At 32.6% G+C, this 72,089-nt stretch overlaps 5 protein-coding genes, 1 long non-coding RNA gene and 1 pseudogene across 7 annotated transcripts; 3 read left to right on the top strand and 4 right to left on the bottom strand.

Moving 5' to 3' along the window:
• Nucleotides 1-8,929: 8,929 nt before the first annotated feature.
• LOC146921469 (heat shock 22 kDa protein, mitochondrial-like) lies at nt 8,930-9,880 on the bottom strand. The gene is made up of 2 exons (XM_085710777.1): nt 9,594-9,880; nt 8,930-9,505 (listed from the first exon to the last, which is right to left on the bottom strand). The coding sequence occupies exons 1-2, from the start codon at nt 9,805-9,807 to the stop codon at nt 9,108-9,110; spliced, it is 612 nt and encodes a 203-aa protein (XP_085566903.1). The 5' UTR covers nt 9,808-9,880; the 3' UTR covers nt 8,930-9,107.
• A 4,166-nt stretch (nt 9,881-14,046) lies between these two features.
• LOC146921468 (uncharacterized) lies at nt 14,047-15,264 on the top strand. Its single transcript, XR_015010774.1, has 3 exons — nt 14,047-14,552; nt 14,585-14,790; nt 14,890-15,264. It is a non-coding gene; the product is annotated as an uncharacterized LOC146921468 (long non-coding RNA).
• A 15,187-nt stretch (nt 15,265-30,451) lies between these two features.
• On the bottom strand, nt 30,452-31,335 carry LOC146921467 (heat shock 22 kDa protein, mitochondrial-like). The gene is made up of 2 exons (XM_085714875.1): nt 31,072-31,335; nt 30,452-30,986 (listed from the first exon to the last, which is right to left on the bottom strand). The coding sequence occupies exons 1-2, from the start codon at nt 31,322-31,324 to the stop codon at nt 30,559-30,561; spliced, it is 681 nt and encodes a 226-aa protein (XP_085571001.1). The 5' UTR covers nt 31,325-31,335; the 3' UTR covers nt 30,452-30,558.
• Nucleotides 31,336-36,246: 4,911 nt separating this feature from the next.
• Nucleotides 36,247-41,243, top strand: LOC146921466 (Haloacid dehalogenase-like hydrolase (HAD) superfamily protein). Its single transcript, XM_085714873.1, has 8 exons — nt 36,247-36,534; nt 38,403-38,485; nt 39,316-39,399; nt 39,592-39,667; nt 39,774-39,846; nt 40,030-40,103; nt 40,634-40,727; nt 40,817-41,243. The coding sequence occupies exons 1-8, from the start codon at nt 36,261-36,263 to the stop codon at nt 40,881-40,883; spliced, it is 825 nt and encodes a 274-aa protein (XP_085570999.1). The 5' UTR covers nt 36,247-36,260; the 3' UTR covers nt 40,884-41,243.
• A 1,167-nt stretch (nt 41,244-42,410) lies between these two features.
• LOC146921465 (uncharacterized) lies at nt 42,411-46,207 on the bottom strand. Its single transcript, XM_085714872.1, has 5 exons — nt 45,968-46,207; nt 44,786-45,019; nt 44,614-44,693; nt 44,392-44,530; nt 42,411-43,463 (listed from the first exon to the last, which is right to left on the bottom strand). Exons 2-5 carry the CDS (start codon nt 44,852-44,854, stop codon nt 42,663-42,665), a joined length of 1,089 nt encoding a protein of 362 aa, XP_085570998.1. The 5' UTR covers nt 44,855-45,019; nt 45,968-46,207; the 3' UTR covers nt 42,411-42,662.
• A 4,205-nt stretch (nt 46,208-50,412) lies between these two features.
• On the top strand, nt 50,413-54,990 carry LOC146921464 (protein RNA-directed DNA methylation 3-like). Of its 2 annotated transcripts, XM_085714871.1 has the most exons (11): nt 50,698-50,826; nt 52,308-52,369; nt 52,463-52,535; nt 52,682-52,725; nt 52,837-52,991; nt 53,085-53,234; nt 53,399-53,495; nt 53,591-53,740; nt 53,838-53,973; nt 54,512-54,575; nt 54,712-54,990. In XM_085714871.1, the coding sequence occupies exons 3-9, from the start codon at nt 52,474-52,476 to the stop codon at nt 53,906-53,908; spliced, it is 729 nt and encodes a 242-aa protein (XP_085570997.1). In that variant the 5' UTR covers nt 50,698-50,826; nt 52,308-52,369; nt 52,463-52,473; the 3' UTR covers nt 53,909-53,973; nt 54,512-54,575; nt 54,712-54,990. The 2 variants fall into 2 exon arrangements, with proteins under 2 accessions (XP_085570996.1, XP_085570997.1); XM_085714870.1 differs by lacking the exons at nt 52,308-52,369; nt 52,463-52,535; nt 52,682-52,725 and having other exon boundaries at nt 50,413-50,826.
• A 3,921-nt stretch (nt 54,991-58,911) lies between these two features.
• Nucleotides 58,912-60,986, bottom strand: LOC146921463 (cullin-3A-like; annotated as a pseudogene).
• Between the last annotated feature and the right edge of the window lie 11,103 nt (nt 60,987-72,089).

Raw genomic sequence — 72,089 nt, 5'->3', positions numbered from 1 at the left:
ACCACATGAAAAGACTCAGAGACAATTTTCAAGGACTAAAATGAGTTTGAATGTAGGAAATGACTAAAATGCCCTTTTTCATGAATTTTTGCAAATAACATTGAAATAAAATGCAGAGAAAGATGCAATTGACTAGAGACAATTCCAAATGACTTGATATGTAAGAAAAACCTTTTGGATGACTCTAAATGCAAGAAATCATAGACAAATACACAGTTGAAAAAGATTTTTTAAAGCAAAATTGGAAGATACAGCAGGGTAAAACAATAGCAAGATGGCAACCTTTTAAGAGGTCAAAGACCATATCAGAGATGAAAAACATTTTGAGCAAGTATTTTTAGGTCCAAAATTAGGGTATAACAAAGGGGCATTCGAACCAAACACATCTGAAAAATATATTATAAGTTTAGACAAAACACATTGCATAAGAATCCAAAATCCTCTGTCAATCTCCACTATCACTGACAAGACCTGAAGAAATGCACACCGATTTCTCTTTACGATGTTTTATTATTGCTGTTAGGTTATATGCATTGTGGGTTCAACCTAATTCATGGTCTTATAAACCCTATTGCAAATACCAATGCCATTTTTTCATAACTATTAACAATAGTAAAGCAGTAAATTTTCAACCAAGAATAAGTGTGGATTCTATATCAAAAGAACTTTGTTATTCCCATTGCATATAATATTGGATGGTAGAATTGATTTATTGATAATACAAAACTAGCTCTAACTGAAAATTAAAATTACAATTAGAACATTCAAATTACACATTTAGAAATAACAACAGTAAGCAACCCTATAGTTGCGAAGCATCTCATATGTTCTTGCAGAAATTTCTTCCTCTTCTACTATCACATATGCTTTCTTCTCCAAGGCACCTGCGCTAAAACCTAAAGCCAGAGACACTACTTGCAGCATACAAGAGGACAACATCAAGATATGAATTCAAAATCAATTTGCTACATTTCATGACATCAGGAAGAGGACAAACATGAAGACACTACTTGCTACATTTCATGACATCAACCTAAATTTTTGCACATGTTTGGCAGCAGCAGGCTTAGCCATCTTCCCCTTTTTAGTTACCCGTTCAAAATCTAAATTCATAAGTAAATTCAATGAATTCAAAATTAGCTTGTTACATCGACTGCACATGTTTATTCGATTGTAAATATCTCAAATAATAAAATAGCAAATTCTACATGCACACAAGTATATGTATCAAATCTAAAATTTCAAAAGCTCTTTGTTTTACACTATAATTCTGAAGAACTAGATTGCTAGCATCCAATTCAAATGTATCAGGCATGATAAATGACATGCGCAATTTTTCCACAGGTGTGTTGTTCTTCGCTTTGATCACAAATTTGTTGATTCCGAGGAGCACCTTATTGCAACCATCGAGTAGATACTCAACCTTCTTTGAGTATATCTTAACAACACCAGAAAGGAGATATCCAAGCACTCTATAGGAAACAGCATCCATTTCATGATGCAAAATCTGGTCTGTAGAAGGTAAAATTTGCAAAAACATGTTAGCTAGATTCCACATGGAGGATTATTATCAGAACTTCTGAAATTAATAATCTGGTCCATCTCACTTATAATCCAAATAGATTAAACGAGAAAATAATATTTTTAATTTAATAATTATTCCTCGTGATCTAATAATTGCTCCTCAGATTGAAAAATGATTGCTACTTAATAAAATTTATCTCCACATTTTATATACCACTTACGAATTCAGTAAGGAAAAAAAGTGACACGACAATACTTATACATAATGTAGAAAATTACTCCTTATAAAATTCATTTTCTAAAATAATTACAAAAATAGATGAACATAAATTTAAAAAATATCAAATAGAATAAATATATAACATGTTAACGACCATTGATTAAATTATGCCATCAAGATTTATTAAATATTCCCTTGAAAAATTATGTATTCAATTTAATTAAAAAAAATACAAACTCCTTGAAACAAAATCAATCAATTCAAAACACACTATAATAGATCAAGAATATAATATCTAAAATTCATAATTATTATAATTTAAGACAAAATCATATTTTCATTCTTGCGTACCTTTATATTTAATCAAAGAAATCACACTCGTCAGAAATTAATTTTGGACATTGTACGACTGCACGTCAAAATCAATGATTTCCATTCGATTAATCCTGAAATGTTAGTCAATGAATTAGGTTTTGTTGCCTCGTTATAGATCTAGTAGAGAAAACAACTGAAGATAAAACCATAAAAAAGAAGCACACAACAAAAACATAGATATAATCAATGGTAAAAATAGATGAATGCCCTTAAATGGAACACATATATAGAATTGATTTGATTGAAATGAAATCATAATGAATGTATCTCACTTACATATCAAAATCAATTCCATGTTGCCAATAATGTGTGTGAGCATATATCTGAATGAGACAAAGAGATGGGTGCAAGCGCCGCTGATGGTTTTATGAAAGTAAACCTAACAACAAATTTATAAGGAGTTCATAGGAGCAGATATCTACATTAGGTTAAGTTTTTAAGTTATTAATTTTCAGGGCCGGCCCAATACAATTTGAGGCCCAAGGTAGATTAAAAAATGAAGCCTTTTTTTTAATTAATAGTTATAAAAAAAAGGGCAACCCGGTGCACCTTTCTAATTAATAGTTATATTTAAATAAAATTATCATATTTTTCTTAAATTATATTTTTTTAAGCTTTCTAAGATCCATAATCATTATGATAAAAAAAAAAGAAATTCCACAATCATTAATTAATTTATTGTAAATGACTATTCAGAATTAGCTTTAGTGTAATAGACTATACTCCCTCAATTAGAATTACCTTCAATATAGGGAAACTATGAGGAATAAAAAAAAATGATTGTACTAGTGTACAAGCAAATAATTTGAAAATTATTCTTCCATAATTTATCTTATACAATCACTCAACTTTTGTACCAGGGCAGTCGATTCTTGATAATGCCATGGTAGCAAGTTGTCCACCATATGAAAACTAAGACCCGTCGTCTTGAGGGGTGTGTGGCACTGAAGCTGGACATTTGTAAGGTATATGATTGTATAAATTGGGTTTTTGTGAAGCAGGAAATGATTAAAATGGGTTTTGATGACAAATGGATTCGTTGGATGAGCATGTGTGTGGGTTAACAATGAAGTCGTTGGGCTAGTTATCCGGGGGTGTGGCCTCCGTCAAGGGGACCCTTACATATGAATGAGACAAAGAGAGGATGGGTGCAAATAATGTGTGTGAGTATACACATGAATGAGAAAAAGAGAGGATGATGCAAACGCCGATGATCGTTCTATGAAAGTAAACCTAAAAACAAATTTATAAGGAGGTCATAGGGGTAGATTTTGGTATTAGTTTAAGTTTCTAAGTTATAAGGAGGTCATAGGGGCAGATTTTGGTATTACGTTAAGTTTCTAAGTTATAGATTCTTAGGTCTGACCCATTACATATTGAGGCCTAAGGTAAATTATAAAATGAGGCCTTTTGTAATTAACAATTATATTTAAGTAAAGTTGTCATATTTTTCTTAAATTGTATTTTTTAGGTTTTTTAAGACCCATAGTCATTTTGGTAAAAAAAAGAAGTCCATAGTCACTAATTAAATTATTGTAAATAACCATTGGCGGTTAGCTTTAGCGTAATAAGTTGTACTTACACAATGTTGCAAAGTAAGGTTTGAATTCCGGCTTAGAGATGAACTAATATTTAGTGTCTGACACATCTCAAATAAAATTATATTCACTGGAGGAGAACTAAGATGAACATAAAAAAATCATTGTAATGATTTCATTTAATATTTCATTTCAATCAACAATAAAGTTAATCCATTCATTTTTTTATTGAGACAATGTTCATCTTAATTAAAAATAAAAAAAATTTCTAGTTTTGTAGATATTATTAAGTTTAATTTTGAATACTAATAATGCGAGATTGTGACATTAAATGGTAAAATAAAAAACCATAATGATCGAAAGACAAATGTATATTTACGTTCCAAGGAAGGTTGCAACAGGTTAGACACCCGAAGATGATCAATGTGAAAATTTACAGAATTTGGCATTGTAATCACAATCCCATCACCGAGCAAATTCTCCTCCCAAACAGAAATATTTACTCTCGATCCCAAAATCAATGTACAACCTTCTTTTAACAAAATCTTCAACGTCCTATTATGGAATCAATCACATTGTGGAAAGTAAAGTATCTTGCTTTGAAAAATCGCAAGATTAAATGTGATTCCTTCATCCACCATGCATTTACAATTTGTCCCAAAATGTAGGAATAACTTTTCTTGGATTATAAAGATGGGAGTTTTATTTCTAGATGTTTTAAAAAAAACTGATTAATAATATTCCTCATTACCTTTATAGTGGTTAATAATATTACACATGAATTTATCCTCGTCTTCATAGAAACTTTATTCCCACCATTTTTTTTGAGAATTTTTTTTGTTCCTATAGAGACATTTTATCCATAGGAATAAAATTTATTATATTTGATACAAACATAAGAGTGTATGTATATTTCTATCATTTTACTCTCATGAATCTACAAATATTACTTGATACATAAACAACTTAGTTTTTTTTTATAACTAAAAGAACAAATTAATGTTTTTTTTTTCTCTAGAGGAAGTCAAAAGTCAATTCTTGAAGATGTCTAGATCTCCTGCGGTTTTAACCACATATCTGAAAGCAAAGTTTTCAAAGAAGGTACTAAAATTAGAAGGAAAAAAAAAAGACAGTAAACAAAAACAAATTAAGTAAATCAGGTCCAATGCAAACTTATGATCATAAACTTAAATAATACAACAACACATTAAGTAAACATTTTCAATGCAAACTTATGATTATAAACTTAAATAATATTAGATAATGATAGTCAAGCAATTCAAAACATGTTCAATCCTAAACTTTTAAAAAAATTATAGAGAAAAACACAGTCAATCCTAAGCTTTTCAAGTAACTATGAAAAGTTAAAGTCTTTATGCTAAGTTAGCCACTATCAAAACTGTAAGAAGTCATCCAAACCGAACCGCAAGTATTTAAATTTTTGGATCTGATGACTTAGGAAGCAAGTAGTATTATTATTTTTTAAACCAAAAAGGGAGCATTGCTACCCTGATTCATATAAAAGAAAAAGGTAAAATACACAAAAGAAGGGGGACATAGAGCCTAAACCCTTCAAAGCTGAAGAAAACCTGAAATTAGATAGACCTGACAAATTCCTAATATAGTCAAAGTTGATTTCATCAGGAACCTCGTTCCACCAAGTTAAAGAATGAACTATGTATCACAAGTTAGCCATCTTATTCGCATAATGGTTGTTTTCTCTAAGAGTGTGAGATGCAATAAAATTCATAGACTTTGTGAGTTGTATGCAATTTAGCCATCTGTTTCTTAACACACAAGAAATTGATGTAATGGAACTAAAAGCTTTGACTACCTGTTTTGAATTTGTCTCTAGCCAAAGACTATGCCAACCTTTATGAAAAGCTATCTCTATAGCCAACATAGCTCCAACTAATTCAGCTTTGAAAGCATTGGTTGTTCCTAGATTGTCTACAAAGCTTCTCAAGTGAATTGTCTGACTACTTCTGACTAGACCTCCACAAGCAGCTAAGCCATTGATACCTGTAGATGAACCATCTTAATTGCATTTAATCCAGTTTTGTATTGGAGGCTTCCAAATTACCTCTCTGATAGTAGGAGCCTTAGGAGGTTGAATTCTAACATTTAGAGCTTTTAGAGCAGTGAAATCAGAGATTGAATTTGTTTAACATTTTTTAGTATATTGTTCCCTGATATGTTAACATTTGAAATAATACAAGAGATATAGGATTTCCAGTGAATTTCTTTGTTGTTAAATCTGATTTGGTTCTTGGCGAACCATATAACATTCACTATGTTTATGATACCAGACATGATTGTGACTGTACATTGAGGGGACCACTACTTTGCCATCATTTTCTACATTTCAGCTTAAGAATTAATTGAAGAACAATTGACAATTTGAGAGAACCAGCTCCAAATGTTCCTTGCATACCAACAATCAAACATGATGTGATTGATTGTTTCTGTAGCCTCGAGGCACAAGCAACAGATTGATGTAATTGAACAACCTCTGAGCATTAAGTTATCATCCGTGGGAAGCTTGTTATGCATGACTCTCCACACATTAACATAAATTTTGAGGGAGGGATACTAATATTCCAAATTAATTTAACCTAAAACAAATTGTGTGAAGGAGGATTGAGATAAATATAAGCATATTCCTCTGCATCACATCACCACTCCAAATGAAGTTCATGATCCATCTTTCACTTTCTTTGATAAAAGCCACTGGCCAAAAGTATATGAGGATGGTATGGAGTAGCATGCTTTGGTTAACAGATTTGACCAGCTGAACTCTTCCAGATATGAACAATAAAGATGCCTTCAAAGCATAAAGTTTCAATCTAATTGTGTCTGTTATGGCTTGGAAATGAATAATTTTAGGTTTACCTTTGAAGATTGGTGCTCGCAAGTAAGAGATTGGAAGAGAGCCAACTGAGAACCCTAAAAGGTTAGCAATGAAGGCATGCCTTTGAGTTGACATAGACCCTGAGAAGAAAGTGGATTTTGTTGGATTGATAACTTGTCATGAACAGCTAGCATATCTGTTGAAAAGATTTATAACTGCATTGATAAAAGAAGTTTTTCCTTTACAGAACACCATGATGTCATCAACATAAAAAGTATGAGAGGGAACATTCATTTGTCTAATCCCTTTGATGAGCTCCAGATGTTTATCATTAACAAGCTTTGTTAAACCTTTACTCAAAACGTCTTCTGCCAAGCAAAATAACAAAGGGGACAAGGGATCTCGGATCTCCCTGTCTGACCCCTCTCCCAATATGTTTGATACAAGTGGGCGCCAAAACCAGTTGGACCTAGTGCACTATCACTGTTCAAAGAAAGCACTGCATTATAAATTCTTCATTTGAGGGTAAAATGGTCATCATAGCATTAGTTTGATCTTCTATCAAATTTGGAATCACTTCTTATGTAAGTCCATCATGCTGTAAAATTGAAGAGTTATTAAATAAATCAGCGTAATGGTGGATTATATGACTTGCTATTTCCTCCTGGTCTGAGATAACTTGATCTCCGTTTATTATGGTTGATATGAGTTTTGTTGCATTCTTGATCTTAGCCATTCTATGGAAGTATCTGGTCTTTCTGTCTCCTTCATCATGCCATTTGACTCTTGATTTCTCCTGCCAAAAAATTTCCTCGATCTTCAGAGCTGAATCTAGCATACTTTGAGCTTGCCTTTCTTGAATTGTTAACTCATCATTGTAACCTGAAATCTGAATCTGAAGCTGCACTTGCTCAACTTTCTCTTTAGCTTTTCAATGCTAAAGAATTATAGTGCATCCAAGGCTCAACAATCAAAACAAAACTAGGTTTATTTACAGTAATTAACCTTTTCAATGCTAAAGGGGAGCTAGCCAAACCTCTAACATTCCAGAAAAGACACTTCATGGTGGAACAATTTTACAGCCTACCATTGACATGGTACTATAGTTACTTTTCTGAGCTATCTTCTTTATATTTTGCCTTCTTTTCTGATCTGGACAAAACTTCTTGAAAGCTATTATTTGTTGAATCATCATTGCTAGTTATTTTGTCTTTGCAAGCTATCTCATCATCTTTTCGTTTCTTTTCTAACTCAGCCATCTTGGCCTAAGATTCATTCAAAAAGTCCATATCCCTTTGAACAACATCAGGAATGATCTCCTTGTTTAATTGATTAACTTCATTTATGTGGCATCCACAAATTCAGACTCATTTGTACCATCTGAGTGATTACCATTCTCTGAATGCATATATGGTCTATCATCATTCATATTATCATTTTCATTTTCTTCATTTTTCAAATGTGCATTGTTTTGTCTATCAATCTCCTCATCTACTTCTTCAAATTAGCATCAATTTCTATAGCTAGCACATATTGTATCAATTTACCATATTGTTCAACTCTTTTCCCATGCCTCCTGATGAAATCTAAGCATTTGTTTCCTTTTCAGGCAAGTTATCTAACTCTGCGTTATTTTTGTTTCATGTACCCTCCAACTCCACAATTTCTATAGCTTTGCCCTTTCCTTTTTTGTTATGAGTAACAATATTAATTACATAAGCTTGCTTTGGCTCCTGTCTTGATGTTCTTCTATTTCTTTGTTTTGGCTCTCTATCTTGAATTTCCTCTTCATTGAATTGTACTTTCTTACATATTTCCAAATAATGACCTACCATTTTGCAGTGAGTGCAAAAATCTGGAAGGTTATCATAGTCTAGCTCAACAAAAAATGTGAAACCTTTCCTTTCAACTAACACCTTATATCTAATAGGTTGTTTAAGTCCTTTATCCACTAGATCACTCTCACATATTGGCCAAAAGTTCTTTCAAAAATAGGTTTACTAGCGACATCATCAGTACATATAGGATTTCCTACGTTGCTCGCTATAGCAAATAGGATTTTTGGGCGCCAATATTCTTGTGATAAGCCATAAAGCTTTGACCCAAACTTGCGCTGATGTATACTTTTATTTTTAGTTTTAAGTTGGTCGTCTATGTTTAAAAAGATTCAAATTGGTCCCAAGATTAGATAAACTTCAAGGGGAATATATATTACTCGAAACCAAGCCAAATTCTCAAGGAAACCCACTTACAGAATTCATCACCTAACTTATAATACTAGTTTTATTTTTATTTTACTTTTGTTTGGCATAACCTGATATGATCATAATTGGAGTAGCATCATGTACATGTCACATCCATTACTAGATAGCTTCGCACATAATCACATGACATTATTCGAAGAAATCAAAACCAGACATATTTACAAATTAAAAAGCTCAATTCATTACTTTTCAAGTAAACATCATTACAATGAAAAGTTGAAGTCTCAATATGCTTAAAACCTAGATCGCAATTTGCACTAAAAAGAGGAAAATAAAGCACTATAAAAAGACTAAAAAGAGAAAAAACAAAATGACTCAAGACCATATTCTTCTTCCTATTCAATCTTGACAGTAATCCTTTCATGAGTTTCCACGTCGTCCATCTTCATCTTAGGCACAACAATCTTGAGCAAACCATCTTTTTTTATCTTAGCTTTAATCTCATCAATCCTGTAAGGTTTCCCAGTTAAATCATATGTCACATAGAATCCATGACCACATCCCTCATTTTGGTTCTTATTCTTACCTTTAAAGGTAAGAGTAAGAGTTTTGTGATCCACAGATATTTCCACATCTTCCTTCTCGAGTCCGTACATATAATGTGATAAACTTAGAGAATCATCCTTCTCTTTCACATAGAAGCCTTCTCCGATTAAGTTATCTATGAATTGATACGCCGTGTTAAGGAATTCGCCCAAGACTCTATGAAATTTAGAAAACTGATTGGGGAAATCTAAAAACAACAAAACAAAGAAAAAGAAACAGTTAAGTATCAATCAATCAATCAAATCAACATGACAGAAGAGTTGAACATATGGTACCAAAAGAGGGATGATCAGCGTCGTTGCGGTGTTGATTTTGCTGGGGTGTGTTGGTGTTGAAATAGCGGTAAGCAGCAACGGGGCGAAGAAGGGGGAGAGTGACGTTGGCGTTGAAAGAGCGGGAAGAAGAGGCGACCGGTCGAAAGAGAGACTTTGAGAGGAGACCACCGGAGGAGGAGAGGAAGCGTTTGACGGTAAGAGAGGAAACAGCCATTGAGAAGGAGAGATTAGGGTTCGCTTGCTTGCTTGCGGAAGAAGATTGCTTGTTTGTTTGTTTGGGGGTAGGGAATTTGGAGGCCGGAGATATATATATATATATATATATATATATATATATATATATATATATATATATATATTTGAGGGATTCCTTGCTTGATTAACAAGAAATTAAAGATAATGGTGAATTTCCAGCCATTATTTGACCCAGAAAAATATAATAAAAGATCTTATAAAAAAATAAAATAGTAAGAAATTATTATAAAAAGAGAAGTCAATGATAAGGGATTGCTTAAATTTATTTATATAAAAAATTATGGGTTAATATATGTTTATCCCATGTAATATTAGCAGTTTCTAGTTTACCCCTTGTAATATTTTTTGTTAAGATTCCAACACTGTAAGTTGAAGATTCTTTGGTTTTGGACTTTCATGATATCATATTTCAAAATTTAAGGTACTTTCGCCCTGTAATTTGAGAGAATATTAGTTTACCCCTCTGCCATATCATCTATTTTGTACAGTCAAAATCCACGAAGGTCCAAAACTAAAGAACTTCACATTATATTATAGGGTTGGAATCTAAACAAAATATTTTACAGGGGGGTTAACTAGAAACTGAAAATATTATAAACGGGTAAACATATATTAACTCAAAAATTATCATCACTAAGACCCCGTTTGGTTTGAGCTTCTTTTGACCTTATGGAAAATAACTTATGTAAATAAATAAGCTTTTATTTTAATTTATAAGCTTTCACTAATGAAAATTGTATCTTCATAAACAATTTTTTCATAAACTACCTTACAAACTTATAAATAATACATAAACACTTATTTATTTGCATAAGCTATTTTATATAAGCTCTAAAATAAGTTAATTCAAACGGGACCTAAATCTTTATTTGTGAGTTTGTAGGGAAAGGGAGGGGAGGAGTTTGAAAAAAAAGGAAAATGAGCAAGTGGAAGAAATATATGAGATTGAGTGGGGAAGACTTTGAGGGTTCATTTTTCTTTATAATACTAAATCCTCCTCATTTGCGGGAACTCAAAAATTGTACTAGAGGAGAGTTTTGGAGGATTTTGGAGGGTTTACATGAATTCTTCAAATCTAATCTATGTAGTTATAATATTCTTAAAATTAAAAATATAGTAACCATAAGCATTAATTTATCATTCTCTAAAAAATTACTCAAAAATGTGAAAGATTTTGATGTGAAAGTGACTCAAAATTGAAGAAATTGGAGTTCTGATGCTGTCAAAATCGGTGGCTGAATTGGATAGCTCGGTGGCCGAATTTGGCTGTGGTTTTTCAGCCTGTTGGTACGTGAAAATTTGGTGGCCGAATGGAGTAATTCGGTGGCCGAATTTGACAGACAGAAAATAAAACAGAATCATATTTTGGGCTCAGATTTATTCCAATTTTACAAGGGATACTTTTACTATAAATATAGACCTTGTATCAGATGAAAAACCTTGAGATAGAGGGGGCTGAAACAAGGGTTTAAAAGTCAACAAGAAAACTAGGGTTTGTATAGAGTTTGCTTTTGGCAACAAACACTAGGGTTGGGTTGATTCACCTTGGGAAACACTATTAAGATTGAGTCTCTTGGTCACGGGAAGAGATTGAGATTTTGGGTAGAATTAGGCGGGAGACTTATTCTTGTAACCCATTGATATCTCTCTTGTAAAGTTACTCATCATTATAGTGGAACAGAGGTTCCTCTTTCCCCCAGACTAAGTCAGTATTGGACCGAACTGAGTAAACAAATTTTGTGTGTTCTCTCTCTCTTTCTCCCACTGTTTTCAACTTTTGCTTGTGTTTATAACTGTCACCCACGTTGTTTTCGTTGCTTGATTACTTTGATCCACACATCAAATATTTTATTGATGTGATTTTAATGAATTCACAACAAGAACAATTACCAAAAATATTAATTGTTCTATAACCGTTCATTTGTCATATTGTGTGCTTCAAGAGAATCTTGTGAAGATGACGATTGGTGTTGGAAGGGGCAAGATGATTTCGACCAAAAATATATCAAGTTCTTCAACTAACACAAGATTTGGCATAGAGTTTGAGGATTATCTAATGGCATTGTCGATTGCGCCATCCGTCTTTTTCTTACTTAGAATATTTGTTCTTTTTTTTGTTTGAAAGAGTTTATGCTTCTAGGTTATCATGTGAACATTGCATTTATATATAAAAAAGGAAAATGTTAACCGGTGCCCCCGGGGCACTGGTTAAGGAAACAAATATGATAGTATTTGCATTGAAAGTTGCGTAGTCAATGCATTAAAAACTAAAAAAGTGACATTTTTAAGTTAAAATTTTCTCTTTTGGCTACCTTAACCAGTGCCCCGGGGGCACTGGTTAACAAGACCCATACAAAAAATATATTTGTTCTGTTTTTTGTTTGAAAGAGTTTATGCTACCAGTTTATGATTTGAACATTTTGCATTTATGCTAAAAATCACCATGTACCTTTCAAAATAAGTATTAATGAAGCCCATTCCCTTTTTCTCTGTTTCTTCATAGATGTGCGTGGTTCTTTTTCTCTACTTCTTCCACTACAGGTTATAGATACTTTTGAGTCTTTCATTGATGATTCTACTAGGGTGAAGTGTTACACAAAACATTGTAAAATATAACTTAGATACAAAACTAGCTCTAACTGAAAATTACAATTACAATTAGAACAGTCAAACTACACATTTAGAAATAACAACAGTAAGCAACCCCTACTATCACATGCTTTCTTCTCCAAGGCATTAAAGTGCCTGCTAAAACCTAAAGCATATGAAGATAGGCTAAGCGACTTATCCGACAGTGTTATCCTTCATATTTTGTCATTTTTAAACACCAAAGAAGTTGTTGGAACTTGCGTTTTGTCTACAAGATAGAAGATACACTGTTGATACTACATTTCGTGAGATCAAGAAGCAAATAAACATGAAGACACTACTTGCTATACTTCATGACATCAACCTAAAGATTTTTGCAGCAGGCTTAGCCATCTTCCCCTTTTTAGTACCTGTTCAAAATCTAAATTCATAAGTAAATTCAATGAATTCAAAATTAACTTGCTACGTTTACTGCACATCTTTATTAGATTGTAAATATTTCAAATTATAAAATAGCAAATTCAAAATTTCAAAAGATCTTTGTTTTACATCATACAGTTCTTCGGAACTTGAGAATGACATTGGTAGCAATAGTTTGCCCCGGTTTTATTTTCAAAGTTTTGAAATGTTAATTTTCGGCAACCTACAAATATCAATAATAATTTATCTCCATAGTTCTTCGGAAAAAAATAATATTTTTAATTTAATAATTGTTGCTCGAGATCTAATAATTGCTCCTCAGATTGAAAAATGATTACTACTTTTTAAAATTTATCTCCATGTTCTATATACCACTTACGAATTCAATAAAAAAAAAGACAAGACAATACTTATACATAATGTAGAAAATTACTCCTTATAAAATTCATTTTCTAGAATAATTAGAAAAATAGATGAAAATAATTTTTTAAAAATATCAAATAGAAAAAATATATAACATGTTATTGACCATTGATTAAATTATGCCATCAAGATTTATTAAATCATTCCTAAAAAAAGATGCATTCAATTTAATTCAAATAAAAATGACACTACACCTTGAAATAAAACCAATCAATTCAAAACAAACTATAATAGATGAAGAATATTACATCTTAAATTCATAATTATAATACTTTAAGACAAAATCATATTTTCATTCATGATGCGTACCTTCTTTCATATTTAATCAAAGAAATCACACTCGTCGGAAATTAGTTTTGGACATTGTACAAGTGCACGAAAAAATCAATGATTTCCATTCGATTATTCCTGAAATGTTAGTCAATGAATTAGATTTTGTTGCCTCGTTATAGATCTAGTAGAGAACAAAATCTCTATTATATATATTTGCGCTATTTTTTTTCAATAGTACACGTGTCATTCTCTCTATGCTAATTGTCATTAATTGTTATGATCTTGGCATATGTTATGGTAGTATCACTGCGTTATCATTGATTTTTTTTTTTTTTGGGGTACAAAAGAGGGCCAAAGGCCCAAAAGAAAGAAACATCATTGATTTTATTAATAAAGGGTTTTAATTAGTGAATTCTTAAAAAGGTACCAGATCATTGTTTTTATTAAGAAATGAATTTAATTTTTGAATTCTTAAAAATGTGTGTATGTAAGGGATACAAAAACGGTACAATAATGTTTGACTTATATATCATTAATTAAAAACCTTTTTTTTTTTTGGGTACAAATTAAAAATCCTTTTATTTTGTATCTCTTATTTATCTTCATCTTCATCTTCATAGTAAACATTTGCTACGGGTGGCATGTTTATTTGCTTATCAACATGGACCGCTTGGATTATAAAATAAAACCGTGTATTATTATCAAAGTTGATTTTACAGGTGTTTGGAGTGAAAGGAAAATTATTTCGTGTATTTATAGAGTAATCAATATGCAAATCACAAATACGATTCGAATTTGGAATGTCATTGAATAAAAAGATTACAGGTGTTTGAAAGGCATATTCATTCACTCATTTTTTTTCTTCATTTTTCATAATAAAAGAGGGGTGACGCCCAATTCTTTGGTGCACTAAACAAAAGAAATTAAGAGGGCTGAAATTGCAGATCACAGATTCCATGAATCACGCATGAATCATGTTCTTCATTTTTAGTGTTTAGGGTGCTATATATATTCTCTCAAAAAAAAAAAAGGTGCTATATATACATACCACTATTTACTCATCTTGCACAATAATTCATCATTCATCTCTCAGCATTAGCAGATGCACACACAACAGCAATTTTTTATTCATGAATGCATCTTTTTCTGTATTATTATCACCTTTGAAAGAAAAAAATTGTCGAGCATTTTGGTATCTCAACGGTGTATGTTAATGCTATTTTATTGGGAGTTTAAGGTTATATAATTGTTGTGCATTTCTATTTGGATCTAGATGTATGTTTCTCTTTAGCTATGTAGTGAGTTTGAAATGATCAATTTAATTTTTAATCTTCAGGTGTGGAAAAGAAGTTTAAAAAGCCGGAGAAGAGATACCCACTTCATTTTGTAAACCTGTTGATAATCGAGGAATAAAGACTGATGGACTTAAGGAGTTGTTCATGTCACGATAGCAACCACTCTAATTTTTTAGAGAGGCGGCCACAAAAGGAGCACAATACGTTGTGTGAAGACGATCATCAAAAGTTTTGCTAGGATTCACAATTTTACAAGTTTTTTTTTTTTACAAAGATGGTCATATGTTTTTACTCCTACATTTTGATCTATATATAGGTTAATTCTTAACGCTAAGTTACAAATTCTAATGATTTTTTCATGTGTGTTTTTGTATTCTGATATATGGAATGAAATCAAAATAACAATTCTATGTAATTTTCTATTTGAATGTTGATATTAAATAAGAGATTAAGAAAAGATTACGAGGTTGCTGAATTTGTTTTAATGGTTTTCATTGTAGCTCTTTGACAAGAAGTTCTATGAGTAGATAACCAGGAACATAGTTTAGCAAATATAGAGTCTGTATTTTTACATGTTCTTTAACTATATTGCTGCTTAGTCTGATTCGCTTTTTATGGAAAAACCTACACCATAAAATGAATCAGTAATATGTGAAAAATAAATTAAGCGATTATTGCTTCTTCTTTTCTCTTTTTTTTTTTTTTTGTAGAAGAGAGTAGTAAAACATTGATATGCACCTGTAAAAAATATAGAGGGCAAAATTATTTAGTGAACCACATTTTTAATCATTTTTTTTTCAGCCGCGCTATTTATCGTGACACCTTTTCTCGCGAATGCATCACAAATGCATTGTGAATATGTGGTCAAACTTTCAACGAGAAGAACGACCTTGCAAATTGTTTTAAATTTTTTTGACATTTTTCTTTTATTTTGATCAGAATGTGATTTTCCAAGCATCTCTCTTTATCCATCATCACCTCTTTAGACTGGTGTTGTGCCTTTTAGGTTTAATAGAACGTTTTCCATTTATTTTTACGTTAAGATTTCCACGCTTACCAAAAAAATTAGTGTAATATTTGTCGAAACTTATATATTAATTTGGCAATTATATTAGTTAAAACTTAATTTAAACTTATTGTACAATCTTGACTATGAAATCGCCATCATATTAATTTGGCAACATTATGAATTCATTGTACTATTTCTTTATTTTTATTGATTTCTTTAACTAACCGTGATCTTTTTTTTTCTGGGTACAAACTAACCGTGATCTTTATTTTGCTAATAATGGATACTCATTTTTTTATGGGTAGGGGTACTCATTTTTAAATTGAAAATATCAATTTATATTAATATATCAATTTTAATATCTATTTATACTACGATAAATATCTTCACCATTTTCATATCATGTTTTGTTAAAATGATATATTAATAATAATATTAATATAAATTAATATCAAAAATGTGATATTAAGATTGAAAATAGATTAAATAGATATTCAAATGGTAAGACACTTTGTGATGCATTCCCGAGAAAAGTTTCACGATAAATAGCGGTTGAAAGAAAAATGATTAAAAACGCGGTTCACTAAATAATTTTGTCATCTATATTTAAATATATATTAAAACATGTCCAAAAGATATTTAAGAAAATTGAAAATATCTTCACCATTTTAATATCTATTTATATTAATATATCAATTTTAAATGGGGTTTCCTTGCTAAAAATGTGATTTTGAATCTCCTTTACGATTGGATGTAATATGTTTATTGTCTTACAATAATCGGTTTAAAATTAGGGAAATTCTAACCGGTTTAAAATTTCTAAAGTACACATGACACCTCTTCTTTCTAATGAGCATTAAATACTACTCCATCTCATAAAAAGAGTTTTCACTTGTGATTCAAATAATCGGTTTAAAATTAGGGAAATTCTAACCGGTTTAAAATTTCTAAAGTACACATGACACCTCTTCTTTCTAATGAGCATTAAATACTACTCCATCTCATAAAAAGAGTTTTCACTTGTGAATCATTTGGCAAGGCAATGTATGTAGATTAATTCGTTACCTTTATTATGTCTTTTCATCATTGGTTTTTGCTTTGTTATTAAAATAATTTAGGGTTAAATATGTTTTTGGTCCCTATAAAATTGTAAACAATTTTAAGTTTAGTCTTTACCTAATTTTAATAGGTTTTTTAGTCCCTACAAAAAAATTACTTCTAATTTTAGTCATTGTTACAACAAAGTTTGTTTAATTATCCTTAAACTTTTAAATTCTTGAACGATTTGTTTGAGACAAGTTTAGAACACTATGAAAGATTCATTTACTAAAATTTAGAATTTTTTAACATGAAACGAATTAAATATGAATTTTTTTAAAACGGCAAAAGTTAAAGATAAAATTAACAAAATCTGGACTTAAAAATCAAATTTTGCAACAATTTTTTGCAAAGGAACTTTTACTAATTTTCTTAACACATCTGCAAAAAAATTGTTCAAAAACTCAAGAGTTTAACCATAAATTAATCAAATTTGAATTGAGGAGAGACTAATACTGAGTGCAGGAAAAAAAATTAGGGACTAAAATAACAATTAAAATTAAGTAAGGATTAAACTTAAAAGGTCCCAATTTTATAAGGACCAAAAACATATTTAACCCAATAATTTACTTCAATATTTTAATAATTATAGCTAGGAAAACAAATGGTTTCAAAATTTACATTAAGTTTTGGCTTATTGAAAACCATTATTCTTAAGAATTTGTGTACGGAGTTCGAATGAATTTATGACACATATGTTTCATTTAAATCCACTATTGTTTCCTTTTGGTGAAGATTGATATTACGTTGTTGAATTGTGTTACTAGCTTCGTTTACAAGAAGGATGAGATATATTTTTCACAACTTCAAGGATGCCATGTAACTCAAATTGAAGAGAAATATAAGATTTTATCAAATCTATGGTTTGAAGGAGAACAAAATATGCAAGAATTTGAAATGATAGAGATTGAATAAAAAACATAGCATCAAAGTGAATGACAGTCAAAAAATAAATTTTAGATTAAAAAATTAAACAAATGACATCCAAACACTAACAAAATAATCCATCATAATGTTGAGACTTCGGGAAGGAGTCTACATTGGGTTGGACCATTATATTAGGGTAAAAGTAATCACACAAGTGATATTGATACCATGTCTTCACTTAAAATGTCTAAGAAACATGTATTTTGTTAACTCAGCATAATACATCTATATTTTGACATTGTTAGATCTCATCAAAGACCAAAAATGAAGGAATTTGAAATAATGGAGGTGGGATAAAAAAATAGCATAAAAACGAATGACATAAAAAAATAAATTTTTTTTTTTGAAAAAGTTCATCATGGGGGGGGGGGGGGGGGGGGGGGGGGGGGGGGGGGGGGGGTTAAACTAGGTTGGATAATCGCATTATGCTAGGAGTAACAACAAAAGTGAAATTGACACCACATCTTCATCCAAATTGTTGACGCATTAGACATATGGGTCATTTAACTTATATGTTTGTCACCATCTACTCTTGCATCTAATGTGAAATTTTAACTCACATATGACTTATTGACATTTTTCGCTTACATGTGAGACTGTACATATGTAATCTGGTAACATAGTCAAATGAGATTAAGGAATGCATAACAGGGTAAAAAGATGGGTTGGTGATGAATTAATAGAGGGAGGTTTTTGTTCATTTCTTTCATGCGAAGAGAGAAAATAAATTAGAAAAAAAGACAAAAAAAGAATTTGAACATGAGAGAACTGATAAGGAAAAAAGGAGTGTTTGTGCTTTGTCTGTAAAAGTAAATAAAATAAACTGAATATATGGTAATTTACGGGATTGTCGAAGGAGTTAGAGATTTTTGAGTAAATATTTTACCAAAAAAATAAACTAAATATATAAAGCGCCACATTATTTAAAAAATTCTAATAACCATTTATTTTGTCAAATTAGCAAAACTCATATAGAGTTTTCCAGTGTAAAATCTCACCAAAGACCAAAAGTGAAAGAATTTTAAATGATAAAGGCTGAATAAAAGATTTAATATGAAAGTGAATGTTATCCAATAACCAAAATTTAAAATAAAAAAATTAAACAAATGACATTAAAAAACTAATAAAACAATTTACCATAATGTTGGGATAATGTTAGGACTTTTGGGTGAGCCTACACTGGGTTGAATCATCATATTAATTATTTTACCAAAAAATTAGACTCAATTAAAAAAAAAGTCACATCATTTTAAAAATTTCTAATAAGTATATATTTTTATCAACTCAGAATAATACATATGCATTCTTCTAGGGGATTCTACACTGAGTTTGATCAAACATTATATTAAGAGAAACCACACAAGTGAGATTGATATCATATCTTCGTCTAAAACCTTTAGGTATCAGGTATTTGAGTCATCACACTTATATGTTGTTCAAAGTCTACTCTTCCATTCAATATATATAGAACTTTTTAACCCACATTCGACAGATTAACATCTCTTAATCAAGTGCGTAACCATCCACATCCGTAATTACAAGACATATTTAAATCAGGTCAAATTAAGGCACGATTAAACAGTTTGGTTGGTGGTGGTTTCATGGAGTGAGTTTTAAGTTCTTTTCTTCCATAAGAAGAAAGAAATAAAATTAAAAGGAAAAAAAAATATGGAATTGAAAAAGGAATTTAAACATGAGAAGATAGGAGAAAGACAATAAATATTATGTGTTTTGTTTTCTTAAAAAAATAAAAATATTATGTGTTTTATTGTGGGTGTATAGGGAATAACGTGAGTTGTCGGTTATTTTATGGGTTTGTTGAAGGAGTTGGAGATTTTTCGGTATGGACAAAACTTAGGTACAATTCTTTAGGTGCTTTTTGTATGGTTCTTAACAACCATACAAAAAGCATCTAAGGAATTGTACCTAAGTTTTTTCCTTTTGGTAATTAGTTTACCAACAAATTAGATTAGTTAAATAATTTTAAATTGTCTAATAAGCATATATTTTTGTCTACTTAGCATAATGCATCAGTATTTTACCATTTTCATTTGCCAGCAAAGTCCAAAAGTGAATAAATTTGAAATAATAGACTTTGAATGAAAGATTTCATATGAAAGAGAATGACATCCAAAAATTAAAAAAAGAACGGTTCATAACAATGTTTTGACTTTCAAAGAATACTACATTGAGTTTGATTATCTCATTAGATAAAGAGATTCCACACGATTGAGTTTGACACCACACCTTAACCTAAATATTAACGAATTAGGTATATGACTCATACCACTCATATGTTTCTCAATATTTACTCTTGCATCCAATGTAGAACTTTAGTTGACACTTAAAACACTAACGTCTCTCACTCATGTTTGAGACTCTCTACATCTGTAACACCCAGAACCACACATGCTTCCTCCGTAAAATTGAATTAGGTTATTATACCATCATTGGACCTTATAGAGGGAGCCAACATTAGTGTGGATCAATCTATTGGACATAAAACAACTATATAAGAGGGAGCCAACATTAGTGTGGACCAATCTATTGGACATAAAACAACTATATAAATGAGAATAATACCACATCTTCATCCAATATTTTAATTACAAGGGAATTTTAGCCCGTGCTTGGCACGGGTATCCATACTAGTTGAAAATAAAACCATAAAAAAGAAGCGAACAACAAAAAAATAGATGAATGCCCTTACATATCAAAATCAAATCAATGTTGCAAATAATATGTGTGAGAATATTTACGAATGAGAGAAAGTGAATTAGATGGGTGCAAGCGCCGCTGATCGTTCTATGAAAGTAAACCTAACAACAAATTTATAAGGAGTTCATAGGAGCAAATTTTAGTATTAGGTTAAGTTTTTAAATTGTAGATTTTCAGGGTCGGCCCATTACAATTTGAGGCCCAAGGTAGATTATAAAATGAGGCCTTTTTTTAATTAATAATTATATTTAAATAAAATTATCATGTTTTTCTAAAATTATATTTTTTCAGCTTTATAAGATCCATAGTCATTTTGGTAAAAAAAAAAATTCTACAATCATTAATTCAATTAGGGTCATGTTAACTTGTGTCCTTAGGGCACATGTTAAGGAACCCAAAAGTAGAATTATTCTCTCAAATTTTGTGCATTCAATTTAATACAAACTTAAAAATTAACTTTAATGCGCACATTCCAATAAAAAGTTACTATATTTGATTTATTAACTTGTGCCTTAAGGGCACAAGTTAGCTTTTCCCATTCAATTATTATTATAATTGACCATGGGGGGTTAGCTTTAGCGTAATACACTATACTCCCTCAAATAGAATTATCTTCAATGGAGGGAAACTATGAGGAACAAAAAAAATCATTGTACTAGTGTGCTAGCAAATATGTTGAAAATTATTCTTCCGCAATGTATCTTAGACAATCACTCAAATTTTGTACCAGGACAGCCGATTGTTGATAATGCCTTGGTAGCAAGTCGTCCACCTTATGAAAACTAAACCCGTGGTCATGAGGGGTGTGTGGCACTGAAACTGGACATTAGTAAAACATATGATCGCATGAATTGGATTTTTTTGAAGCAGATAATGATTAAACTGGGCTTTGATAACAAATGGATTCATTGGATGAGCATGTGTGTGTGTGTGTGGAGTCTATAGACTATTATGTGTTGGCTAACAATGAAGTCATTGGGCCAGTTATCCCAGGGTGTGGCCTCTGTCAAGGGACTTACATATGAATGAGACAGAGAGGATGGGTGCAAAGAATGTGTGTGAGTATATATATGATTAAGATAAAGAGGGGATGGGTGCAAATAATGTGTGTGAGTATATATATGAATTAGACAAACAACACATTAACTTATGATTTTCAATGCAAACTTATGATTATAAACTTAAATAATAACACATTAACTTATGATTTTCAATGCAAACTTATGATTATAAACTTAAATAATATTGGATAATGATATTCAAGCAATTCACAACATGTTCAATCTTAAACTTTATAAAAAATTATAGAGAAAAACATAGTGAATCCTAAGCTTTTCAAGTAACTATTACAGTGAAAAGTTAAAGTCTCTATATTAAGTTAGTCACTATCAAAACCTTATTCTTCTTCTGTACAATCTTGAATCTTGACATTAATCTTCACATCATTGTTACTTTCCTGAATAAAGGAGAGGAGAGAGCTCTAGGGTTTGCGGCCATTATATTTGAAGGTCAACAATTGGGTGGGCGGTTTCGAAAAGTAAATTTTATTCATGGGTCCCTTAAAAAATAATTAAATAAATAAATAAATTTCTGGATATAAAATGTTTCTGGGAACAAAAAAATTTCTCAAAGAAAATGATTGGAATAATTTTACTATGAAGATGAAAATAAATTTATGTGTAATACTTGTTTTTATTTTTAAAAATAATGTGTAATACCTGTTAATTGAAAGGAATCTTGCATTGTTTTCCAAATTGACAACTATTACATTAGAGTATTTTTTGCTAGCCAAATTGAAATACAAATGGCTTCTTTATTTTTTTTAATGAGCAGAAATTTTAAATTTAGTTGTCTCAAACGAGTATACCATGTCTCAGATGATTCTTCTTAAGTGGTAGCAAGAGCTTCAATTTTCACTCCATTAGGAGCATAGAGGTTTCTTTGTTTATGTCCTTAGGCCAAGGTCCTTTGCTTCTGATCCTTAATAATAAAACCATTTGAATTAAATTAAAAAATGCAATCATTTTTTTTTTGAGTAAAAAATGGAATCATTATCATTAATAAGTTGACTTACCGATAACAAATTCTTTTTGAGCTTGGGTACTACTAAAATATTGTTTAGGTGAAGATTACCTTGTGTGGTTTGAAGAAAAGCTTTACCTTATGGGTAATGGGTAGAGCATGGCCATTACCAAAACCTAGTTTAAGATTTTGCAACTTATCTCATTGACTTATCATATGAGTGGTTGCTCGAGAGTCAACATAAAAATTTGGATCATTATCATCATTTAGATCGAGTGCTGGCAACGCTTCTTGAGTGTTTTCATATACATTAGAGTTGTATTCATATATGTAATAACATGTAACGTACTGGAAAGTGCAGTAAAATATTCTTTATAAAAGATGAGGAAAAGATCACTAATGGATCTGAGTACAAGGAAATAACAGAATGAAATTAGAAGGGTACAGAGAGGAGCATAGGAATGTCAGAGAGAGAGAATGATTGAAGATATCACTAATTACTTGCCTCCCACTCAGCTCACTTGTTTGTTATATAGCCTTCTAGCCTTGTGTTTGCAACACGCGTCCTACACCCTTTTCTTACTCCCTCCAAGTTAGTTGGGATCCTATTTGCTGAATCATCCTTTTTGCCCACTTTTCCCATTGTGCCCTTCATAACAATGCTTCCCCCTTTAAAATTAACCTTGTCCTCAAGGTTTAGCTCAGGGTAATTGATCTTCATTTCATTGTAATCTTCCCACTTTGTTTCAGCAGTCTCCCCATGTCCCCATTTAATCAACACCTGTGGAGTTGCTACATTGCCTTGCATGATCATTCTGCTATCAAGTATTTCAGTGGGTTGGAATGTGGGTCCAATATCTGATGTTGTGAGTGGTAATGAGAGATATGGTTCATCATTAGTGCCCTTAAATTCCTTGAGTTGAGCCACATGAAAAACTGGGTGTATTTTAGCTGATGGTGGTAACTCCAGCTTGTATGCCACTGTCCCTATCTTTGCAATGACTTCAAAGGGACCAAAGAATCTCATGGAAAGTTTCTGATTCTTTCTTAGAACTGCAGAATGCTGTCTGTAAGGTTGCAGCTTTACCAACACCTTATCTCCTACCTTAAATTCTATATCCTTCCTTTTCTTGTCAGCTTGTTGTTTCATTATCTGCTGTGCTTTCATCAAGTTCCTCTTAAGCTGATCCATAATCACATCTCTTTGCATCAATTGTTCCTTGACAGATGGCGGGTCAGATGTTGGAGCACAGTATCTGATCATGGTTGGGGCTTCTCTTCCATACACAGCTTTGAAGGGAGTCATGCCTGCACTGTTATGGAAAGTTGTGTTGTACCAGTACTCAGCCATAGGTATCATCTTGTACCAGCCCTTAGGATTCTGAAATGTAAAACACCTTAAATACATTTCCAAGCACTTGTTCAGTGCCTCAGATTGCCCATCAGATTGTGGGTGATAGGCAGTGCTCATAGCTAGAGATGTGCCTTGTAATTTAAACAAGTTCTGCCAGAATCCACTTGTAAATACCTTGTCCCTATCAGATACTATTGACTTGGGAATCCCATGTAATTTAGCTATATTGGTCATGAAGGCTTCAGCTACAGATTTACTAGTGTAATCAGATTTCAGAGGCACAAAATGACTGTACTTAGTTAATCTATCAATTACTACCATGATTACAGTAAACCCAAAAGATATTGGTAGGCCAGTTATAAAGTTCATAGCAATGTCTTCCCATACCTGATTTGGTATTGGAAGAGGCTGCAACAACCCAGCAGGAGATGTATTGATTGCCTTGGCCTGTTGACAGATGATACATTGTTGTACATACTCTTTAATGTCCTCTCTCATCTTCTTCCAATGAAATTGAGCCTGGATTCGAGCCACAGTCCTATTAATACCAGCATGTCCTCCAATGTGTGATGTGTGAAACTCTTTCAGGATTTTGTTGATCAAGTTACTATCATTGGGCACCACTAGCTTATCTTTCCATAGTAAAAGTCCATCTCTGACTGAATACTCTTGATAAGCCTCCTCCTGCTGTGAACAAGCCTTCATAATTTGTTGAGCATCAGCATCTCCTTCCAAGGCTTTTTGGAGTTCTTGTATGAAGTGATTATTGGGTTCAGACCAAGCCAACAGGAACATTCTAGATAAAGCATCAGCTGGAATGTTTTCTTTGCCTGGTTTGTATTCAATCTGAAAATCAAACCCAATAAACTTGTGTAACCATGCTTGTTGTTCTGGGGTTTGAAGTGACTGATCAAGCAAACTCTTCAAACTCTTCTGGTCAGTCTTGATTATGAATTTATGCCCCAACAAGTAGTGCCTAAACTTTGCCAACGCTTCAGTGATTGCAAGTAATTCTCTGATGTAGGATGATTGTTTTTGTCTTCTTGGTGACAACTTTTTTGAAAAATATGCAATTGGATGACCCTGCTGTCCCAACACTTCCCCCACACCTGTTCCAGATGCATCAGTTTCTAATGTGAAGGGCTTGGAAAAATCAGGTAAGCTTAACACTGGTGCAGATGTTATAGCTTGCTTCAGGTTCTGAAATGCATTTTCAGCTTCTATATTCCACACAAAAGCTTCTTTCTTTAGTAAATTTGTGAGTGGACCTGCTATCTGTGCATAAGACTTGATAAAACGCCTGTAGTATCCTGTTAATCCCAAAAATCCTCTTAACTGTTTCACATTAACAGGTATTGGCCATGCTAATACATCTTTAATTTTTCCAGCATGCATATACACCCCACTACCAGAGACTATATGCCCTAAGTAATCAACCTCCCTTTCACCAAAAGAACATTTGGATAATTTTGCAAATAACTGATGTTGTTCTAGCACTTGTAAGACCCACTCCAAGTGTTTCAAATGATCATGCCATGTAGGGCTATAGACAAGGATATCATCAAAAAAAACTAGTACAAACTTTCTCAATGCAGCTTTGAAAATGTTATTCATAAGGGACTGAAATGTAGCAGGTGCACTTGTAAGACCAAATGGCATGACTAACCACTCATAGTGACCATGATGAGTCAGGAAAGTTGTTTTGTAACGATCTTCTGGTTTGATTAGGATCTGATGATAACCTGAACGAAGATCCAGCTTTGAGAAATATTGTGCGCCATGTAGTTCATCCAGCAATTCGTCCACTGTTGGCATAGGGAAACTATCCTTAACTGTGACCTTGTTGAGGGCCCTGTAATCAGTACAGAAACGCCAGCTTCCATCTTTCTTTTTCACCAAGATGATTGGGGAGGAAAATGGACTGTTACTTGGAGTAATAATGCCCTGTTCCAGCATTTCATGAACCATTTTCTCAATTTGCTCCTTCTGACTATGAGGATACCGATATGGCTTCACTTTCACTGGTGTAGTGCCTTCTTGAAGGGGAATTTCATGGTCATGGCTTCTTGGTGGAGGAAGGCTGGAAGGAGTGTGGAACACCTTCCTGTAAGTGTGCAGTAAAATTGCCAATTCAGGATCCATATCTGATGGTAATTCAGACAAGACATCTAGAGAAGTTTCTGTTGTGACCCTTTGGACAGTGAAGCATTCAGCAATGGATTTTGTGTGGTGCATTCTTCTTAATTGGTGAAGTTGTGCTTGTTGTGGATCCGCCTGTTTTTCCCCTTGTAATGTAATGAGTTTACCATCTTGGTAAAATTTGAGGGATAGTGCTGCATAATCTGCAATGTGAGGCCCTAACGTTGCTAACCACGATGAGCCTAAAATCAAGTCTGCTCCGGCTACTGGTAGTAAATACGCCTGTACCACCAACTCATGACCTTGCACCTGTAGCTGTATCCTCTTAACTAGTCCTTCCACCACTAAACTCTGTCCGTTTCCCACAAGTACCTGATAACTAGGAGTAGGTTCGATTGGTACCTTCAAAAATTGTGCGATGCGAGGTTGTAAATAGGTATCAGAACTACCACCATCTACTAGAACTTGTACTTCAATATTACCAATGATTCCTGTGAATTTGATTATACCCCTTCCTGAGTTTCCTTTCATCGCATTCAGGGATAGAAGGTGCTGGTTGTTGTCTGGTGGTGGCTCTTGCTCCTCAATTTTCGGTGGATCTGGCTCTGGTGGTTCGTCTTCTTCTTCCGACAATTGTAACATCATCAGACGCCGATTCGGACAACGGTGCATATGTGAAAATTTCTCATCGCAGAAATAGCATAATCCCTTGTCTCGTCGGATTTGCATTTCCGCTGATGTGATGCTCTTGACAGCCATGGGTTTCTGATTCGGTGTTGGAAGGAGAGGTGGTAATTGGATTTTTGGTTGGTTTTGGGTCGGGTTTGGGTCGGATCTTTGTGTATTTGGGTAATTTTTGGATTGATATTGGTTTGGTGATGTTGGGCCTTTGAATGGACTCTGATAGGGTTTGGGCTTATTCTGGGCTGCATATTTCTCCTCGAACAGTTTTGCAAGAGCAAAAGCCTTGGGTAAATTTGCAGGTGCAAAAGCCAGTACATCTCTACGAATGTCGACCTGTAATCCACTGATGAAACAGTCCAAAAATGCTTCAGTACTAACACCGTAAACATGGTTTGCAAGCTTGTTAAACTCACAGTGGTAATCTCCCACCGTACCGATTTGGTTGAGCTTGAACAATGCTGCTCTGGGGCATTCATAGGCTGATGGACCAAAATCCATCTCCAACGCTCTCGTGAACTCATGCCATGAACGAAACGGTTGAGCACGTTGACACATCTGATACCATGGAATTACATCATGATCCAAGTGAACTGACGAAATCACGAGTCGATCTGCATCCGGTGTGTTGTGATATTCAAAGAATTGTTCCGCTTTGAAAATCCAGTCTATAACATTTTTCCCATCAAACCTTGGAAAATCAAGTTTCACTGCTCGTACCTGAAATGGTTGTTTGCTCGAGTTCGCCGAACCATGGGAAGACTCCGGTGATTGTTTATGTAGGAGTACGTCGAGAGCTTCATGGAGGAGGTTGAAACGCTCGGTGTTGGTGGATTCAGCTTGTCGAAATTGAACTTGCATCTCCGATTGAATCCTCTCAATTGCTGCTGCGTTTCTTTGAATGCCGTTTTGAAGCTCCTGGATCTGTGGTTCGTAGTCTGCCATGGATTCAATGAAAGCACCAATTTGTAACGTACTGGAAAGTGCAGTAAAATATTCTTTATAAAAGATGAGGAAAAGATCACTAATGGATCTGAGTACAAGGAAATAACAGAATGAAATTAGAAGGGTACAGAGAGGAGCAGAGGAATGTCAGAGAGAGAGAATGATTGAAGATATCACTAATTGCTTGCCTCCCACTCAGCTCACTTGTTTGTTATATAGCCTTCTAGCCTTGTGTTTGCAACACGCGTCCTACACCCTTTTCTTACTCCCTCCAAGTTAGTTGGGATCCTATTTGCTGAATCATCCTTTTTGCCCACTTTTCCCATTGTGCCCTTCATAACATAACACTTTGTGGCAATGTGATTTGTTTGGCCACATATTTGACATGCTTCCTTAGTTTGTTGTCTTGGTGGTCCTTTCCAGATGTTGGGATTTGGTGGAACTTTGGAGTTAAGGGCTTGATAGTTGTGGCTGCTGCGAGGTTGCTTGTGAAGATTGTGTGTGGCGTCCTCTATAATTACCTCTACCACGGCGCGTATTTCTTCCACTTCCTCAAAAGCTAAAAAAGGATCATTATGATCAATATATGGCTTTTCTTCCTCAAGATAAACCTCTTGGCTTTTCTTCCTCAAGATAAACCTCTTCAAAATTATGTAAAGACATAATAAATTGACTAAAAGAAGGATATTGCCAATAGCTGCAAGTTTGTCAGATATTTCCTTGAATTTTTGTATGCATTCATCCAAAGGACAAGGCTCCCCTTGATAAGCCGTATAAGTTGTTTTTCAATTGAGCCTCACTGTCTTCAGTGTTAGGCAACAGCTGGTCCATATTAAGTTAGTTGTAAGCCCTCCAAAGATCATGCTTAGAACTTCTTCATCACCCATTGCTCTTTAATTTGCTGCATTTCTTTTTCTGCAGAATCAGTGACTCATATGCTGGTTTTTCAAAACTTGTGATGTGATGTTCAAGGTTGAGGCTTCTAATGTGTGGTAGAATTTGAGATTTCCACAATAGAAAATATTTGGTGGATAATTTGATTGAAACTAAACGTCTACATTGGTGAAAAGATGTAATTGAGAGTTTGGATTCATCAACACTCATGGTTTTTGAATTCCCTTGCACTGACACCATAACGAAGTTTATAAATATTCCACTTTCCATTAGAACAAAAGCAGATCCCCAATTAGTACAAAGATAATTGAAACCGTGGATCAAAGATAATTGTGATGAGATCTAAGAGAAATTGAAACCGTAAGCATGAAAATGCGAAATAAAAGAAAATTTTGAGAAGCATTACTTTTTTGGTTCAGTGAGTGTGAAGTTCGATGAATCTGCAATTGTGATGCTCGATCGGTGAAGATGAAGGAAGGGTGAAGCTTGATGGGTGAAAATCTCAACGGTGGGATTCCAGGTTGAAGTGAGAATGTGCGACAGCGGAGGAGGAGGTGGTGAAGTGAGAATGGAATGTGTGACACGTGATGAATGAGATAAAATGAAATAGAATTAAAGCAAAAAAATAATTTACTGAAATTTAATTTTGACTATTGTTACTTGGCGTACTAGACCTAACATTTTTCTCAATTGTTACTATATCATTGTATCAGGTAACAATTTTTCACGTGTTACAATGTCATTGTTACTAAATGCCAATCTCGACAGTATATTATTTATTATTTTACCTATCTTGTCTTCTGAAACTCCTATTTTAGGTTTGGATTTTCACCATAAAGGTTTGGTTCTTCCCATTGCTCATTTTGTCTCATACCATCATATTTTAAAGACTCAGCCTTTCCTTTTTCCTTCAGTGATTATACATACCTATTCCTAGTCATTTTCAGGAAGCCCTTGATAGGAAGTCTACTTGGGAGATCGTCAAGCTTTCCTAAACACACAAAGACAGGTTAATGTATTTGGGTTTTCTTAGTAAAGTACAAGTCATATGGTACATTTGATAGGCACGAGGCTAAGTTGGTTGCTAAGGGCAGGGAATACTTCTAGACTTTTCGAGTTGACGACAAAAAGACATTTGATTTTGTGGCCAAAATAAGCACCGTTAGAGTCATGCTCTTTGTTGCACTTGATATAGAATGGCCATTGAGGCAACTTGATCTGAAGAATTCATTTCTAGGATTTACACCAAAATGATAGCAGAAACACTGCTGATTCTAGCAGTGGCAGCTACAATCTGCGTCCAAATGCCAACTACCGGTCACGCGAAGATGAATAATATTCATAATCTCATTTGTGAAAAGACGGTATGGACTAGAACCGAGTAAAGGCCATTTTTCTCCGCCTTGCACACCCTCTTGTCCTCTTTAACAAATTCAAAAAGAGGATTATAATAGATTATAGTAGCCTTAGGAAAATCAAAAAGAAACCGAACAAAGTTAAGGTTCCAAGGAAGGTTGCAACAGGTTAGACACCCGACGATGATCAATGTGAAAATTTACAGAATTTGACATTGTAATCATAATCCCATAACCAACGGAATATTTACTCCGGATCCAACCTACAACATTCTTTTACAAACTCAATTCTTGAAGATGTCTAGATCTCCAACGGTTTTAACCACATATCAACTAAGGTACAAAGATTATTTGCTAAACTGCCTGATAGGAATCTATATCGAAGCAAAGCTTTCAAAGATGCAACTAAAATTAGAAAAAAAAAGACAGTAAACAAAACAAATTAAATAAACAGGTTCAAGCAATTCAATACTTGTTCAATCCTAAACTTTGCAAAAATTGTAGAGAAAAACACAGTCAATCCTAAGCTTTTCAAGTAACTACGAAAAGTTAAAGTCTCAATGCTAAGTTAGTCACTATCAAAACATTCTTCTATACAATCTTGAATCTTGACATTAATCTTCACATCCTTTTTACTTTCCTGAATTTCATCTACCTCCTTCATTTTAGGTACGACAACCTTGAGCACACAGCCATTTTTTATCTTAGCCTTAATCTGATCAATCTTGTAAGGTTTTCCAGATAAATCATATGTGCTATTTAGAACTTGACGACAACCTTCCTCACTTTCTTTAACACCTTTAATGGTAAGAGTTTTGTGATCGACAGTAATCTTCACATCGTCCTTATCAAGTCCAAACATATACAAACGGATACGAAGAGAATCCTCAGTCTCTTTCATAGAAAAGCATTGTTCCTTTAGCTGATTGAACAATTGTCGCGCCATTTTATAGACTTGGCTCCAGATGCTAAATGGAGAACCCATATCGAAGGAATCTAGAAACAACATAACAAAGAAAAAGAGTTAAATATCAATCAAATAACATCACAGAAAAATTGAAGATACTGTAAGATACCGTACGGGAATAGCGAGGATGTTTGACGTGGTAATATAAATTTATAGCTTCGCCTTCGCGGAGTTCATCGTTTTGGGGAAAGTTGGTGTTGAAAAAGCGGTAAGCAGTGATGGGGCGAAAGAGAGGTGGAATAGTAATGGCGTTGGTGTTGAATGAGTGGGAAGAGGAAATGGCGGGGCGAAGGAGAGACTTTGAGAGGAGACAACCGGAGGAGGCGGAGGAGATGAAACGTTTGGCGATGAGAGAGGAAGCGGCCATTGAGAAGGAGATTAGGGTTTGCTTGCTTGCTTGCGGGAGAAGATGGATGGGCGGAGATATATATATTCGACGGATTCCTGACTTGGGTGCGTAAGAAGTTACAACTTGCTTGATGAACAAGAAATTAAAGATAATGGTGAATTTCATGACTTAAAAAAATGGTTTTTAACGTCACGCTTTAACTTTTATTTTTAAATAATATTTTTTTTAAAATTTTTTTAAATTGAATTATTTTATTTCACATAAATATCTTAACAAACTAGGTTTACTAGTTGTTTGATCTTATCCACTAATAGTATGATTTAAGAAATTTTTTGGTAGAATTAGTTAATGTCCCATTAAATTTAACAACCTCTTTCGGCTCTTTTGAGCTAACTTTTTCTTTCCAAAAATGCCCTCAATTTTGAATACAAATAACACATGTAACAAATAGATAAAAATAATATTAAATATTAAAAAATGTAACAAACACGATATGAATATATATATATATATATATATATATATATGTTTTTTTCCTTTATCATTTAAAAAGTGTAACAAATTAGATGAGTATATGTATACTTACTATCTCATTATCCCAATTATATCCTTAAACAATTTTTTTTCTATAATAAAGATCGTTGTTGGTTTCATTCAAAAAGTTAGATTCTTTTTTTTTGTTATATTGTTGGTGTCATTGAAATAAATAATCATGATTAGTTTGATTTTTTTTTTGAACAAGTATTAGTTTGGTTTATTATAACTTGAAAGCAACAAACATATACATTTTTAGTTTTAATCCAAATCAAAATTTCATACAAAAAACACGGTTAATAATTTTCAAACATCTTTTCGCTAGTTTAACATAATTTATCTATATCTATATCTATATTTATACTATATATAAAGAAAACAACCCCTTTTAGCACTTTTGGGCAATATTTTCCTTTTTAAAAATGCCCTCAATTTTCAATACAAACAACACATGTAACAAACACGATATCAATATATATATGTATGTATGTATGTATGTATGTATGTTTTTTTTCCTTTATCATTTAAAAAGTGTAACAAACTGGATGAGTATATTTATACTTACTTTTTTATTATCTCAATTATACTCTTAAACAAAAAAAAAATATACTCTTAAACAACTTTTTCTATGACAAATATTGTTGTTGGTGTCATAAAAATAAGAATTTATATTATATTTTTTTGTTATATTGTTGGAGTTATTGAAATAGATAATCATGTTTAATTTTGGTTTGTTATAACTAGAAAGCAACAAACATTTATATTTTTAATTTTAATCAAAATCAAAATTTCATAAGAAAAAACATAGTTCATAATTTTTAAATTTTAGCACAATAAAAAGAGCGGAAAGACGCCACGTGAGTGCCCGTCTTTTCGCTAGTTTCAATAAATTTAATAATCTTTTATTTATTTTCAAATTTTTATTTTAATATTTTTCAAATTTTTTTAATTTGATAAATTTATTTTTTTTTTGGATTGTTAAAAAAAAGTTTTTTTAATTCAATATTTTATTTTTTCAATTTTTCAAATCTGATATTTTTTATTTGAGGCGCGTTCAGACCGACATTCATTTTTTCATTGTGCTAAGCATATAAATTACGAACACAATTTTTTGTGAAATATTAATTAAAAGGTTAAATTACACTCTCCTACCCTCAAAGATGCTTGAATTACGCTCCCTTTCCCTCTTATTTTAAAATATACACTTTCCTCCATCGAAAAGTAAAATCTACACTCCCTTCTTCTATAAGATGCTTGAATTATAACTCTCTCCCTTAATAATTAAATATGTACTACACTTTAATCTATTTTAACATAAATAAATATTTTTATGATATATACTAATTTTGAACCACTATTTAAGAAAAATAAATTCATTTCTTTATAATTTAAATGTCAATGATAATTAAATTTAAATTTTTGTTATTAATTTTATAAGTTATAGTATAAAATTAACTTTTAAATAACCATACTTTATTGTCTTTAGTAATTTTTCACATATTTTAATTTTATCTTTGGTTGTTTCATATTTTATAATAGGGTTTAAAAATATATGTTAGTGAAATTGTGAATAAAAAATAGCGAAAAATATGTATTCAAATTTAGATTATAAATATTTCTCAAAATTTTTTTTTGATTATATTAAAATAGACCCGCAATACTATTTTTTTCGAAGTGTGTTATATTATTATTTTTTAGCTAGATTATTAGAAATAAAAAAATATATTGAGGGAGTAAAGTGTAGATTTTAACATAAGAGAGGAGACGAATGTAATTCAAGATTCTCTGACACTATGTTTGGTAGGGGTGAAATAGGGGAGAGAGAAGTTGAAGAGAGAGAGTTTGAAGAGAAATGTTGAATTTCTCTTGTTTGGATTGAATAGAAATAGGGGAGAGAGAGATATAAAGCGTGGGACCCACACACTTTATTCTTCTCCCCAAAGATGCGAAGAAAGAGCTAAGAAAGGCTGCACTTTTTCCTATTTCCACCTTTGCCCTTGATTATGTGCAACATTTTTTTATTTATTTTTTAAAGAATGTGAAACAATTGTTACCTAATTAGTACCATGCATCGACTTTCCAGTTCTAGTTTTTTTTTTTGTTGGCCAATGCTAAATTGTAGAAATATACTTGGTATTTTTTTTATTGATAACTATATTGCAGATATTTTATTTTAAAGAAGTATATTGTTGATGCTAAAAATACTAACCATGAACTAATTCAATTGAGTCGGTCCATCAGAAAAATTCAATTGAGTCATTAAATTGAATTATTAATCAATTAAATAGATAATAAATTAAATAAAACAAGTTTGTTAAAAATTTAATTAAATTATATTAAACCTTTCAATTTATTTATTAAACCATAAATTGTATGTTGGCTTTAACTCAAGGATATTTTTGTCTTTTTAAAACATAATAACATCTCTTTCTCTTCTATCTCTCTCTTCTTTCTCTTTTACCAAACAACACATCAAATCTTCTCTATTTCTCATCATTTTCTCTCTTCTCTTACTCTCTTTCACCTCTTTTTCTCTTCACAACTTCTTCTCCCAACCAAACATAATGTTAGGGAGAGGAATGAAATGTTTTCTAATATGTTTTGAATAAGAGGGGAGGGGAGTTTATATTTTAACATAAGAGTAGAGGGGACTGTAATTCAAGCATCTTTGAGGGGAGATGAGTGTAATTTACTCTAATTAAAAAATTTATGTATAGATGTTTGTGACTTTGAAATTGTAACAAACCATGTTTATCTTTTTCGATGACTTGTATCTGGTTAATTTATACAATGGCATTAAGATCAAATAGTGTGTGATAGTAAACCTAGTCAAATGTCTCACAACTAACATCCACAAATGTTTCTACCTGTGTCCCTTCCGTTACAGAGAAATTCTATGTCTAACAATTCCTACGTCAAAATATCATTTTCAGATTCCACATTAAGGCTATGTTTGGATTGATGGTGTATGATGGAATGGAAAGGAATGAAGTGGTAACTAATTGGATTCCATTGTTTGGATATCAAAAAGCTAATGGAATGGAATGGTACATAATGGAACTCATTCCATCCCATTCCATTCAATCCTTCAATTTTACATTCCTCCCAATTTGGGGTGTATGCAATGGAATAAAGCTTCTTAGTTTCAATATTACTATTTTGCCCCTATTTTATTTATCATTATTTTTTCCTATTTCCAAATACTTTCTTTTTCCAAGTCCTGTGTCTTTCTTCGTGTACCTATTTGTATGCTTGCTTTTCTTTTTCTTTGTAGTGGATATGTACATGCAGTGGATATGTTTAGTTTTCATTATATTCGTGTATTGATATGTACATGCAGTGGATATTTTTGCTTATTCTTGGTTTTGTATCCCCAGTGTGTCTGCATTACTTTTTTTGCTTTGTATACAGGAGCGTACAATTTCTATGAGATGTGCATGTCTCGCTTTGATGTTCTCATGTAGGTGAAGTGAGTGTGCAATTCCTATCAGCTCTTGTTTGGGATGATGATCTATGATCTTTTGTGCGGGTAGTTGAATTATCGAAGGAGATACAATTAGTAATGATATGTTTTACATCATAATAGTTTTTTAAATAAGGACAAAAATGGAATAAAAATTTATAATTTGTTCTATTCCGTCCATTTTCCAAACAATTGAATGGAAATATTATTCCGTTATATCATAAAATACCCAAATGATGGAATTGAATATTTATTCCATTACGCTCCATTCCATTCCGTTCTATTCTACTCCGCTCTGTCAATCCAAACAGAGCCTAAACAAAACACTAAGAACGGAAATAGAAACATCAATATATAAATAAAGATAATTTATATATAATCAACTAGATCAAATATATACATAAGATTCATAGCAACTACACCTAATTTAAATAAATAGATGACTAGTTTTTTGGATTACGTACGAAGTTTTCACAGCTTATAATTGACTAATATCTGTCGGAATCTGTGGGGCACACAAGGTAGATTTTTACCTCTCAACGAGATTTTTTTTCATACACATGAGTCATGAGTCGAACTTTTGAACAAATGGTTAAGAAGCTCAAATCCATTATCACTTGGACCAATCTATTATTTAAAAATGAGGTTAAAATATGTTCTTGGTTCATATAAATATATCAACTTTTTGTTTTAGTTCTTATAAAATTTTTGTTAGACTTTTAGTTAACCAAAAGTTTTTAATCATCACTTTCATTCTCTACTTCAACCCACATCTAACCTTCATATTTTTTTAATTGTATTTTCAAGAAATGGATATAATATTATGAAAATCTCGCAAAAATGTGTTAACACAAAGAATTTGTAAATTTATAGAGATAAAAAAAACATATTTGAACACGTGAAAATAAATTGTACTTAATATTGGGCTACATAGTACATAACGAACGAGAATGGCAAATGGGTACTTCTAATACAGTCATGATGAGATGCTCTCTCAACAACTCCTTCTTCAAAGCTCTGAAACCCAATTTCCGAAATTCAAATCTTGTTCCCAATTCATCACTTCCACTCTCTTCTTCAATACGGATCAACAAAGGAGCAAGGTGCTCTCATAGTCATAGCGGTGGGACTGGGAGGGTATATGACGCATTACTGTTGGATGCTGGAGGCACCCTGTTGCAATTGGCCAATCCTGTTGAGCATACTTATGCCACTATTGGATCCAAATACGGTTCGTTACTCTCGTCGCTCGATCCATTATAGCTTATGAAAACAGCTTATAGTTTATAATAAACGCATAAGCTACAAATTAAGTTGTTTATCCAAATAGGCATAGGTGATACCTGATAAACTAATAGAAAATCATTAGGAGATTGAATCTGAAGTATTTGATAGTTGATGAATGCACATATTGAATTGAACTAACTAGTAGATATAAGAGTGACTATCCAATATGGTTGTTCAAAATTTTTGCGTGGCCCAATTCAGTATCTGATGAAAAACAAATTCAAATTAGTCTCTAAACATTTTTATACTAGGGACAAATAAGTCCCTCTGATATAATGAGTTAGGGACTAATTCAGTAATTTTTCCTCGGTATGAAAATATCAGGGTCTAATTTGGGTTTGTTTTTTGTCAGTTGGACTGCTAGAAAATTGTGAAAGATCAAGGACCAGTTTGGATTGTCTTAGTTTTTAGCTTATGAAAAATAGTTTATGCAAATAAATAACCTTTTATGTTAATTCATAAGTTCTCACTAACGAAAATTGTATGTTCATAGGTTGTTTTTTTCATAAATTACATTGACAAGCTTATGAATAATACATAAAAGCTTATTTATTTGTATACGCTGTTTTTAATAAGCTAAAAAATAAGTCAATCCAAACGGGTCGCAAATTGTGTCTTCATTTTAAATATAAAAAGTAAAAAATGATATGCTATAGGTTATGTACACAATCTTTACTTCAAGTAGCATTTAGAACACATTTTAAACCAGTGAAAAGAATGCTATAAGCTCATGAGTGAAGCACCGAGAGGGGAACTGTGTGGCTGGGTGTGGCGTGGTGGAGATATCATCGCATCTATTTTTTGACTGTCATATACCTTCAATGATATGGTATGTAGTAGTGAAATGGCCGAGGGTTGTCTCTACATTGCACAGGGGCTGTTGGGAACATTTGGCTCAGTTTGATGGATTGCCTGCAGTTGAATGATTTGGAAAGAAAGGAATGAGTATGTTAAGAACAAAGAAATGAGTGTTGGAAAACTGGTTGAGGAGATTAAGTTGCTGTGATGGAAATGGCTCAAAAGTAAGGTTAAGGGATTCCTTTGGCCTATTAACCAATGGTGTCAAAATCTGCTAGATTGACTTGGTCTCATGTAAGGTTTTTCGCATAGGAAAGTGTTGCTATGATTTTATTTGCTTTCATTTGACAAGAGGTGTATGAATATATGGTGTGTCTTGCGAGATCTGATCTGCTGGTTTATGCATATATTTGATTGACCAAGTAATTTCTACTCGGATACTGGTTTTGAAAATTCCTGGTGCACTGTTATATCACATACAGGTGACATTTTGAGTGAATCAAGCACCTGGAGTTTGCGGGTGCATTTCTGATTTATAGTTGCTTGTGTGATGACTTGTGGTGCATTAATGTGGGCAATACATCATAGTTCATATGTGGCTGCTGGTGTGGTATTTTTTGTTGAATGAATCTTCTTTTGCCTTTGCAAAAAAATAACTTGGTGGTTTGACCTTGCCAAACAGGGCCTAATACGAGATAAGAATAGAGTGTTCTATTGAATGTTCTGTCGTTATCATCTCAATTCTGTTATCATTCAATATAAGATACGAGAGAAGTTATAGAAAATATATGCTTATCATTTGTATAGTTTGTTAGATAAAACCGGCTTGCAAGGTGAGAGACTCTCCTCGATTATAAACACATTTTCAATTCATATTACATCTAATGCGTGCCTCTTAACAAATATACTCATTAATAAGAGTTGTTATATCGCCACACCCCTTTATTGTCAGCATTTTCCTTCTATTATTATTCTTTTTGGATAAACGTATTCATTTGTTATGTCTGGTTTCAGGTTTGACTGTGAATCCAGCTGAGATAAAGCAGGGGTTTAAGAGAGCGTTTTCTGCTCAATGGTCTGAAAAACTACGGTATCAGGTATAAATACTCTACGATTGTTTCCTCATCACTTTTTGTCAGAGCTCATTGTATTGAGTTATTGCCCTGGACTTATAAATATGGTGTATAGAAAATGTTTTTAATGATTTCAACAGTTCCTATAAGCTTGCTGTTTTCTATAAGGGAAAATATGAGGAAAATTTTGGAAGTTTATGGTAAGTTGTAGCATGAGGAAGGTTACTGTTTTATTAAATGACAATATGATCAACTCCCAGTGTGTGAAGTAGGAGGAGTAGTAACCTTAACCTATACCATCCATGACAATTTAGAAGAAAGAGCATTAGGATAACAAAAATGGAATTGATATAGGGAAAGAAGAGAAATTCACACCACAAATCATGCTTGCCCTCTTCTTTTCACTCCTCTCTTCCTATATATACCCAATTCAAATCACTCCTCTGTGTTTCATCTCTGAATTGGGAGTTATTTATCCTTTGCCTCAAGCCTTTCCTAACTCCCAAGATTTCCGAAAATTTCTCAATTGAGTTTAGACTCCAATACTTATTTTCTTGGTTGTTGTTGCTTCATTTGTCTTTGGGCTTCTCCACTACAAAGGAATTTAACTATCATGATAGGCAAAGCGACAACTTGCTTAACTTCTGTGTCAACTTGCTCAATTAATTCCTGACCAAATTTGTGTTCTTAACATTTCAGTATATTGAAGTCACTGATTTTCCATGTTACATTAGATATTTTCTAACATGAAACCTAGTTACAGTTAATTTCTAACATGAAAACAGATATCTGTTTAATTGGTAAATGGCATTTGTTATGGCTATTACATGCACCCTTTGTTGTATTTACTACAGGGTGATGGGAGGCCATTTTGGAAATTTGTAGTTTCTGAAGCCACCGGTTGCGGAGACGAAGACTTTTTTGAGGAAGTTTATGAGGTAACCTTTCTAGTTCTGTTTTATTTGTCATTCGTTCATTTCCAATCTATGAAAATTCAATCAGCTGGAGCTAATTTATCTGTACAATGCTTTGATATTTGTGAAGTAAATTGCAATTTCTTTGTTTTTCATCAGCTTCTTTCCAACATAACTAAAAATTAAAATGACCTATTGGTTATGAAATTGTATCAGCACTATGCAAAAGGTGATGCATGGCATCTTCCCAACGGAGCTTTTGACACAATGACTCTTCTCAAGGATGCTGGAGGTCAAATAAATTAAATATTTCATTTTTCCTAAGCTATTTACCTTACATGTAAGTTTTGTACATTCTTTGAAGTTAGTCCTTGCTAACATGACAAACAGTGACACAGTTAAGATGGCTGTTGTGTCCAATTTCGACTCTCGCTTAAGGAAGCTATTGAAGGATCTTAACGTTTTACATCTGTGAGCATTAGCCATTCTTTCGATATGATAATACTAACTACATTTCATTATTGGGCATTATATTTGCATCATTGGTGAGGTGTTCATCTAATATTGTTTGTCTAACCGCTTACTTTGCAGAAAAGTCTGATGAATGTATCTTAACATGGTTTTTAATGTTTCATTTTTTGGTTTTCATATCAGATTTGATGCAGTCATTATATCATCAGAGGTTGGATATGAAAAACCAGACCCAAAAATATTTCAAGCTGCTCTAGGTATTTATTAGTTACTGTTGCGCTAACTTCATTTGTCAAAAAATATGTTAATTGTATATGCTTTGTTTCTTCCTCAGGAACGGAGTGTTGAACCAAAACAAATGTTTCACATATTACCTCCTTTCTTGGCATTCCTTTTTTTTTCTTCTTTAAATCATCACAGCTTGCCTTTCTTCCTGGCATTCCTTAGCATATATAAAAGAACATTACAAACGTGTCTTGTTTTCTTGTGGAACAATAACATAATATTTTTTTCTTCATAATTTCCTTACGTTGGTATTTAAGTCTCACTCTCTCAAGAGTTTCTTTTGGCTTCATTTTGAATCCCCTTAATTTCTGATAATGCCTTAATAACCATGCTTATCTCACTAAGCTGTTTATATAACATTCAATAAAACAAAAAATGGCTCAGACATGAATTAGCGGTTATTGGATAATACTTAAATGTTTGCTGTTGTGTTCTTGCAAACTTTAATTGTGGCAATATTGCTTTAGTTAGTTGAGTCTCATTGTCAATGTTTTCCTTGTAGATCAATTAAATGTAGAGGCTGGCAAAGCCTTGCACATAGGAGATGATCAAAAGGCAGATAAATTCGGGGCCAATGACGTAGGGATAGATTGCTGGTGAGAGCATTTTCTTGTCTGAAGTGATTATTGCTTTCTAACAAATTTTTATATCTTAATTACTGTTCTAAATTGATATGTCAAAACAGGTTATGGGGGACTGATGTGAAGACATTCTCTGAGATACAAATCCGCATCCTTAATCCAGAGGCATAATATTACTTATTGCTGTCAACAGACAACAGTCTCAAGAGTTTTTTTGCTGATCATTGTGAATGTTGAGCTGAAAAATGAAAGCAATCACCAGAGGAGTCTATGTTATCTGCATTATTTGATCATCACACTTTGTAATTATTTTTGACAAATCTGTTTAGGCCACACATTCAACTCACAAGTGATGACAGATATCACACAAAGAAGTCAGAATCAAATGGGGGAACTAGGTTGACAATTAGAGATTTTGATGTATTGGCACTATATCTAGTCTATTAAAATATACAGTGCTCTAGATTAAATTAACATTAATTGTAATAAATTTCTAAGAAAATCTTATCCTTTTGGAGTATTCATGTATTACTAGGAAGAATTCCTTAGACCTTGACCGTTATACTAGATGTATTAGGTGAGATTGATTCGTAAAACAGTAAGTATTGGATAGAACAGTACAAAACTTTACTTGGGATCGATAAAAAATAATACTTTTTATGTTAGAAAATAAAAAACATGTTTTGGTATTTTTGATAGTTTGTACTGTTGGACACAAAATGTTATCCCACAGTTTAGTGAGAAACACAAATTCATGCTTTTATCCGGACACTTGCTACCTGTTTTGTCTAGTTCAATGATTAGGGTCTAAATCAAACAAGGTACAAAAAATTGTTCAATTTTATCACTTGTTTTTTAGCAAATCAAATGCACCCTAAGACATGACCTAGTAGTTTCATAAGAGACTCATCTAGTTGAAGTGTTTAATGGTATTAACCAAATAACTAAGTAAATTTACCTTACCATTTAACTAATTTTAGCCATGACATGTAAGTGCATTTCGATCCACACTAGTGTTAATAGTGTGGTGTAAATGAGAGATGACCCACTTCTACAAACCGTACCATTGCGATTTGCGATGAATGTAAGGTTGGACCATAAATAAAAAAATTATTTCTAATACACGCTAGCATGGTAAAATTAATAGTGTAATCTGGACCATCTGATCTTAAATCAATGATTGAGATATGTAATTGTGTGAAACTGTGTCATTATCTTACTATGGGGAATCCTGGTCCCACATATAACCACAAAGATGTGTTGTGGAGGCAATGATATTATTATGTTAAGGGTCTGTTTGGATTGACTTATTTGAACTTGTTTACTTGCATAAGTCTTATAACACTATTTGGGAGAATTTTTATTAATAGCTTATGACATTTTTTCATAAGCCTCTTTTTTAGCTTATTTCATAAGTTGTCCAAAATAGCTTATGAAAACAACTTATATATACAAAAACAATTTAACTTCATTTTTTTCATTTACTATAGAAATAGCTTATGTAAGCTTATACTTAAGCACTTATCAAAGCAAGCACTTGTATTATCAGCTGCAAATAAGCTATTTATCCAAAAAGGTCCTAAGTGATGAAGATAATAAGATAAAACAGGATAGATATTCATTAATAGGTATGAATATGTAACGAACTAGTGCACCATTTAAGAAATGCAAGATTGAAATAGCGGATTCCCAAAACCATAACAGCATCAAAGATCACAAAATCAATAAATATATCAGATGTGCATATATACCCTTAATTCAACAACCCAAAAAAGGAGGTACAAATAAAAGAAGCAGACTCTAAAACTTATGGAATATGATTCCTGAGGCACCAATTTAAACATTCGAAAGGCCTCCAAATCCTATGAACACTACACCTATATATCTTCAAAAGCAAGCCAACTAATTGTTCAGTTAGGACCAAAATCCAATAGAATAATTGTAAACAGCTCATTTTTTATAATTTAGTAGCCTGGTAGATCTTCTAACAGGAGAAGTGAAACATTTCACGGCAGTTTTCCCATCCTTTTTAAGCATCGTGTGACTTTTCTTGGCAATGCTTCTTGTCAGCACCCTACTACTACACAAATTACCAGTATCCTCTACAATCTTCTTCTTGGTACGTTTCTTATCCTCTACAATCTTCTTCTTGGTACGTTTCTTATCCTTGCGGTCACTTGATAATTCGTCAAACTTCAATTTCTTTGCGTAAAGTGGAGATCTAACACTATTTGGCTCATGGGTAGGATCAAATTCAAATACACTCATCAAAGATTGACTATTGTCAGCTGCAGCAACACTTGAGACTCCATTTTCACCATTAGAAATCACGTCAACCTGCGGTTGAGACAAATCAAAACTCGCAATGTTGTCATTGCCTTCCGGTTCCATATCTTCCGGTTGAGACAACTTAAGACCCGCAATGTTGTCATTACCTTCAGGTTCCATATCTTCCTGCAAAGTTTCATCAGCTGGTTTTTTGAGGGATGAAACATTTGAGTTGTCAACATTTGAGAATCCATTTTCACCATTATAAATCACGCCAACTTGTGGTTGAGACAACCTTACACTCGCAATATTGTTGTTACCTTCAGCTTCCTGTGAAGTCTCATCGACTGTTTTTTTGTGGGAAGAAGTATTTGAGTCGTCAAAACCAGTAACTTTATCCACATTTTCCCATTCATTTCCCGAACCATGAGCTGAATAATTTTTCCAATTGTGTGGAAATCCAACCGAGAAACGGCGACATACCTGTAGAAAGACATTGAATATTTCCAGAAAATTAAATGTGTCAATAACAGCCACAATCACACACAAGGGTATTTATTCAATCCATTGAAGATTATGAGTATTTTGTTTCACTAACAGAATTGATTTTGTCAAAAAGTATAGATTTTGGGTTCCTGTCAGACAAAATTGCCAGACTCTAAATCTCATGTCTGTGCGTGTGTCTAGTTTCACCTAACAAAGCTAGCAAAAATATAGGAGTTTGATTTCTACCAAATAAAACTGAATGATTGATAAACCTCAATTATGGATTGTGTGGAGTCAGAGTGTTTGAACTTTGAAACTATCACTTGGAGCTTCAGGTTCAAGTTCAACCCACTGTGGATGACCCATGAACATGAAGTAAACACACACAAAAAGGTATTGATAAACAGCAAATTTTGTGAAGAATTAAAAATTTAACACTACTTTTTGTATCAAACTTTCTTTGGAAGTAAAAACATGTGAACATAAATGAAATTAACTTCAAACTCAATTAAACCAAAACTAATTCTAAAATTTAAGTGTATGTTTAGATTCACTTTTAAGAGAGGCCTAAAAGTGATTCCAGACACTAATGTTGACATGTTTAAAATATTCTTATGTCGAATCACTCTTTGCCACAAAAATGAATTCTAACTTGAAGCTGAAATTAGCTCATGCATCCAAATTTGATTTGTACTCTCAAATTATTATTCAATTCAGTTTTACTCGAATGTATCAAAACACAACGTTTTACATACAACTCAATTTCAATAAAAAATGAATTTATTTAAAATCAATTTTGGTCACAGAAGTCACAGCATAACCAAACACACTAATTATATTCAAAATCAACTCTATTAGCAGCTAGTAAAATACCACGAGCCTAGATAAGGGTCAAGAGGAATGAAAAAGAAAAAGGGTAACCCACCTCAGAAGAAAAACCATTTTGAGACGTACGTGAGGCGTTAATCAAACCGCGGAAGATTACAGTGATGCCATCTTGAGTCTCTACAACATTGGGTTCATGTCTCTCTACAATCACTGAAGAAAAAAACATTCTTTCTCTCCTGCAAGCACCAATAGTCACAATAAGTAATTACCCAAACAGATAACCAATTAGAAACCTAAAAATGAAAATGAAAAAAATTACTCCATTGAAGCAATGCCAGCAAGAGCTAAACCCTTGCATTGGTTTGGAGGTTTCACAAGCCACCATTCATGTAAGAAAATCTACAAAAACAAGCAAGTAAATTCATGAGTGTGTATATTGTGAATAATTTCATGAAGAAAAGAAACAAGAGAGAAGAGTGAATGGGAAATACATGTTTAGATTTGAAGATTGAGTTAGAGAGGGGTGTGGTGGTGGACCGTATTGGGGTCTTCGAAGCCATTCTGATTTTCTTGTCAACGAGCAGTTTTCTTTTCTCTCTCTCTCTCTCTCTCTCTCTCTCTCTCTCTCTCTCTCTCTCTCTCTCTCTCTCTCTCTCTCTCTCTCTTTTGTTTTTGCTAAGCTTCTCTTTACCTTCTACCTTCCCTTTTGGAGGAAAATTTCGCTCCTAAACATGTTCAACCACTTATTCATTTCATAATCAAACAATAAATAAATCTTATAATTTGTTTGATAAAAAAAACATAATTATGAAATATTACTCCTGCCATCTCACAATAATTGACATATTTGCTTATTTCACACAGATTATGAAGGCATCATGGCTTATGTATATTTGACATTTGAAGTGTCACTCGATATATTATAGTGTACACTTGAATTGTGTATGAATGCAAATGTAATATAGAGAATAACTAAATGACACCCAAAAAAAGCTTTAACAATTGACGCACATGTACTACTTACATAGTATTAGACACAAATCATGGTGTTTTACGGCACAAAAGAACAAGCATTACGAAACTCAAAGAAATAGGAACAAATGAGATAATGGTGTTTTAATAGACATCATATGATACGATGAGAATTGAAACAACTCAAGTTGTGTGTCCCACTAACTAGAGAATCAGAATCTAGTATCACTAGTACAAAATTAAAACATAGTGCTGGAAATGTAACTTTTTTTTAAACTCGGTATCCGGCCCACATACTGACGAATCTGAGGGGTCTAATCCCACAAACCACTTGTGAAAATGACACCGAATAGAATCAAACTTGAGACCTTGAGAGGAGCACGCTCCAAGGTCCCAAGCTAACACTACCGGGCCAAACTCAAATGGGTTGCAAATGTAACTAAAAAACATTAAACTCTCCTTTGCAGAAAATTGGAAGTATAATATTTCTGATCATTTTTACAGTCACAAATATAACAGGAGCAAAAGAAAAACACATAATATGCTAAATTGAAACAGTTGTATTATCAGAATTTGAACAAAGTCTATGAGGACTTTCAACAAACATGATAAGTGCATAAAAAAAAGAACTGGGAATCTGGAAATGAATCAGTTCAAACAAAAGACATGGGTTAAATCACAGAACTAAAATTGAGAATTACCTGTGTTATCGTGGTTTCGGAGGCTTGATCTTGAAACCCTATGAATCAATGCAAGAGAAACCCCAATTTTGTTTGGGTAATATATGTGGGGAGCGGAAAAGAAGAAAATTATAAAAGCGGGAAAATACTACTAGTTTTTTATATAGGTCATTCTAACCCTGCACCGGTTAAGGATGCTTAATCGATGTCCCGGGGGTACGGTTACTATTTCCCTTTTGTTATTTAGGGAGAGAAATCAATTCAAGGAATGATTACAATAAAGTGATTTTTTGTTCAAGTAGTTTAGTGGTCGAAGGTCACAAGAACTATGGTACAGTGATTTAAAATAATTAGATGTGTTTGAATATGTTTTTGGTACAAATGCTCGGATTGAATTAGATTTTAAATTTAAATTTTAAAATCTTATACATAACTAGTAATACCTATCATTTTTTATTTGTACAATATATTGTATTAATCTATTATTTGTTGTTTTTCATAATACTCAATAATCATAATCAATTACTTTTATTTTCTAATTATTAAATTTTAGTATATTATATGTTATAGCGTTAAGATAGACACTTATAGCATTAAATCATAAAACAGTAAAAGATACTTAAGTGAAGAGTAAAATTGAAGGGTTAATTATGTTTTGGGTCCCTATAAATATGTCAATTTTTTATTTTAGTCTCTATAAAAATTTCAATCACTACTTTTGATTTCTATTTTTAAGTAAATATTTGTATTTTTTAATGAAATTGTGCAGAAATGTATAGAATATTGTAAAAACCACTCTAAAATTTGTTTAGAAAATTTTAACAAAACATGAATTAAATATAAATTTTTTACCACCAAAAATATAAAAATTCATATTTAATTCATGTTTTGGTACAAAATTCTAAATTTTTTTGGGAGAGATCCTTATAATATTATACATTTGTCTGCAAAATTTTATTTAAAAATGTGAATTCTACATATGAGTTTACTTTAAAGGAGGGAACAAAAATAATGATTGAAAATTTTGTAGGGACTAAAAGTTGAAGGAAAATTTTAGAAGAACTAAAACGAAAAGTTGGTATATTTATAGGGATCAAAAACATATTTAACCCAAAATTGAATGAAGAATGCTACAACAAAACACAATATTTTTATATAAGGTCAACATAAAAATTTATCATATTTTAAAATATTGTTACTATTGTTTTATGGATTATTCTTCCTATTGTTGTGGATTGTTATTATTTTAATGAGATTTAATTAATTTTTTATTTATAATTTAAAAAATATTATAAAAATTATTTATTAGTTTAAACAAAGGGCAAAAATGGAATAAAAAATTCAACTCAAAAGTGTGTATCCCCTATATATATTGGTATATATTTTTTTTTATCAAACCTATAATTTTACCTTATTTTTATAATATTAATTTTAATAAATTTTTTCACAAAATTGTGAGTTGGATATCCAAAAATCAATCTAAATTAAACCACATAAAATTGAATTGGATCAGATCTAATATTTTTTTAATAGTCATCCAAACAAAATTGAATTGTGGGTATATAAATTTTTGGAACCGAGCTGCGAACACCCGTAACAAATTCACATGTTTTTATTAAAAACAAAACATAAGATGAAGAAACAAATATACCTTCATTTTTTATTTTATTTTTTTAAAAGAAAGTTTAAGTTAGTAGCTCTAGGGGCTCACCAGATCAAGACAAGTCTTACGGCTCAACAAGTGCTAAAAAAATGTACGTACAGATCATCTATAAAAAGAGGTTATCATAATGGTAGAGGAAGTCGAACCTACGACTTTGCGAGAAAACTAATACACCTTTCATGTCACTATTTTAAAAAGATAAATAATATTTTGACAACTTTTTAATTGTTCTTTTTTTGGTTACAATGATAAAAGGACAAACAAAAACAAGATAACTACTCCTGGAGGAAGAAATTGCAATGACATCGCTTCTAAGAAAGTTTATATATAGGACCAGCACGGAGCGACTCATGAAGAAGGAGGCCAATATTAGAAGAAGCTCTAAGTTTGACCATGTAATCTGCACATTGGTTCCCTTCTCTAAGTGTGAGTAACCGTAATATTAGTTTGAAGGAGAAACTATTTTATGTCTTGAATAAGAACTACATACACATGTCACTTCTGAATGGGGCTATTAACACTACTAGAAAATTCGGTTTTAGCGACGGAAATTTGTGAGGGATTAAATTCCGTCGCAAATTGTGACGGATTTTGTGAGGGTTACTGTTAAGATGTCATTAGTGACGGGGTTTGCGAGGGTATCTATCGTCGCTAAGTGTCCGTCATAAATTCCGTCAGAAATGCGAGATTTGGAAGTTTTGTGAGGGATTTAGCGACGGATTTGTTTCGTCTATAGATGTTCCGTCACATATTCCATCGCAGATTCACCTATTGCCTAGTGACGTCCTTGGATGCCGTCACAAAGAGATTTTCACTTTTTTATATTATGATACAAAAGTAAATTAAATAAAAAATTTGTGTGCTAGCACTTGAACCCACGCCCTTTTGATAGGGAACAAGGCTATTTACCACCACGCCAACAAGGCTCTTTTGTTATTTTGATTAATTGGTTTTTATTAATATTAAGTTATAACAGTTTTATTTTATTTTTGACAAAACAGTTTTTTTTTTTTGGAAAACCTTTCATTTTCTTTCACTAACAAACGAATGACCCCACTAATTTGTATTGTTTTGGTTTTTTTTTCTTCATTTTCACTTATTTTTTTATTCAAATTTTAATTTTAATTCAATTGTTATTGTTTTTATTAACATGTCAAAAAAATCACTTATTTTTTATTCAAATTAAATTTTAATTCAATTGTTTTTATTAATATGTCAAAAAAAAACCCTTAAAATAAAGTTGAGTAAACCATTAAATTGGTCCTTATCTTTATACTAAAATCTCAATTTGGTCATCAACTCTATTAATAACTCAAAATCGTCTTTGTCTTTGTCAAATGTTTCTCAAATTGGTCTCTGACTCTATTAGTTGTTTTGTATTTTAAATGTTGATGGCTCAATGTCTTTTCGATATTATTTAGTGGTTAATGACATAATGTCTTTTGGATTTTATTTGGTACATTAGTAGTTTAAAATATAAAACAACTAATAGAGTTAGGGACCAATCTGAGAAACATTTGAGAAAGATAAAACCATTTTTAGTTATTAATAAAGTCATAGACCGATTTGAAAAATTGGTACATAGACAGGGATCAATTTGATGGTTTATTCAAATAAAATTATAACCGTTACACCACTATTATAAAAAAAAAAAAAAAAACAAATTGGAATAGCTGGACAACTTGCATCATTTTCTTCTACCCACCCAACCTTTCTTTCTCTCTGGAACTCCACCACCGTAGAACACCATTGGTAAACAAAATAACAAAGGAGCCACCACCGGTTTGAACAGTTATTGTTTTTATTAAAATTTGAATTGTTTTTATTAATATTGTTATTGTTTAATTTTCCACTCCACCACCGTAGAACATCATTTTCTAGACCCGACCATATTTTCCTCTCCATAACAATCCCCAGTCCCCACCCACCCACTCCAATCCAAACCCACAGTACAGACTTCATTTCCATCATCCTTCAATCAATTTTCAATCTCTCACCATTCTCAAACTCTCGTTGGATCAATCTACTTCACCAGCAAATTTTAATTCAATTTTCCTTTTCATTTTGTTTGAATCTCTAGTTTCCTTCCTCCACTTTTTTAGATCTAATTTTTTTGTTGTATTTTTTAGCATTCGTGTATTTATTTCCAATGCAGGTTGCTTATTGTAACGTCCTGATATTTATATCCTTATTATTATTATTATTATTATTATTATTATTATTATTATTATTATTATTATTATTATTATTATTATTATTATTATTATTATTATTATTATTATTATTATTATTATTTTATTATTATTATTATTATTATTATTATATTGATTTATTTATAAATGTTTGTTTTGTGATAAATTCGTTAAATGTAGTATAAGGCATGAAAATATTTTTCTCTTTTGAGATCTAAATCTATTTTATTTTAATTGGATTCAATATCCTATTATATTTTCGGATGATCGTGCTTTTAATTTTAGTAGAGAGTATCTCAAGAAATATTTTAGAGTATTTTAGTTCTAAATATTTTAATCTTTTTGAGCCAAAAATATTTTGTTTGATTTTATCTTAAAAGTGAGATATCAACTATTAATTAAGAGCACACACCTAATGAAACAACTATTTTATTTTGTTGTTATTGTTGTTTTATTATTATTATTATTATTATTATTATTATTATTATTATTATTATTATTATTATTCGAATGGCGACATTATTATTATTATTATTATTATTATTATTATTATTATTATTATTATTATTATTATTATTATTATTATTATTAGAAGGTAGAAACAAGAAACCCCCTTTACTTTTCCTCTCTCCCTTTCTGAAACAACACAACAAGCGCGTTCTTCTTCTCTTCCCAACCACCACCCAAAACTTCCGGCCACCACTACTCCACCATCCGTCCTCCAATGACCAAACCACCGCTACCATTGAAACTCACTCATCTTCCTCTTCCAAAACCACTCTTTTATTTTTAGATCGGTGATATTTCAAAAACCCCAACCACCACCTTCTCTCCTACTTTCCGGCCACCGTGAACCACCGTTTGAAAAACTAAACGCATCATCTTCTTCCTTGTGATGTCCGCAACAAAACCCCTATGTTTATTTCGCAATCAGAGCAACTTTGTCGGCAATCACCGCACCAGAGTTCACCTCCACCGCGCCGGAAAAGTGGTCACGGCCACATACTCCATTTTTCTTCTTCTTGGTGAGTTTCTCCCTTTTACTACCTAGTTTCCAGATTTGCTTATGTTTTATCTTAAGTTTTTCTCTTAATATTTTGTTTCCTTTTCTCTGTTAACCATTTTAATTGTAACCTTCAATTGTTGTTAGAATGTTAGTGTTGTTTCTTCATGATGGTGATGATTGTTTTGAGAAAGTGATTAAGTAAATTAAAGAACAGTAGGATTAATCTATATTTTTAAGTTGCAGCTTTATTATTTTTATTAACAATTTTGCTCAGTTAGGATTGAATGGTGGATTTGATGTGTGTCGTTTTACCAAAGAAAAATTACTTGTTGGATTTGAATATGATAGTTTAAGAATTGAAGAGATTTTATGTTTGACGAGTTTGTTAGTTACTCTTTTAAGAATTAGAAACTTTTAAAGGAATTAGCTACTTGATATTTTGATGGATTTTTTTTTTTGTGATAATAGTCTAGTTTTAAGATATTTTTGTTTTGTTGAAATTATATTGATGGATTTATTATATTGTCATCCTTTGCAATGATACCTTTGAGACCTTGATTGAATATTTAGGGTTGTTGTAGAGGTAACTAGAGTAATATAGTTGGAGTTATTATGGATTAGAGATAAGTAATTCAATTTGAAATATAAGTTGAAATTAAATTAAGTTTGATGATAGTTACAACGATGTTTTGAAGGCGAATACTAGTCTAGGTGATAATATGCTATACTTTGTTGATGTGTATAATGTAAGATATTGACTTAGTTCTTCTTCAAAAAAAAAAAGATATTGACTTAGTAAAGGATTTGATTATGTGAAGTTGTGGATTATGAGGAAGTTAGTTATATACCATTGGTGTTGTTGATGTCTTGATGAAGTGTGAATGATTTGATTAGGTTTGTAACTAAGATTTAATTTTTATTAGATCTATAAGTTCTAAATTAATTTTTTTTTTAACATTTTCAAGGGTACTGTGATGGATCAAAATAGCTAGGTGATGATACTTTAGTTTAAGATTTTTTTTTTGATTTTTTTGTTCTTGACTTGTATGATTTGATTTAGAGCATTTCCAACTTCTGTGAATCTTAGTTTGGTTATGATAATCTAGATTAAGATTGAATATTTATAATTGATACGATGATTTAGATTTATTAGTGTCCTGTCTTGCAATAGTATACTTAAGGGAAATGTTAACCGGTGCCCCCGGGGCACTGGTTAAGGAAGCAAAAGTAGAAGCTTTTGCATTGAAAATTGTGTAATCAATGCTTCAAAAGTCAAAAAAATGTCTTTTTCAATTTAATTTTTCCTTTTTTAGATACCTTAACCAATGCCCCGGGGGCACTGGTTAACACAACCCTATACTTAAAGATTCAAGTGAAAATTTGAAGGATGATTGTTGAAGTTCTAATTTATTGGAGGATCATAATTAGTGTCAAGGTGAGTTGATATTAAGCTATAAATCTTGATGTTGAATTGAAATTTGGTCTTATGGCAATTTTTAGGATGTTTGATTTGTGAGTGGACGATGGACGAGATAGTAGCAACTAGCATGAAATAGAACAAGGTAGAATGAGAATTATGATATTGAATAATTTGATAGATTAGAGTATGTGAAAGTGTCGAGTCATTAAAAACTTTGCTATGAAATTAACAATAGTGATATTTGGGATGGCAAAGGAGAGGGCTCATCAGCTTCGGGCGGAGGAAATGATTTTGAGTTATATGCTCTTGTGCGTTTTCGGTAAACTTAGCATTCATTATATCATACAAATTCGCTCCTCTCTCTCTCACACACACACACAAACATGCAGATGTGCACACATACACATCCTGCAGATCGATGATTTTCATGTCTGATAGAGCTTTGCCATTGCAGCAAAAAGGAAGAGAATGGTGTAATAATAAGCACAGATAAAGATGGTACTTACAAGATACGATATTCAGCTTATGCATTGTTCTATGTATAAGCCTTTGATTTTGAGTGTCTAGTGCATTTTTATAGTTATATCATAGTTTTCCTGTCTGTTGTAGATTCTAAAAGAGAGTTCAAACGGACCAGTGCAGTAACTGTTCAACAAAACAAAATAAAAAGTGTGATGTGCGATCTGGAACTTAGTGCCCAGGACCTGCACCGTAAGACTATAGTTGTTAATGACAATGTTAAAGTTCTGGAGGGTCCATCTCAGGTTCGATGCTTATTTCCGAATGGATTTTTGTCTGGATGTTTGAATCTCTTCTCACCCTTGATATTTTTTAAAATATTTTGTGTCGTTTTGCAGGGTAAACAAGGCATTGTTAGACATATCTATCAAGGGATTGTCTTTCTATGTGTTGGAAATGAGGAAGAAAATGGTGACTACGTCACAGCTAAAGCTACTATGTGTGAGAAAGTCAAGCTTGCTGTTAGTGATTTCAGTGCAACTGGAAAGGTATAACATCTTATCTAGTACCCTCGTTGGTTAAAAATACTGATGCCGTTAGTGATTTCAGTGCAACTGGAAAGGTATAACATCTTATCTAGTACCCTCCTTGGTTAAAAATACTGAGAACTTGTGCTTATGTTTGATATTTTTACTCATTGATCTATACTCAGGATAGTGAACCAGGTCCTTTAGTCTTTGACGACCAACCATCATCACCAAGATCATCACTCTTGCCAAAAACGCAATGGCAAGCAAAAGAAAAGGATTGTATGTAACGATGCCCTACTCCTAGACACGTCTTTTAACTTTGGATACAGTACGCATGTTACTAATTTTCCTCAATTCAATATTTGTGTACGCAGTTAACCGTGGGGACAGTGATAACTTATTTGCAATTGGCCAGACCTTGAAAATTACGATAGGTCCATTGAATGGATACCTCTTCCGTGTCACTGGCATACGTCGCTCTGATGTTATTGTGAAACTAGATTCTCAGCAAAAGTTTCTTACTGGTATGTTTATGCCTAAATTTATGGTGTGTTAACCAAGTGCCAACTTCTTATTAATGTAGTTTGAATGGATGAATCATGTTTGATTTGAACATTGCAGGTATTCCGTTGTCCCCAAGACCAAAAAGTGTTTGGAGGATATTGATAAATTTATCAGGGAAAATCATTTAGATGAATGCGGCATCATCTATTGTCTTTCACGAGTGGACTGTGAAAAGGTCGCTGAAAAGTTACAGGTTGGTATTTTCTTGTGATGAACTGTCTGTGATTTTCTTCTGTTCAAGCTCTTCTTTCTTTATCTTCCCCTTTTTATCATTCTTTGTTGTTTGTGTTTCATTGTCTCTATCTGATATGAGATTTGATAAACCATGACTGCGCTCTTGTGACCTCCTGCACTCTTAGTCTTATGTAAATGCGAAGGTGGCATCGAATTGTGTGGCTTGTGAATTCATTGTTTAGGAATGTGGGCATAAATGTGCATTTTATCATAATCATGTTTGGTATTAGTATTCATTTTAACCACTTCAACTGCAGTATACATAATTATATGCTACGATAATGTTGTATGGCATGTGCAAATGGAGTTAATAATCATTGTTTGATTTATGTGCTTGTTCATCTTAAATTTGCAGGATCATTGTAGCTTTTTTCACAGTACTAGAAAAGTTTTCTGATGTAGTTATTGGGTGGTGACCTTGAGTTTAGTCATTTGTATATTGTTCAATTTTGATCAATAAGATTTGTACAAAAAATTAACACCGGAACTTCATGAAGGTTGGCTATGTATGGAGAATTGAAGCTTGCCCTGTTCATATTCATGTGGTATCCCAAAACTAAGGTAAGAACATCACATGTTTGAGGGAATGTCTATTTGGACACTTCGTTTCACTCTGTCATGTATGATCACGTAATTTGTTTTTGCCATTGTTTTGCGTTGTACGAGGTTTAGTTTTAAATTGATTCGTGCATCACAGGAGGAGTCACGTTTAGTTCGAGAGCAGTCACAACAGTCACAGGAGAATCCGCGATTGCTCCGAGAACAGTTTCAGAAATTCATGGAGTTTTCTACACAAGGCCATTCACATCTACCTCCTTATCGATCTCATCGTTCGAGTTAGGATTAACATTTGTGTCCACATACTTTATTATTTATCATATTATTTTGAAAATTTGATTATAACTTTTAGTTTAAAGTAAATGTTCTAATATTTAGTAATTATTTCAATATATTTTGATGGAAAAGATAAGTAGTGTGATTCTTGTGAACGCAACCAAAAAGGTTTTTCATCAAATATTAATGTGATTTTTATCCTATTTTATCATATTAATGTATTTTATATTGTGATTTTTCATCACCTTGTATTTTAATCGAAAAGTGTTTTGAGAAATAATTCAGAAATTTCCTGACCTAAATTTAAGGCAAAAAAAAAAAAAATCCATTTTGCGACGGAAAATCAGTAAGTCACTAAAGTTTTATCTTTCAATGTTGCGTCGGTGATCACAGCGACGCTACTCATATTCCCAGATGTTTAGCGACAGGATTATTCCCTCAGTAATTTGCAACGGTTATGCCCTCGGTAATTTGTGACGGAAATCTGGGTTACGTATATCCATAATACGAAAGATTTAGCGACGGATTTTTGGTGCTTGCGACCCAATGTCAGCCGCCGCAATCAGTGACGGAATTGATATTTCATCGCTAAACTTTTCCGACCCCCATTATTACGACGGATTTTTGCAGCGTCGCAAATTCCGTCAGAAAGACGTTTGCTACGGAATTTTGACTATTTTGCGACGGAAATAAGCCGTCGCTAAAGCCCAGTTTTCTAGTAGTGTAATAAGATGGGTCGTGTTAACCGGTGCCCCCGGGCACTGGTTAAGCATACAAAAAAAAAAAGGAAATTCTTACCATAAAAGGAAGCTTTGTTGACTTATTTATGGATTAATTAAACAATTTTCAAAGCAATAATTAACATATAATTTCCCTTTTTAGTATCCTTAACCAGTGCCCCGGGGGCACCGGTTAGCATTTCCCTAATAAGATTAATGCAAAAAAGAGAATCGGAATAGCATGCTAGCTCCGCATAACTCAAATCCTTAGTCATGATCAGGCCGTGATAGATAGCACAAAGTTCAGTCAACATAATGTCATTTGAACCTGGAATATACCCTGAAAAACCGGCAAGGAACAAACCTGAATTATTATGCATAACCCCTTTAAACCCGATTCTAATAGGAGTACCATGACAACTTTCATATATGTTTAGGATTGCACAAGAGAGATCATTTTTGTTCCATTTGATGTATCAATTATATGTAAGCAATTTGTTGTGACCTCTATCGAATTCTTTATGTTATAAGCAAAAGTTAAGAATAACATATGTAACTGCAACTTCAACTTCAAGTGATTTTGATGGGATGTATAAACATAACACGAGAAAAAATATTATAGTTCAAAGCCAACATAGATTTTTAGAATAAATAAGTTTGGTACCTTGAAATGAATATTAGTTATTGCAGCTTTCATGTTGTCTCCAACAATAAACCTTAGCTTTCGCACAAATTCATCACGTGAAATCTTCTTTGACTTCACAAGTACACATTGATATATTAGATATAGTTAATCATTTAAAAAATAGGCATTAATTTGAGCTACATTGCATACCATCAATTGCTCATAATGTCCAGTGATTTGATCCATATTATTGGACAAAACCATGTTTCGGATGGCAGTTAAAAGCGACAGAAAAGATGTCCAAGAGAATCTTGGTATTCTTCGGATATTAGAAGAAGCGGTAAAATCTTTTTCCTGAGGCATCCCACAACCATAAATTGGTTGGATATAAAGATAATAAAGAAAAATGTTACCGGAATATTGCATGTAAGAGTGTTAAAACCAAAAGAAAAAAAAATCAAATATGAGGGTGGAAAGGTGTACACTAGAGAAAGCATGTTGAGATTAAACAAAAATTAAAATTGGCATTAACATTGCCTTTTACGTAGAAAACTAGGAATACATAATATGCAAATGAAAACAGAATGCAAGAAAACATATCACACTTCAAAACAAAAATAAACTTTTAGAACAAATAAATTCGGTACCTTGAATTGAAGAATAGTTAATGCAAATATAATTATATTGTCTCCAACCATCAACCTAAGCTTTCCCTCAAATTCTTTACGAGAAATCTTCTTTGACTGCACAAGTACGCCATGATGTATTAGAATAATGGGAAATCTTCTTTTCCCAATATTATGTATCAAATCAATTGGAGCTACATTACATACCATCATTTGTGCATAATGGGCATTGATTTGATACATAATATTGGGAGGTACCATGTTACTGATGGTAGTTAATAGCGTGGGAAAAGATATCCCACGAGATCTCAATGTTCTTTGCGTATTAGCATGAAGACAAGCATCTTTTCCCTGAGGCATTCCACAAACCAAAATTGTTCTGATAAAGATAATAAAGAAAAATGTTATAGGATTAAACCTAGAAGAAGAATCTCATAAGATAAAATCCCCAAAATATTGTATGTGAGTGTGTTAAAACTAGAAGTAAAAAATAAAAAATGAGGGTGGAAATGTGTACACTGAAGGAAGCATTCTTAGATTCAAAAATAGTTAAAAATTGGTATTACAATTGCATTTTACATAGAATACTAGGAAAACATAATATGTAAAAGTCATGAAAAAGCTTACAACGCCATTTTAACCTGAAGGGCTAATAATGTATTCTCATATTCTCACATAAGGAAGTCATTCTCACTAGATACATCCTCTCTCTCTCTCTCTCTCTCTCTCTCTCTCTCTCTCTCTCTCTCTCTCTCTATATATATATATATATATATATATATATATATATATATATATTTGGAGCACAAATTATAAACATCAAATATGTAAAGAGATGACATTACCTCTAATTTTAATGTATTTTGAAAACTCATAAATAGTAAAGATCATAATCATAAATATAATGGAATTTTACTATCTTCACAAGTTCATCTCTATTATATCATTTATCATAAACACAACATCGATTATAGGGAGATACAATCTAGTTAGCTATAGTTCATTTTGAACTGGATGTATGGTGAAGAGACAATGTGGTGTGAAAGAATAAAAAACTTGGCTTTTTATGTATTTATAAAACCAGGCCAATTGACGAATTTAGGTCAAAATTGATCCGTACAAAAAAATGAACAAAATCTTTTAAAATCCTGCAAGTTTGCATGGATTTTACGATTTTGTTTGTTTTGAAATTCTGCTATAGCTTTGAGTCGTTGAAGGTGAGTAAAATTACAAAATCCTAAATTAATTACAAGTTACAACTCCCTGGTATCACCTATGGAGCATGAGGTTGCCCAATTAGGATGACTGCGTAGCGACACTATCCCAACAAAAAGCCATGTAAAACTTCACGGACATGAAACTTATAAGAGGGTATTGACAGATATATCTTTTCAATGTTAGTCCTGATGTTGACTCAGAGTATCTTTTAGATGATTTGAATAAAGTTCCAAAGTTTGACGTAATTGTAGACTCTTTCGGAAAAGAGCTCGGTTAAATGTTGAATCGACTTAGTAATGATGATAATAGGTCTTGTTAACCGGCGTTCTCGGGACACTGGGTAAGAAACTAAAAGTAGAAAGAAAAGTGATAATTTGCATTGAAAATAACAGTTTTTTAATACACAATTTTTAAAAAAATATTTTCTTTTATAATTCCTTAACGAGTACCCCGAGGGCACCGGTTAACATTTCTCATGATAATACACAAGACACAATTTTAGTATATGACTTAGATAGAACTAGGATTTTCTAGAATAACGGGTAATGTGATTGTGGAACGAATGAAATGACTAGTTTTGGGTACTAGGACAATTTGTTTTCTTTGTAAAACATAATGAACACATTCTTTCTTTATCTGGAAATATGATATTTCACGTTCAATAGTGAGGAGATGAGTACATTATAAATAGTCAAAGATGGTCCCAATAGATTTATATTTTGGTTACCTTTTTCTTCTATACAACGAGAAGAAATGCATAGCAACTTGAGAAACAAAATTGAAGGAAAAACAGTGAACAGAAACAAAATTGAACTTAAAATTGAAGGAAAAACAGATAATCGAAAATCGAAACCTAAGCTTTCACAAATTGCATCTCCTCTAAACTAATTACATTCATACAAATAGTTTCCATCAAATATTTCACAGTTCTTCCAGTTCAGACACTCCAAATCTATCAAGTTGCTTACTAGATTTCATAATCCTCATTATTGCTACCTCAACTGGGGCTTTCCGTCTTCCTCTATACTAAAATGTACTCTTCAGAAAAGGATTCGAATGATGAATTAAAAGCATTTTCGAACGACTTGTCATTACTAAATACCAAGTTTATAATCTTGTCATATTTATCTTTCTCAAGTAAGAGCCTCTGAACAAATTCAATAGGATCCTTCAACCTTTTTGGATCAGTAGCAAGCTTTATAACAGACTCTCGAATGTGTGAAGTCATCACTTCACGTATTTTTGAGAGACCATCAGGAACACGACGGAACAAGTTATACATTCTTCCCAAATCTTCATATTTATCACCACAAAGCATGTTTACTAACCCAGAGTTCTCCATATGGATTAATCTAAGCATTTGATTTTCAATCATTTCCTTCTCGATCACGTTAATAATCTTCTTTTCAGAGCTAGGGTCCAAGTAGTGGCACACTCTATCCGTTTCCTCATTCAGGAGGCTTTCAACTTTCTTGAGATAATCACCGCAATCACAGCACTCCATAAATTTCTGAGATTCAGCCCTGTAGAACTTAGCTGAAACTTGCAGAAACGGAGTCTCGAATTTTTGCTCATAAACAGAAGAACCTAAATCCATTAGCATCGTTTTTATATTTTTAATAAGTTCTCTATGAACATCTTCCCCAGAACGCTCTGTGTAGTAACTCCAAAAGTGTATTCGACAGTCGAGTCCTTATCTGTTTGGAATAAATAACATTTTCGGTCCACAGATTCAAGCCAAGTTCATAAACATGTGTCTTCTTTGTGCGTGGGATATAAACCCTATCCATGTACATCAGAATGTCTCTAATCATTTGCAATGCCTTCTTATGATCAATCCATTTTCTGATTAATTCGTCCAGAAAGGAACTTCCTTGAGTGGCTTCAAAAGATCCAGCTATCTCTTTGAGATGAGAATTTGTGGTGGCAACCAGCCCAGAGTATAACTTCTCACCAAATTGGTGAACAACCATATCGCAAGCATGTCTATATCCAAAAAATAAAGACCATATTAGAAACATGAAATTTGTGCTCAAATGGAACTATGGAACTAGGACAAAAATATGACATTCATTCGTCGCTCAAATTTCATTGCATACCAAATTGAAGCTAGATTGATGCAATTCTGTTGAACAAATCTATAACCCTCTTACTTGATATGCAAGCAGCCAGATAAACATGTACATTAGTCATTGGACATGAATATGTTATTCAACCATTCCATTAAAGAAAAAGAGAAAAAGGGAGCATTTCGTCATATATCTCATTTGAACAGTTATTTAACATGTGCCTATCCTCTATGAAATACTAACACGGACATGACACTGACTCGTCGGCATCGATGTTAATTTGAGAAAATGACATTATTCAATATAATCATCACACAGTGTCGGTGTTGGACAAAGGACATGACATGTGTCGGACGCCCACACCTTAGATCAGAAGTGTCGGTGCTACACAATTGAGAGGAAGTTAATAAGAACTTTTATGTAAGCTATTTCTTTAATCAAAGAGGAAGTTATGGTAAATTCATCTCTGAGATCGTTAATTTTCATAATTTCTTCCAATTACTTATGAAAATTTTCTTTTATCAGGCACCAATTTGATTATTCCAAAACCCCCTTGAAAAATCCAACGGCAACTACGACTATATATTATAACTTAAGAGGCAATGAGAATAACTGCAGAATTAAGATCAAAACTAAAGAGCATAATATCAGATAAAGTAGGGTTTTCAGACAAAGATTTCCAAACAGCAACAACAACACGTAATGATGAGAAAGAACCTGTAAAGATCATCAAAACTGAGATCATTAGTGTTGTGATTGTATATCTGATGAATTGCATGTTCAAGAATGTCCGAAGTCTTGTCACCATATTCAGTATCCATGGTAACACGGTGCTTGAAACCCTCTTTCGGAAAATTCATCTCCTTTTTTTGGCTACTCATCTTCTCCAAAAGCACAATTTTCTCATTAAAAAAAACCCTCGCATTGAGATATATATAACAGGGCTAATGTTAACTTGTGCCCTCAAGGCGTTAACATACTCATTATAGAAATACATATATCAAAAGGCGTGCATTCAACTTCTTATTGTGTTTTCCAATGCAACATTGCTCTATTTAGGTTGCTTAACATGTGTCCTAAGGGCACAAGTTAACATCACCCATATAATAGTGTTGCAACAAAATTGATAACAGGTAAACCTAAAATGACAATGTAGGTCAATGATTTTTTTTTTGAAAGATTGGTCAATGATTTTAGAGAGTTAGATTATTATTTTTTTTTAAAAGGTTTAGGGAGTTACTGAATTAGGTTTTGTACGTGCTTTTAGCTACATTTCGTTTATTTTTTTTGGAACAATTTTACCCACATTTCGTACTCATCTCTTTAATTTTATTTTTTTGATAAAATACTCATCTCTTTATTGTTTGGTGATATTTCGTATTTATATTTTTAAATTAAATAAATAGTTCCCCCAAATTATTTTTTCATAGGTTTTAATTCTCTTTAAACCCCGGTTGATGAGATCTAATCATTTTCATTGTTTTATTTCGATAGTTAATGAACTTTTTTTTAGAGAGCTTTTATTAGACAATCTATTTAAATTTTATTTTATAATAATATGTTTAAATATGTTCAAAATTTAGTGTTTACCTTCTATTTTTTAATTTTTTTTTTATAAATAATTTACCATCCACTTCAAATTAGAGTGTGTAGTGGAAGTATGCTTTGTTTGTATTTACGATCTGTTTGGTTGGAGTATTATTTTTTCGAGAGGATGAAATATTTTTAATTTGTCATATTTAAAAACAAAAAATAAAGTAAATGGAGAGCTAAGAAGTAGCAGAAAGCAGAACGTTTCGGTTATCTTGCATTTAATATTGAAACGATGTATTTCTGTTTTCGAAAACTCAAGAGTCTCGAACGTTGCTTTATGGTGCTTGCTCTTGTAGTTGCATGAGAAGAATACTTGAGCGTGACACTTCTCGAGATTTTGAATATCCATCTTCCAATGCAAATCTTAATCTTAATATATATAAATGTTAGACTGACCTAACCCTAATCCCGCCCTTTTTGGCGGATCTGAATATTTTTTATGAAAAAAAAAGGTTTTTCAAGGATTTGAATCGGGTATCTCTTAGCTACACTTTACAACTCTCCCCACTAAGTCACTTCCTTTTTGATTGAAATATTGTTGCTTCCAAAATTGATATACCACAGTACTAAAACATTTTTTTAAAGACGCAAACGCCCTAGCGGTTCCTTTTCTCATAACAATTTCTTTTCATTTTTAATGGTTCCTTTATTGATGGTAGTATTTATTATTATTATTATTATTATTATTATTATTATTATTATTATTATTATTATTATTATTATTATTTTTGTTGTTGTTATTATTTTCTGTCGTTTACCACATAAAAGTTCATTTTCCTTTTCATTTTTATAGTATTAACGGCCCTTGCGGTTAGGATCAGTTTCTTGGTGTATGCTTACTACGTGTTACGATATTAAAGTTGTATTTTTAAAATTGTTGATAATTTGACTGATTCCGATGATAATTTTGTCAGCCTCTTTGTTTCTCATATATTATTACTTGAAGTTATTTATTCTGACTTTTTATTTGCAAAAATCACTACACTATATTATAACATTACTTTGATTTCTCCCTCTAACTTTTCAAAAATGTTTACTATTTTCAATTTGTTTATTTTAGTTGTTCTTTTAACATGAATGTAATCGAATATGAAGATTGAGAAAAAAGAAATTCAAGAACACAACCTGGTAATATTATTTGGTAAGAAAATAAATTTAATAATTTAAATTAGTGTAATTTTTGCATTTTTTGTTGTTGTTTTTTGCAGTCATTTCATAGAATAGTATTGAATGTACAATCAATATAATATTTATATACAAAACCCGTGCATCGCACGGGTTAGAGTCTAGTTACTTTTAAATGGAAATATGGCATGCCAACCATCACCCAACCCTATCTTTAAATAAGAAAACATAATTAACCTATTTTTAAAATAAATTGTTTAAAATGACATATCCATTTCAATTTTAATTTAATATTAATTTTTTTTCAGTTCAACCTTGTACTCCTTCTATCCCAAATTATACGATGTTTTCGTCATTTCACACAAGTTAAGAAGAGTAATTTATAAATCATTTTACAAAATTATCTTACATTAATGGTAGGAAATATAGCTTAAATAATTGAAAGAAGTGTAAATTTAATAATTTACAAAGGATAAGTCATCGTGAGCATAATAATATTAAGGCATGCCAACCATCACCGAACTCTTCTTATCTTTAAACATATTGTTCAAATAAAGAAGAAAACGTAAAAACCTCGTTGTCACAAATTTTATTTTCCATTTGTATAATCTACTTTTACTTACTCCCTCCGTTTCAAAATGAGTGTCGCTTTAGCCAATTGCACATAGATTAAGGAATGAAATAAAGTAGTCAAATGTCATAACAATTTTTCCAAATTATCCTAATCAACTATTGGTTTGTTTTTTATTAAAGAAAGAATAATACTTTGGAAGTAGTGTAACATAGTATTAATTGAAGGGTACAATTGAAAAGAAAAAGTTATTATTGCATTAGAAACTGAAAATGACATTCATTTTAAAACAAATTTTTTTGGCTAAAGCGACACTTATTTTGAAACGGAGGGAGTATAAGTTAGCATTAGTTTTTTATTACAATTATACTTTTCCATTTAAAAATAACGGTTAATTATGTTTCTAGTCCCTATAAAATAGCGACCTTGTGAGTTTAGTCCTTACTTAATTTTAATAGCATTTTTAGTCCCTAATTTTGTTTTTCTGCACTGAGTATTAGTCCCTACTCAATTCAAATTTGTTTAATTTATGCTTAAACTCTTAAATTTTTGAACAATTTTTTGCAGACATGTTTAGAACATTACTAAAAGTTCCTCCGCAAAAAATTATCGCAAAATTTGATTTCTACATCCAGGTTTTATTACTTTTTATCTTTAACTTTTGTCGTTTTAAAAAATTCATATTTAATTCATTTCATGTCAGAAAATTCTAAATTTTAGTAAACGAACCTTTCATAGTGTTCTAATCTTGTCTTAAAAAAAATCGTTCAAAAATTTAAGAGTTTAATGATAATTAATCAAACTTTGTTTTAGCAGGGACTAAAATTATAAGTAATTTTTTTTTATAGGGACTAAAAATGCTATTAAAATTAAGTAAGGACTAAATTTACAAGGTCGCTATTTTATAGGGACTAGAAACATAATTAACCCTAAAAATAATTGACCTATTTTTATAATAAATTGTTTAAAATGACATATCAATTTCAATTTTAATACAATATATTTTTTTCAATTCTACCGTCTACTCCTTCTGATCATTCTGAAGTTCTTCTTAGCATATGGTGTTGTTGAGATTGATATTTCTTTGGATATTTGTGCAATTCTAATATCTTGTTCTAAATAACACTTGAAGAAAGCATGTTAGCAAAACAACACATATCATAATCAATTTGATCTCTTTAATTCAATGAAGTTTGTTATCATTACAAGCAGGAAAAAGTTTGTGATTTTCCTCGACAGAAGTATTATATCCAAGAAGTAACAACACATAATAAAAAAGGGAAATGTTAACTTGTGCCCTTGGGGCATAAGTTAAAAGGCTAAATGTAGTAAAAAAATTCTTGGAAATTGTGCATTCAATGCATTAAAAGTTTCAAAAGTTGTATTTTCAATATAAAAGTTACTTTAAATTTCCATTTTAAGTTCCTTAACTTGTGCCCTTAGGGCACAAGTTAACATGACCCAATAAAAAAGTATAAATTGAAGAATAAATCTCACTTTTCCTCACTTCATCATACGACTAATAAAGAATTTTTTTATTAATTTATTTATAATTTCTCTTTCCCATAAGAAATAGCTGTATTTCTTAATACTATGTGAGAAATGATCATATTGACTTATAATTTGGACGAAAGGACTACTTTTAAAATTTTATCATTTAAAGTTTTTGCTTATTTCTATGAAAATCATTAAAGTTGTGCAATTAGTGAAATAATAAATTTATAATTAATTATTGTTCTTAAAATCTAACTCTATGTTTTCTTGAGAAATTCTTAATTTTTGAATCCGAAAGGCATTAGTGGTGCAAGACCACTTATCGTTCAACATTAGACAATGCTAGACTTTTCACCCGTGTTACCGCACGAGTCATTTTGACTGTAATATATATGAATAAGTATTGGTTAAAAAAAGAAGAGATTATACATTTTACATGCTTTTCTAGTGCTTTCTATGAAGCACATACTTTTCATATTTGGTGTGTCCCAATGTCAGATATGTATTGTGTCCAATACCAACATCAACACGTAAAATTATAATGAATTTTACCATTTTCTTAAATTATCATCGGTGTTAACGTATCTAAACTTTATAGTGTTTTTGATTATATATATAGGACTTTTTTACCAGCATGTGTAGGCCTTATTTTTCTTTATTTCTTTTTTAGCTTTAAATGTCAAATACTTTTTTTTTAACAGCCAATATATAAAACTAACAACCCCTTGAGAAAAGAGATTGATGTTGAAAGAAACAGATACAAAAGCCCCAGCGCTAAGGAATAAAGAGGCATTCCCAAATATAATAACTACAATGCAAACCACCCCAAAGGACACTCAAAACGCAGGCCAATACATGAACATGAAAATAACAGCTGCCAGCAAAAACAGAACAGAAAGGCATCACATGTGCAGCTGAAAAAATGCGACAACCAAAAAATCCAACCCACAGGCCACACACTCAAGCATAGGGGTGTTCGCGGTCCGGTTTGGATCGGTTTTGAGGTAAAAAATCAACCGATCCAAAGTAAAACTCACGTGCGGTTCGGTTCGGTTTGGATGATTATGTTAAAAAAATCCGAACCGATCCGATCCAAATATATGCGGTTTAATTTGGATCGGTTTTTGGATATCCAAAGTGTAACATGTAAGTTTTTTTTTAATATTAATATTACTCATACACAATAAAATAATAGGTTTGATACAAAACATGACACAAATTTATTAAAAAAAGTTAACATTAAATGATTGATTATAATTGAAATAGATGAAGTAGTAATAATATAGATTAAATTAATGCAATATATAAGATTAAATACCAATAAGCAATATATTAGTGCAATATATAATACTAATAAAATAATAAATAAGTATAAAAGTTTACTTTTGCGGTTCGGTTTGGTTCGGCTCGGTTTTGAAAAGGCAATCCGAAATCCGATCCGATCATAGCGGTTTTTCCAAAACAACATCCAAACACATCCAAAAATATTCGGTTTTTTGCGGTTTTCGGTTTTTTTGGACCGGTTCGCGGTTTTATTTTGGATCGGTTTGGATTTGAACACCCCTACTCAAGCATCCCACACCAATTACTACTTGAATTTACAATTTCAACGCTTCATTATTTCACTATGTCGCACGTGGACTTCAAATCGGAGAAGAAATAAATCAAAAATAACCAAAAGATCCCACTGATATCTAAAAATCAATATACATTCCTCGACATAATTAGAGCAGCGATTACACTTTTCAAGATCAAGTAATAAAGATGTAGAAGATGGCATGAAACCATTTAGTTGATACAGATGAAAGTTAAAACAAAAATATTTAGACAACACTTTCTAATCCTTGACATATTAAATTACTACTATTGGTTCCAAATTACAATTGGTTCTCTTCATTGCAATCATTTAAACTTAATCAAAATTTTGCAAGTGCAAATAGAATCGACATTATATAATTGGTGACGAATTGATTCCATTAACAACAATACGCCCCCAACAGCAGCAGGCTGAACAAAAACTAAAAGAACCCTACCATGAACATCACCTACTCCCCCAACATCAGCAGGCTGCACAAACACAGACCTGGGATGTCCACAGCAGACCCTGTAGGAACAAACAGAAGCTGCTAACAGCACCCACCAACCTATATGAAGGTGAGAAAAACACAAGAAGGGGGGTTGAATTGTGTTTTTAAAAATTCTTCGTTTCTCCTAAAAAACTGAACACATTGATCAGAAGCTAAGTGAGACAGCTTCTGAAGTGATGGTCAGAATCTAAATGCAGCGGAATAAAACAGAGAGAGAGAGAAGAAGAACGACACAAAACAATTATACTGGTTCCTTCCACAATCCGGAAGTAGTCCAGTCCCCCTTGCACTTCCAAGGAGATTTCACTAAGAGTAATATCTGATTACAAATGCTCAAGCACACAAGCAAGAGACTTCCTTTGCTCAAGCACACAAGCTAGAGACTTCCTTTGCTCAAGAACACAATCAAAAGACTTCCTGCTCAAGCACAACTGCAAGAGACTTCCTAACTAAACAAAATTACACAGAAAATTGTTTAAGGTTGAACACTTGATATACAATCAGAGGTGCTCACAATATAAATCAGATACAGACTCAATGGACTTAAGAATTTCTAAGATATGACTTTGAGACACAGAAATTCTAAGTGAATGCAGAACAATTTCAGCAGAGGTTTGACACTTGTAAAAATGTTGTGAGTCTTTCGTTCAGCGTTCTTGTATTACCAAAACACTAAGTCTTCACTCCTTTATATAGAGGTGTGAAAGAGACATTATGAAATTGCCAGCACACCAAAGAGTCGTTGTTGAAGCTTGATCTTTCACCAATGATATTTTGCCTGATTTGGTTGTTGTCCTATGAAGAACAAATTTGAAATCCATTCCTTATCCAAAGGAACATCTATGCAGGCGAAGCCGTATTCTGAAGCTGTTTTCTTGTCTTGTAGCGTGGACACAAAACAGAGTAGTGGAGAAGGTGGTTGTACAGTTCGTACAATAGTACAATGTCAACGCTTTCGTCCAAATTGCAAGCACATGCCTTCAAACACCTTTGAAATGACCGTTGCAAAGTTCCACTAATTTTCTGCTGTGTTTTCGAGTCCAATAGACAGCTTTTGCAGTGTAGATTCTTCAATCTTTGAATCTTCTGCAAATCCAGTTGATCTTCAGCTTCTGGTGAAATGACTTCTGATGAGGCAGCTTCTGATGATGCAGCTTCTGCAGCTTCTGATGATGCAGCTTCTGATGATGCAGCTTCTGATAATGTGGCTTCTGGACCTCTTGTCTTCAGGAGCACTATTTCTTCAGGAGCGCGTTTTACTCTCTTCAGGAGCAGCTTGACTTCAGGAGCGCTTTCCACTTTTCAGGAGCGTATTGCCTTCAGTATCGTCTAAGCTTCATTTCTATTTGCTCTTTATTTGCTCATTCAGAACCAATTAATGATGTAACTTTAACTATGGTCCTGTACACTTGAACAAATATTAGCTAGTCCAATTTACAATTTTTTAATACCTTGTTATCATCAAAACTCTTTGAGGTTCATTGTTAAACACATTTTGTTCCAACAATCTCCCCCTTTTTGATGATGACAAACAATAGTATTTAAAATTGGTCAATTGTTGTTAATCTAATTAACGAGTTGACTTTGGGGTTTCTGAGGTTTGTAAGCTCAGAGTCTGAGGTTTGTAAGCTCTAACTCCCCCTGAGTCTGATAGTCTTTAAGGTGAGGTTTGTAAGCTCCCCCTAGGTTCTATCCAGGTTAATTAAATTCATTTTTCGCACAATAATATCAGAGCTTAAAATTTTGAAAGAATTGACTTATAGATAAGAAGAATGGTTCAATTAATTTTATTTGAAATTTGATACTTCACCCTTTTTGATACACCCTTTTAAAGGTAAAACAAAAAGATAGAAATTTTTTCAAAATTTTCAAATATTATTAATGAGGCTCAGAGCCTTTAAATACTATCACATATACTCCCCCTTTTGTCATTAGCAAAAAGACATAAACAAAAAGAAGAGATGAGAAAAACATACGATTAAAGGTTCAGAGCATAATTCAAATAATTTTACAGCATATTTACCATCTTCAAAGATTAAATAAACAAGCATAGCAAGCATTATTATAAAAGCAAATAATAACCTACAAGGTATAAACAGTTAAAGATTTTCAGAAGCAAGAAGAATTCAGAAGCTTATAATATCAGAAGCGAAAAGAACTAAATCAGAAGCAGAGATGATCAAAGAATATTAAAAGCCTAAAGAGACAAAAAAAAAAAAAGCTAAAAGTGTGCAACTATGGGTTTGGCTTATTTCTCTAAAATCTTCTTCAGAAGCTCTTGAACATCAGCATACTTCTTGTCCATATCTTTTCTGTAGTTGTCTACTCTGATCTTGGCTTCTTGCATATCAGCTTCCAATTTTGATATCTTCAGCTTCTGCTCTAGTAGCTCTGTTTCAAGCCTGTCATTTTCTTCTTTGAGCACCTTGTTCTCCTGAGCTAGAGCCAGGTTAGGTGCATCAATCTTCTCCAGGATCTCAGAAGGAATAATCAGATGCAGCTCCTTAGGCAGGAATTCATCAGGTTCTTTGCCTCTGATACTGAGTGGATTCTTCACCCAAGTACCAAGAACTTCAACATCTCCAGTATTCTCTTCTATTCCATTCAACCAATCTTCCAGCTTCTGCTTGGCTTGCTCTTGAGCCTCAATGCAGGAATCATGCAAAGCTGAAATAAGGTTGACGACCCTTTCTTTTATCCTTCTCCATTGCTTCTGATAGCTAACTTGATGACCTAAGTCATTTCTTCCCGCTATCAGTCTGAGAACTTCAGAAGCAATATCTTCCCACACATCTTTTAGTACTTGAGAATCCAGGTAAATGGTGGGAGGTGAAGGTTGTTTAGAGGGTTTTGGAGGGGCTAAGTGTATATTGGGTAGGTTTGATGATGATTGGTCATTTGTGGTTAAGGATTGGCTAGTTGATGGTTGGTCAGGAGTAGGGTCAACTACCATATCAGAGGCATGATCATTTTGATCATCCTCAGAGTCTGTGTCCATATTACATACACCAGTATGATGAGTGATCTTGATAACTTGTACTGGTGAAGGAGTTATGGAAGCAGAGGTTAGCTCAGGAACAATGTGTTCAGGAGCGGCAGTTTCAGGTTTAGGTTCAGGAATGGGTTTAGCAACTGGTTGTTCAGGAACAATATGTTCAGGAACGGTCTTTTGAGGAGTGACTTGTTCAGGAACAGATGGTTCAGGAACAGTTGGGGGTGAAGAAGTTGTAGGGGGTGAAAAGGCTTTTTCTGGTGAAGGTTTTTGTTGAGGGGGGTCTTCTGAAACAACTTTATCAGAAGCAGCTGCTTCTGGAGTTGTCTCAGAGGCTTTCTCTGTGGTTGTGTTAAAGCCAGATTGGGGTAGTTCACCTAGATAATGACTTTCTAGGTGATCTAAAAGAGAAGTGTCTTCAGAAGGAATAGAGGATGTGGTACAAGATGTGTGAGAAACTTGAGGTACCTTAGATAACATTGCAGAGTTATCTACTGCTTTTGAAGTTCCAAGATTCTGAACTTGCTCTACATTTTCAGCATCAGCTTCATCCACGATTAGCATCCTTTCTCCTTCCTCTTCTCTTCCAAGTTCTTTCAAGGCTTTCACTTCTCGCCTATTAGCTAAGAAGTCATCAGAATGCTCCTTCGCCATTCTCTTCATGACTGGAGTCACTTGAACCATAGAGCTTTTCATATCAAGTGGAGCCTTCTTTCTTTTCAGCTTAGGCTCAGCTTCTTCCTTTTCTATTTCATCCAAGGCTTCATCCAGTTTTTCCTTGTGATAAACTGTTTCAGCTTTTCCCCTCTTTCTTTTAACGTCCTTCTTTTGCTTGCCCTTATCAGTAGCTGCTTCTGATGCAGTAGCACTCTTACCCTTCTTCACTTTAGCAGGAACAACTTCCTCCTGAGTGCTTGCATCTTCTTCCAAGACATACTCAGCTACTGATTTAGCCAAGATTTCAGGATTACTTTCCTCAAAGATTGAAGGAAAGTTCCTGATAATCTCAGTTTCTTCTGTGGTCATCTCCAACCACTTTTCATCTTCAGGAGCTTTCTTGATAAACTTCATAGAGAATAGGCTCCTGCTACTGATAGTCCTTTCAGCAGTAGATACTTCAAAGCATTTATCAGAAGCACTCCTTGTATTTCTCAAGAAGTTCAGCACTCTTCCTTGATGAAAGATCTCAGACAATAATCTTCCATAAGGTACTTGTTTTCTTCCTTTAGTAGTGCCTTCATTTATAGCCCAGCAGAGATGATCCATTACATATCTTGGGAAGTTTATCTTTTCCAGATTGGTCATGAAGTAAATTGCTAGCTTCTGTTGGTTGTTGGGTTGATCAGACCCACCTGCTCTTTGAAAGAAGCAGTCGTTACTGAATTTCACCAACATTCTGTTGTGAATCTCCATTTCAGATGGCTTAGCATCTTTGTTTCCACCTAAAAGAGTGTTGTAGTAGCTTTGCAGCAGGACATCTTCCTTCTTGACTATTTCTTGAAACCTTCCTTTTGCATTCATTCTACAAGCTTTAGCTATAACACCCTCAGTGATGGTTATAGGAATGCCCATCACTTCAGACCTTATTTCTAAGCTGTCAAATGATGTAGGATTCATATTCATGGTCATTTTCCCTTTCTTTGACCCAGCTTGTTTGCTTACAACTTTTGCAGGCTTTTCATTGTTCACTTCAGCTTTTAACCAAAAGTCCTTGACCAAGTTCACATATGTTGGCCCATTTAGCATCTTGAAATACTCAGACAGCTTCTGAGTTTCTATCAATCCTTCCATGTTCACTTTATACTTCTTAAGTGAAGCGAAGTCCACCGGTGATTCTACTTGAACTGTTAAGGATTTCCATGGAATATCCATAGTCTTCTGTTTGTAGACGGACCCAGATTCTGGTGCGCTTTGCATGTTTGAGGTAGATTCAGAAACTTTTGAGCTTGATGACGCCATTTTGATGATGATTGAAGAAGATTTAGAGAATATAGGGTTCTAATGTTTTTGCGCTTACTTCGCAAGAGGTTTGAGAGCAAAATGTGTTTGTTGTGAGTGAGTAGTGTGTGAATTGAAAAAGTGTTTAAGAGTAAAAACGTTTGCAATTCAAAAGAGACAAACA

This window comes from Medicago sativa, chromosome 5 (genome assembly GCF_051527215.1).
Source record: "Medicago sativa cultivar Bolivia chromosome 5, Bolivia_mono, whole genome shotgun sequence".
Lineage (NCBI taxonomy): Eukaryota > Viridiplantae > Streptophyta > Magnoliopsida > Fabales > Fabaceae > Medicago > Medicago sativa.
The sequence above is the reverse complement of the archived record's forward strand: the minus strand, read 5'-3'. Positions and strand labels throughout refer to the sequence as shown.

Bases quoted from the DNA above. Each gene is read 5' to 3' on its own strand.
- LOC146921464 (XM_085714870.1), top strand. From the start codon at position 50,697: ATGTCCGCAACAAAACCCCTATGTTTATTTCGCAATCAGAGCAACTTT. The intron at 50,827-52,836 runs GTGAGTTTCTCC...TGTCTGTTGTAG, and splicing joins CTCCATTTTTCTTCTTCTTG to ATTCTAAAAGAGAGTTCAAA. The intron at 53,741-53,837 runs GTATGTTTATGC...TGAACATTGCAG, and splicing joins TCAGCAAAAGTTTCTTACTG to GTATTCCGTTGTCCCCAAGA.
- LOC146921469 (XM_085710777.1), bottom strand. From the start codon at position 9,807: ATGGCTGTTTCCTCTCTTACCGTCAAACGCTTCCTCTCCTCCTCCGGT. The intron at 9,506-9,593 runs GTACCATATGTT...TGTTGTTTTTAG, and splicing joins CGCTGATCATCCCTCTTTTG to ATTTCCCCAATCAGTTTTCT.
- LOC146921467 (XM_085714875.1), bottom strand. From the start codon at position 31,324: ATGGCCGCTTCCTCTCTCATCGCCAAACGTTTCATCTCCTCCGCCTCC. The intron at 30,987-31,071 runs GTACGGTATCTT...TGTTGTTTCTAG, and splicing joins CAAACATCCTCGCTATTCCC to ATTCCTTCGATATGGGTTCT.
- LOC146921466 (XM_085714873.1), top strand. From the start codon at position 36,261: ATGGGTACTTCTAATACAGTCATGATGAGATGCTCTCTCAACAACTCC. The intron at 39,400-39,591 runs GTAACCTTTCTA...AAATTGTATCAG, and splicing joins TTTTTGAGGAAGTTTATGAG to CACTATGCAAAAGGTGATGC. The intron at 39,847-40,029 runs GTGAGCATTAGC...TTTTCATATCAG, and splicing joins GATCTTAACGTTTTACATCT to ATTTGATGCAGTCATTATAT.
- LOC146921465 (XM_085714872.1), bottom strand. From the start codon at position 44,854: ATGGCTTCGAAGACCCCAATACGGTCCACCACCACACCCCTCTCTAAC. The intron at 44,694-44,785 runs GTATTTCCCATT...TTGTTTTTGTAG, and splicing joins CAATCTTCAAATCTAAACAT to ATTTTCTTACATGAATGGTG. The intron at 43,464-44,391 runs GTGGGTTACCCT...GTCTTTCTACAG, and splicing joins AAAATGGTTTTTCTTCTGAG to GTATGTCGCCGTTTCTCGGT.